Source organism: Lactuca virosa, chromosome 6, assembly GCF_052849685.1.
Source record: "Lactuca virosa cultivar CGN04683 chromosome 6, Lactuca_virosa_CGN04683_v6, whole genome shotgun sequence".
NCBI lineage: Eukaryota > Viridiplantae > Streptophyta > Magnoliopsida > Asterales > Asteraceae > Lactuca > Lactuca virosa.
Genome location: NC_136431.1, coordinates 213,694,258 through 213,766,346, shown reverse-complemented (window position 1 = coordinate 213,766,346; position 72,089 = coordinate 213,694,258). Strand labels below are relative to the sequence as shown.

The 72,089-nt window shown below is 38.8% G+C and overlaps 5 protein-coding genes and 1 pseudogene across 23 annotated transcripts; 4 read left to right on the top strand and 2 right to left on the bottom strand.

Moving 5' to 3' along the window:
• Positions 1–11,709: 11,709 nt before the first annotated feature.
• MEF18 (mitochondrial editing factor 18) lies at positions 11,710–14,158 on the top strand. Its single transcript, XM_079054378.1, has one exon. The coding sequence runs from the start codon at positions 11,814–11,816 to the stop codon at positions 13,902–13,904; it is 2,091 nt and encodes a 696-aa protein (XP_078910504.1). The 5' UTR covers positions 11,710–11,813; the 3' UTR covers positions 13,905–14,158.
• An 11,812-nt stretch (positions 14,159–25,970) lies between these two features.
• LOC145120642 (metalloendoproteinase 1-MMP pseudogene) lies at positions 25,971–27,041 on the top strand (annotated as a pseudogene).
• Positions 27,042–46,914: 19,873 nt separating this feature from the next.
• LOC145119964 (protein NONRESPONDING TO OXYLIPINS 2, mitochondrial-like) lies at positions 46,915–48,858 on the top strand. Of its 19 annotated transcripts, none has more exons than XR_013714059.1 (5): positions 46,915–47,205; positions 47,432–47,603; positions 47,905–47,956; positions 48,441–48,481; positions 48,676–48,858. XR_013714059.1 is itself a non-coding variant. In XM_079055746.1 (4 exons), exons 1-3 carry the CDS (start codon positions 47,045–47,047, stop codon positions 48,458–48,460), a joined length of 300 nt encoding a protein of 99 aa, XP_078911872.1. In that variant the 5' UTR covers positions 46,916–47,044; the 3' UTR covers positions 48,461–48,481; positions 48,676–48,858. The 19 variants fall into 19 exon arrangements, 8 of the variants coding, with proteins under 8 accessions (XP_078911872.1, XP_078911874.1, XP_078911870.1 ...); XR_013714060.1 differs by lacking the exon at positions 48,441–48,481 and adding an exon at positions 48,172–48,212; XR_013714058.1 differs by lacking the exon at positions 48,676–48,858 and adding an exon at positions 48,172–48,212 and having other exon boundaries at positions 48,441–48,458.
• Positions 48,859–48,953: 95 nt separating this feature from the next.
• Positions 48,954–50,779, bottom strand: LOC145119963 (Pentatricopeptide repeat (PPR) superfamily protein). The gene has a single exon (XM_079055742.1). It carries the CDS (start codon positions 50,726–50,728, stop codon positions 48,992–48,994), a length of 1,737 nt encoding a protein of 578 aa, XP_078911868.1. The 5' UTR covers positions 50,729–50,779; the 3' UTR covers positions 48,954–48,991.
• A 1,552-nt stretch (positions 50,780–52,331) lies between these two features.
• On the top strand, positions 52,332–55,333 carry UMAMIT7 (Nodulin MtN21 /EamA-like transporter family protein). The gene is made up of 7 exons (XM_079056668.1): positions 52,332–52,784; positions 52,886–52,951; positions 53,035–53,151; positions 54,056–54,308; positions 54,378–54,539; positions 54,683–54,830; positions 54,949–55,333. Exons 1-7 carry the CDS (start codon positions 52,594–52,596, stop codon positions 55,083–55,085), a joined length of 1,074 nt encoding a protein of 357 aa, XP_078912794.1. The 5' UTR covers positions 52,332–52,593; the 3' UTR covers positions 55,086–55,333.
• Positions 55,334–56,537: 1,204 nt separating this feature from the next.
• DMP2 (transmembrane protein, putative (DUF679 domain membrane protein 2)) lies at positions 56,538–57,336 on the bottom strand. Its single transcript, XM_079056311.1, has one exon. It carries the CDS (start codon positions 57,256–57,258, stop codon positions 56,716–56,718), a length of 543 nt encoding a protein of 180 aa, XP_078912437.1. The 5' UTR covers positions 57,259–57,336; the 3' UTR covers positions 56,538–56,715.
• Between the last annotated feature and the right edge of the window lie 14,753 nt (positions 57,337–72,089).

The window sequence follows — 72,089 nt, the reverse complement described above, 5'->3', positions numbered from 1 at the left end:
ATCTTCTTCTAAATTCGAGTTTGTGGTCATTTTTGAGTAGTTTTGGTTCATTCCTTGAATGCTCTTGGAGTTTGAGTAGCTCTAGAGCTTTCTATGGCTCTTAAATGGTCCATATGTTCTGTTGAGTGAGAAAAAGGCTTTAGTTTGGATGATATCTTGGTCTCATGCACAAGTTTTGGACCTATTGAGGACTTAATGGACTTAGGGTTGTAGATCTAGCCTCTGAATAGAGTCTTAATGGATAAAGTTGGAAACTTTATCCATTAAGTCATTGAAAAGAAGTAGATCTGAAGTTTTGGGCTTAGATATGTAAGGATTAAACACTTAACGAAGAATATGACAATATGCTAGTTCCCACGACGTGGCAATGGGCTTGCCACGACGTGCTGGTTCTCGCTTTGCAACTATTCTGTCATAATATTCTCACGACGTAGCCAAGATGTCCCCATGTTGTGGTGAGTGTTGACTTGGTTGATCGTTGGCTTTTGTTGACCGTTGATCGTTGAATTTTGACTAGTTTGAGTTTGGGTCAAAATTGAAGGATTTAGGTTGTTGATTAAGGATTTATCTGTTTTGTTGTCAGTCAGTTCGCGAGAGTAATCAGTGCAAGGAAGTGGGGGGGGTGTTGTTGTACTTCCTTGGGTATTCGTTTCAGGTGAGTTTCCTCACTATACTATGTATTGCAATATATATCCTTGTATGTTTAGATATAGGAGTAGTGGTATATTGGTTAGAGTACCAGGGGTCAGTGACCGTCTAGTTGAGTTCCCCAAGGGTTTTATGTAGTTATGTAGGATAACCTGAGAACTCTTGATCTAGGCTTTCTTGGGTATTCGTTTCAGGTGAGTTTCCTCACTATACTATGTATTGCAGTATATATCCGTATATGTTTGGATACAGGAGTAGTGGTATATTGGTTAGAGTACCAGGGGTTAGTGATCGTCTAGTTGAGTTCCCCAAGGGTTGTATGTAGTTATGTAGCATAACTTGAGAACTCTTGATCTAGGCTTTCTTGCTTGTTCCTTGTTTGGTTGTGGCTCTAAAGTGGGATCACATGTTCGACTGTCTATCTCACCTTTGATTACATATAACTATGCATTTATTAGTGATATTCTAGTAGTGACGTAGAGTACTGTATGAGGCGTGGTATGCTGTAGTGAGTTGTTAGACGGGTAGACTAGTGTAGACACGGCCGGTCCAAACGTATATGGGGCCCAGGGCGAAAAGAAAAAAGGCCCCTCAAAGACAAATATAATAAAGATTCAAAAAAATATAATTTATTTTTCACTATAGACGTGCTCAATTAGCAATAAAAAGCAAGCCAAATTGTTTATATTTTGAGTTAGTTTGAGTTTGAACCAACTTTAGGCCTTAAAAATCATTTAGGTAATATTTTTTTTATAAATATATACTACATAGCCCAAAATTTTTGGCCCCCTGGAGACATGGGCCCTAGGCGGTCGCCCGGGTTGCCCAGTGTCTGGACCGGCCCTGAGTGTAGAAAGTTAAATATGTTTATGTTCTTGCTTGTTTGGTTTATATGTGTAACATCCCCATTTTCACGGCCAGAAAAGACCGATTTTGTTTATGCTTTATAAAAATCAGAGTACCTCTTTTAATAAAAATGTTGCAAAATTTGTTACCAGAAAAACATGATAAATACGTTATCAAAGCATTTATGAAGAAATGTATTTTTATCCATTTTAAAACATTTGGGATGTCATCGTCAATACAGAAACATAAGCATAAACAGAACTTACATTCATTTACACTAGTGATCTACATCTCTTTTAAATCCCTCAATGTAAAGTAACTTCATATCGACACATGTGATACAAATAAGCTTGAGTGGGTCATTTTGGGAAACCTGGTGAGTACATAGGGTTTTCAACCCACAATAATATAATTATTATGTTAAACATCAAACAATCAACCCAATTACCCATCCCCATTATCTTCTTTACTCTTAAGGATCTACCCTAAGATACAGCTATTCCTCGTTCATTCATTCCTAAGGAGTATCATTAGGAATCGACACTAAGTCTGCATAGTCGCCAGGGTTTATCTCGTTTATTAACAGTATCGTTTTCGAGAGTCCACTCGTAATACCTGTCAATGGGTTTTTAGAGTACACCGGGTGAACACATCGTTCACAACACCTACAGGTTGCGAGCCTGCTAGTGTTCCACTAGACTGTCTAGAATAGTCTGTGGTTGTCATCCATACTCTGCTAGATGACGGGGCCATCGCTTGGGTCATCGTTTGGCTCATCGTTTGGCTCATCGTTTTGGCTCATCGTTTTGGCTCATCGCTTTGGCTCATCGCTTTGGCTCATCGCTTAGGTCATCGCTTCGCACCATATTTTATCACTCATATATCATCGCTCATCATTCATCTCATCTTTCATCGCTCATCATTTATCTCATCTTTCATTGCTCATCATTTATCTCACCTCTAATCTACCCATGTTTTACCCGACACATTTTGTAGATATAAAATACATATACAATTTAGATCATTTAAAACATGTATAAAACGTTTCATCCAGCATAGACAACAAGTATTCAGACAGTATTCACACATAGCACGTAATTTATATAAAATACTTCATATCTATGTGTAAGATGAAAGTAACTATGCACTCACTTGTTAAGGTGGTGATTCCGAACTCAGACAGCGCTTCGCTTCTTAAAAATAATTTCCTTCGATGAAACCTAGTATTATTACCACTAGATTTTAGTCAAATATTTACCGTGACTAATTATTAGTCTTATTATTACTATTATTATTATATAAGCGTTTAAACAATATTTTCCAACCACTATGTACAGACAGGGGCCAGACATAAAACACCGGAGGGCATGACCATTTTGGCATATAACACTCAAAGGGACATCATAAGCATCATATCCAAGCCAATAAAGGATAGAGAAACCCCTAGATTCAAGGGTTCTACACCAAAACAGAAAAGGGTTCGATTTAATACCTCAAAGATGGAGTTTCCTTGCTTGAAACCACAGAATAGAAACCCCCTTGACCTTCTTTTGCTGGAATCTCCTTCTTCTTTGCAAAAACCACACCAACAAGGATTAAAATAGCCCTTCTCCTCACACTACACGCTCAAGCTCACTAGGGTTTCTCTCTCTGGACTGGTAGCCGCAAATGAGGGCCATAAGGTTCCTTAAATAGGGCACAGGCCCGAGGATTTAGGGTTTTCACCCACAGCGCCTGCTCGGCGAGTGTACTCTTGGACTCGTCGAGTAGTTCATTAAACTCATGTGGCCACCCCGCTTCTACTCGACGAGTTATAGCACCAACTCGTCAAGTAGATCAATGATTCGCAGAAATAACTAATTAAAATAATATACCTGGAAATACGGGTGTTACAATTCTTCCCCACTAGAATCAGACTTCGCCCTTGAAGTCTCGCTCTGCAAACAGCTCTGGATGCTGCTCCCGCATCTCCAACTCCGGCTCCTAAGTCAGCTCGGACCCTTTCCGATGTTGCCACTGGACTTGAACCAGGGGCACCTCCTTGTTCCTCGGAACCTTGATCCTCCAATCCAAGATCGCGATCGGCTTCTCAACATAATTCATGCTCACATCCACCTAAATATCCTCTAGTGGCACTACCGCCAACTCGTCGGCTATACACTTCCTCAACTGAGATACGTGGAAGGTATCATGTATCTGGCTCAACTCCGCAGGTAGCTCTAAACGATACGCTACCCTGCCCACCCTCGCGGTCACCCTGAAAGGACCAATGTACCGGGGCCCCAGCTTGCCCCTCTTCCTGAATCGGATCACTCCTTTCCACGGAGACACCTTCAGGAGTACGAAGTCACCAACCTGGAACTCGAGCTCGGATCGTCGCCTATCCGCATAACTTTTCTGGCGACTCTGAGCTGTCAGCAACCTCTGTCTGACCTGTTGTATCTGCTCAGTCGTCTGAAGCACTATCTCAGTGCTACCCATCACTCGCTGTCCTACCTCTCCCCAGCAGATGGGAGTCCGACACCTCCTCACATACAACAACTCGAAGGGAGGCATACCAATACTCGAATGGTGGATGTTGTTATAGGAAAACTCAGCCAATGGTAAGTACGTGTCCCAACTCCCTCCGAAGTCCAACACACATGCTCGAAGCATGTCCTCGAGCGTCTGAATCGTCCGCTCACTCTGTCCGTCCGTCTGTGGGTGGTAAGCGGTGCTGAAATACAACCTCGTACCCAACTCCTCATGGAATTTATTCCAGAATCTGGAAGTGAAACGTACATCTCGATCTGACACAATATAGATCGGTACTCCATGCCGCGATACCACCTCTCTCACATACATCTATGTCAGTCCCTCTGCGGAAGAGCTCTCACTAATAGCAAGGAAGTGGGCGCTCTTCGTCAGCCGGTCAACGATCACCCAAATTGCATCGACACCCCTCGCGGTCCTCGGCAATTTGGTGATAAAATCCATGGAAATATGTTCCCACTTCCACTGGGGAACCTCGAGTGGCTGCAACTTGCCTTGCGGACGCTGGTGCTCGGCCTTAACCCTGCGACAGGTCAAGCACCTCTCAACAAACCACACAACATCCCTCTTCATACAGGGCCACCAATAATCTCTCTTCAGGTCCAAATACATCTTATTGGCCCCGGGATGGATCGAGAACCTCGATCTGTGCGCCTCCTCCATCAGGATGGTACTTGCCCCGCCCGCATACGGTACCCAAATCCGACCCTGAAAGGTCATAAGCCCCCGACTATCGGAAACAAACTCAGATACCTGCCCAATCACCCGCTCCCTCCTGCGGTTCTCTGGTCTCACAGCCTCTGCCTGGGCCTCTCGGATGGTATCCAACACCGGAGTCATCACTGTCATCCTCATTCAAATATCTCGTATCGGGGCACTCTCCGCCCTACGACTCAGGGCATCGGCCACAACGTTAGCCTTGCCCGGGTGGTACAGGATCTCGCAGTCATAATCCTTTACCACATCCAACCATCTGCTCTGGCGCATGTTCAGGTTGGGCTGATCCATCAAGTACTTCAAACTCTTATGGTCCGTGTATATGATACACCGAACCCCATACAAATAATGACGCCATATCTTGAGGGCAAACACCACTGCCCCCACCTCCAAATCGTGGGTGGGATACCTCACCTCGTGAGGCTTCAGCTGCCTCGATGCGTATGCTATCACGTGCCCTCTCTGCATAAGCACCGCACCCAACCCCGATATCGATGCGTCACAATACACCGCAAAATCCTCCATTCCCTCCGGAAGGGCTAACACCGAGGCTTCGCACAGTCTCTGGAGAAGAGTCTCAAACGAGGTCTCCTGCTCTGGACCCCGCGTAAAAGCAACGCCCTTCCGGGTCAACCTGGTGAGTGGCACGACAATCTTGGAGAAATCCTTGATAAATCTCCGATAGTAGCCGGCTAACCCCAGAAAACTCCTGATCTCGGTGGGGGATCTCGGCACCTCCCAACTCATCACCGCCTCAATCTTGGCCGGATCGACCAATATCCCATTCTGATTAACGAGATGCCCCAAGAACTGGACCTCTCGTAACCAGAAATCACACTTGGAGAATTTGGCGTAAAGCCTCTCGGATCTCAAAACCCCGAGGATCTTCCTCAAATGCTCATCATGCTGCTCTCGGGATCTCGAATACACCAGAATATCGTCGATGAATACGATCACTGATCGGTCCAACATTGGCCTGCACACCCTGTTCATGAGATCCATGAACGATGTCGGCGCATTGGTGAGCCCAAAAGGCATCACCACGAACTCATAATGCCCATAACGAGTCCTGAACGCCGTCTTCTGGATATCCTCATCCCGCACTCTCATCTGATGATATCCAGACCTCAAGTCTATCTTGGAGAACCAAGACGCTCCCTGTAACTGATCGAACAGATCATCGATCCTTGGCAAGGGGTAACGGTTCTTGACCGTCAACTTGTTCAACTCCCGATAATCAATGCACATCCGGTCAGAACCATCCTTTTTCTTGACAAAAAGGATCGGCACTCCCCACGGCGAGCTACTCGGTCGACTAAACCCCTTCCCCAGCAGCTCCTGAAGCTGCGAGGATAACTCCTGCATCTCTGGCGGCGCAAGGCGATAAGGCGCCTTGGCGATAGGCGCTGCCCCCAGAACCAAATCGATGCGGAACTCCACCTGCCTCTCGGGAGGCACACCCGGCAACTCCTTGGGAAAAACATCCGAGAACTCACGCACTATCTGAACATCATCAACCGAACTCGGCCTCTTTGCGGCCAGTCGTGTATCCATAACATATGTTACGAATCCTTTACAACCCTGCTGTAAACTCTGCCTCGCTCTGGCAGCCGAACAAAATGCTGACCCAGATCGGGTACCCTCGCCGTACACCGTAAGCACTCCCCCACTAGGGTCTCTTATCGTCACCAACTGTCGCTCGCAGTCTATAACAGCCCCAAATCGGCTCAACCAATCCATGCCCACAATGACACAAACGTCCCCCATCGCAATCGGGACCAGATCTATCGGGAACTCAACACCAAAGATCTCGAGTATACATCCTCTAATAACATCCGGAGCATAAACCGCCCGCTCGTCAGCTATGGAAACTCGTAGAGGTCGACTCAACGCCTCTCGTCGAATACTGATGTGCTGACTAAACGCTAACGACACAAATGATCGACTCGCACCCGAGTCAAATAACACCAAAGCAGGTACAAAACTCACAAGAAAAGTACCTACCCATATCATAATATAAGCACAATATCTCAACTCAGCATAAATAAATGAATGAATACATACCAGCCACGACATCGGGTGCTGCGCGGACCTCCTCCGCTGTCAACTGGAAGGCTCTCCCGCGAGCCTTCGGTGCCTCGGCATTCACTGGCCGACCCTCAGTAGCTCGTGTAGTAGCAGGGGCAGATCCCTGCGCTGATCCCTGTGACAGCTGTGGGCACTCGGCCCTCCGGTGACCCGTCTGGTTGCAATGAAAGCAAACCATAAATCCCTTGGGGCAGTCCTTGGCTATATGCCCCTCCTTGCCACATTTGTAGCAAGCACCCGCCCGACACACTCCATCATGTCCCTTGCCGCACTTCCCACAAGTGCGGCCCTTTTGGCCTCCAGATCTTGTATCAGCAGGCTTAGCCCGCTTGGCTGCCGGCTGTACCTGTACCGGTCGCCTGTCACTCTTCTGAGACTCGGCCTCCTCCCTGGCCTGAGTCTCTAGCTCAATCTCCCTCTTCCGGGCATTTGCCTGAAGCTCGGCAAACGTCCGGTACGTCGAGTTCGCCACGAACTCGCGGATATCTCTCCTCAGTATGCTCAGATACCGGCTCATGCGTGCCTGCTCGGTAGACACATGCTCAGGGCAAAACATCGCCCTCTCATGAAACTTCCTGGTGATCACAGTAACAGAATCAGTACCCTGCTTGAGGGACAAGAACTCCTGGGCCAGCCGTTCCCTTTCCACCGGGGGAACGTACTCATCATGAAACATGGTGGTGAACCTCTCCCAGGTCACTGCAGTAAGCTCAGCAGGGGTGAAATCCGCCGACACAAACTTCCACCAGTCCTTCGCCCCCAAGCGAAGCTGGTTCAGCGCGAACCGTACTCTCAGATGCTCTGGACACGAGCAGGTGTAGAAGCATCCCTCAATGTCAGAAATCCATCTCATCGCAACAATCGGATCCTGCGTCCCATCAAACTCTGGTGGCTTCGTGTTGCTGAACTCCCGGAACAGCAACGAGTCACCCCCCTGAGGTCTAGCAGCAGCAACAGCTGCAGTAGCTGCAGCGGCTGCAGCCTCAGTAACTGCTGCGTATCTCTCGTCAAACGTCTCAATCAGGGTGGTCTTGATAGACCCAAACATCTCTGGTATCTCTGCGCGGATAGTCGCATCAACCTCATCGTGGATCATCTGACGAAGCTCCTCGTCACTCACGCCGCTGGTCTCTGCTCTGTGGCTTGTCCCAACCATGATGTCTCTAAAATACAACATAAAAATATCAGAGACTCGCTCGAGTATGCACGCACTCGATAACCCATCCCTACTTGTTCCTTAGTACCCTAAGGATTCTTACTTGGACTGCGCACTGATCCGGTGTTTTCAGTAGTACGGGCCCTATACTACCGTCCACACCGCATCAGTATTCACCCCAAGTCCTCCTAGGATCCCAGATCACAAGTACTCTACTTCTCGCTAAGCACAGGCTACCCTTCGGTAGGCCCCTCATAAGCTCCTCACTGCTACCTACTCACTCTCAAGCATCTCATAGCAACAGTAATCTCCTAGGCTAAGGCATTAGGCCACTCTAGTCCTAATATGAATACCTAGCCTACTCTAGCATACATAACATATCATATCATATCTCATAACTCATAATGTAAGGGTATTTTGGGAAATCACCGTTCGGGTGCTGACTGATCGTACACACTGCTTCTTTCCGCTTTTCTCAAATTCTTTTACTTTTTAGAAAAATTGTTTCTTTTATGAAAAAATTTCTCAAATCCTCAGTTTGAGTTCAGATACGCCCGGAGGTGCATCCGAATCCCTCAAACCAAGGCTCTGATACCAACTTGTAACAACGTAAATTTTCAAAACAATTTTTCATTTTTAAAACATAATTTCATTCATAAGATATCATAAGAATCCATTGTATCACATGTCATCATAATAAAACAAATCCCAAGATCTCTAATACATAAATCCCATCAGTGTGTACAGATCATGCCGGCGCCTTCCCGCGATCCTCACTGGTACCTGAAACACATCACACAAACACTGTAAGCATAAATGCTTAGCGAGTTCCCCAAAATACCACATACGCACATACGCCACTCAAGGCTATAGCTCTACAAGACCTTCTGGTCCATGTGTCTCAGGGGACTTCCGTCCCACAATCCTGGTAGACCTTCCGATCCTACCCATAATGACCTTCCGGTCCATAACATACTACTCATAACATAACATAGCAAATACATATTAACTAACAGCATACATCACATACTCCTCATAGCACATAAGACCTTCCGGTCACACATATTACCACTTTAGGTAAAGTATAGTGAGAAGACTCACCTCGTACGATGTCGGATAACCTCTCGTGCTCGATAACCCGACCTAGCCTCCTCCTATCAACACAATAACATCTCTAATCAATACTTTCTCTTGTCCTCATTTCTAAGGAGTGGGTAGAAGACCATTCTACCCCTCCCAGGTCTCTCTCTAGAACCAGCTTGACCAAAACCCTACGGTCAACTGAAGTCAACTCAAGTCAACGGTCAAACTTTGACCAGACTCGTCGAGTACACTCGTGTGACTCGGCGAGTCCAGGCGTCTTCCGAATCCTCAAAGATCCTCACTCGACTCGTCGAGTTAACCTTTCACTCGACGGGTTACCACCGGTCATGAATCGCGGGGCAACCCGACTCGACTCGTCGAGTCCCCTTATGGACTCGGCGAGTTCCTTCCATGGCAACACTCAAATGACCTTCTGAGGTCAGATTTGTTTCTCTAACCTATAGATCTGACCTTACCATACTCAATAATCACGTAAAGGTCCGACCTTTACACTCATGCAACGTTCAATATGCTTCTTTTGGTGAAATAGCCTCTAAAATGGCAACCTAGGCTCATATCTCTAAGGAAGTAGCATAAAGCAGGGAGGTTGGGGCTCTCTGGACCTCTCAAGGTCCAGATCCAGAGTTTAACACTCAAAGGGACATCATAAGCATCATATCCAAGCCAATAAAGGATAGAGAAAACCCTAGATTCAAGGGTTCTACACCAAAACAGAAAAGGGTTCGATTTAATACCTCAAAGATGGAGTTTCCTTGCTTGAAACCACAGAATAGCAACCCCCTTGACCTTCTTTTGCTGGAATCTCCTTCTTCTTTGCAAAAACCACACCAACAAGGATTAAAATAGCCCTTCTCCTCACACTACACGCTCAAGCTCACTAGGGTTTCTCTCTCTGGACTGGTAGCCGCAAATGAGGGCCATAAGGTTCCTTAAATAGGGCACATGCCCGAGGATTTAGGGTTTTCATCCACAGCGCCTACTCGACGAGTCTACTCTTGGACTCGTCGAGTAGTTCATTAAACTCACGTGGCCACCCCGCTTCTACTCGACGAGTTATAGCACCAACTCGTCGAGTGATCAATGATTCGCAAAAATAAGTAATTAAAATAATATACCTGGAAATCCAGGTGTTACAAGAAAGCGATGAAGTGATTTTGAAGAAAGCGTTGAAAGTGTATCAAAAAGAAAATCTGAAGGCTTTCAAGTTTGTTGCAGTTTGGAATTTTTTGAAAGATAACAGGAAATGGCTGAGTAGCAAAACATCAGACGAACATATCGACAGTGGTTCAAAACGCAGCAGAACATCTGAGTCCGACCACACTACATCAGATGCTCGTGTTCAATTTGATCTGAACGAAGATGAACCTGTTCCAGTTTCACCACCTTCCCGACCAATGGGAAGAGACAAAGCAAAAAGCAAAGGCAAAGGCAAAGCGTCAGATTCAGATGATTTGAAAGAAATGGGAGCCGACATGAAGGGTATAAAAGACAGAATGGACGAGATTTTGCAAATTGCTTCTGAAAGAGAGCTTCGGAAACAAAGGGAGAGCGACATGCGAATACTAGCGACGGACACGTCGAATATGACCGGGGCCGAGCTTGAAGTGGTTTTGGCGATGAAGGAGGAAGTGAAAAAACGTTACATCAATCGTGGCTAATTTCTAGTTTTTTTTTCAAGTTTTTAATCGTTTGGTGTGCGTGTTTTTTTTTTAAGTTGTAGGTTTTATGTTTCTAATTTGTTTTTCTAAATTTTTAGGTTTTTTTTTTAAGTTAACTAATGTATGGTATTTGTATTTTTAATTAATGAAATATTATCTTTTTAAAATTATGTTTTTTTTATTAAAAAAATAAGTTTTATTAAATTAAAATAGTTAACAAAAAAAATAAAAAATAAAATAAAATAAAAGTGTGGCACCACCCCCCTGGTGTGGCAAGAAACCACACTTGTGTGGTAAAAAATGAGATGACGCTTATGTGGCGGGGGAGGGAATGCTGTTTCGGTGACACCACTCCCTTCAGCCTAAAAGGAGTTAGATTTTTCCATTGAATATTTTGACGCTGTCACTGCATAATTAAAGGATGGACAATTATACCCCTCATCGTATTCAATTTTAAAATACCATAAACAGAACACGTTTCTTGTTTCCAAAAACGCATGACCACGTTTCGAACCCCAGACAACACACATGACGATAAGAACGCTTCTTCAGTCGGCATGGCTTCACCCCACTCTCAAACAGTTGACTCCAAATTTTGATTCTTGAATGTACACTTGAATTAATTTTGATGTTAAACTTTGAATGTAAACTTGAATTGATTTTGATGCGGTTAACCATTAACCTTAGAATGTAAACTTTGATATGATTTTGATTTTGTTAACTGTTAACCTTGAATGTAAACAATGAATTGGTTCTGATGTTAACTGTTTGTATAATTGTTAATGTAAACTTGAATTGATTTTTATTATGTTAACCATGAATATAAACTTAATCATATTTTTATTCTGATTCAAAATTTAAACTTCGAATTGTTGTTGATTCAGATGTGTTAATCATTTATTCATTTAAACTGAGGGGCATATTTGTCCATACATTAACTACTCAGTGAAGGATAAAAAAAAAAATCATCTCCGATAGATAAAAGCACCAAAGCAGATTTGTTGTTTTTTTGTATTACTTCGACATATCTTATTCTTCCTGCCGATCTCTGATGATCAAGTGTAATGAAATCATTCTTAAACAAACTTCTTCCTTCCTTTCTCGCAAGAAAATTATGCAAATTAACTCCGAAATACTACTCCAGTTCACCTCTTCCACAAAACAGCTGCGTAAACAACATCAAGACAACCAAAACATTCGACGATTACGAACGTGCCCTCGTCCAAGCATTGAAATCATCTTCTTCCCTTTCTTCTCCGCTCCTTTACGGCCAGCATCTCCATTGTCATAGCCTCAAGAAAGGACTTGACTCCAATATCTTTATACGTAATAGCTTGATCAGTTTGTATGCCAAGTTTGGTTCTATAAACGATGCAGAATCCATGTTTGTCTCTGGGTTTCAATCCGATCGCGTTTCTTGTAACATTATGCTTGCTGGTTATGTGAATTGTTGTCGTTTAAATGACGCCCGCCAATTGTTTGATAAAATGTCTGGGAGGAACAGCGTATCTTTTACCACGATGATAATGGGGTTGGCTAAACATGGGTTTTGGGGAGAAGCAATCCATGTATTTAAGGAAATGAAGTCGTTAGGTTTGGCTCCCAATGAAGTGACATTGTCGAGTGTACTGTCATCTTATTCACATTTTTCTGGGGTTAAAAACAGTCAAATTCTTCATGCATTGGTTGCTAAATCCGGCCTTGAAAATTCTAATCTTGTTTTAACTAATTTGGTTCATCTGTATTGCAGCTGTTCATCTTTGGGTGATGCCAGAATTTTGTTTGATGAAATGTCAGAGAGAAATATAGTTTCGTGGAATGTAATGTTGAATGGGTACTCAAAGGCTAGGATGGCTGGAATGGCACGAGACCTGTTCGACAAAATGCCTGAAAGAGATGTAGTTTCTTGGGGCACCATCATCGAATGTGTTTTACATGTTGAAAATCTGAACCCAGCTTTGAAATTATATCGAGAAATGCTAAATACTGGGATATCTCCTAACGATGTCATGGTGGTGGATATAATCTCAGTTTGTGGCCAAGAAACAGCCTTTTCCGAAGGCCAACTGTTTCATGGTGTAAGTGTAAAACTAGGGTTTGACTCTCACGACTTTATCCAATCAACCATTATCCACTTCTATGCAGCTTGTGGCAACATCACCCTTGCTGAAACTCAATTCCAAATAGGAAGCAAAAACAATCCATCTTCATGGAACGCTCTAATATCAGGCTTAGTAAAAAACAAAATGATTAAATCCGCACGCCAACTGTTCGACAAAATGCCCAAAAGAGATGTTTTCTCATGGACCTCAATGATTTCCGGATACTCCCAAATGAACCAACATGACATGGCTTTAGACCTTTTCCATAAGATGATATCAAGTGGCATTAAACCAAACGAAGTAACAATGGTAAGCATGCTCTCATCCGTTGCTAATCTAGGCAGTTTACAAGATGGAAAATGGGGTCATGAATACATAATCACAAATTCAATCCCTATGAATGACAATCTAAGCGCATCCATCATCGACATGTACGCCAAATGTGGGAACATCAAGAACGCATTACAAATCTTCAATCAAGTTAAAACCAAAGTTTCCACCATTTCACCATGGAACGCGATTATATGTGGTTTAGCCATGCATGGACATGCAAGATTATCTCTAAAGCTCTTTTGGGAGTTAGAGACATATAAATATAATGATGTTATAAAGATTAACTCAATCACATTTATTGGGGTGTTAAGTGCATGTTGTCATGGTGGATTGGTGAAAGAAGGGGAGAGGTATTTTGAAAGGATGAAAAGTGTGTATAATATAGAGGCGAATATGAAGCATTATGGGTGTATGGTGGATCTTTTGGGTAGAGCAGGGAGATTAGAGGAAGCTGAGGAGGTGATAAAGAGTATGCCTATGAAGGCAGATGTGGTGATATGGGGGACATTGTTGGCAGCTGCTAGAATTTATAATGATGTTGAAATGGGAGAAAGGGCAGCTGAAAATTTGGCAAAAGCTGAGCCTTTACATGGTCCAGGTAGGATTTTGTTGTCAAATATTTATGTAGATGCAGGGCGTTTGGATGATGCTGCTTTTGTAAGACGAGAAATGAAAACCCGAGGATTGACCAGGTCACCAGGTTATAGCAGTATATCTTAAATATTAATAAAGAAAAAAGGGAAGTTGGTGATAAAGTCAATAGTTTGGACCAAACTATTGGATGATGCTGCTTTTGTAAGACGAGAAATCAATAGTTTTTTTTACCTAGATTTGTTTATAAGTAAAAAATGGTTCATTGACCTAATTAATTTTCCTCGAAATATTAGTTAGTAAACATGTATTCATTTATATATCACTAGTCATTCCGGTGGGTAAGTTACAAATATACATTCGAAAAGGTTGGTAACAAAAAAGTGGAATCTAAATTGTTTTTGATATTGTTTTTTTTTTTTCTCTATCTTGATTTTGTAATTTTTTCTTACAGAAATAAGGTAATCTTAGGTAGTTTTATCGTCTCTCTAATTTGTTTTTTTCTTTTTATATACGTATTATGCTTTTATAATTTTGGTGTTCATATGATCTTTTAGGGTTTGGGCGTTTCGAGTTTTAGGATCATACATACTTATAAAGCTAGCATTTTTTCTTTAATCTTATGCATTTGAAACCCCCATAAAAATTTACCAACACCTCAAGTATTTGAAACCCCCACATCCTTTCACCTTCAAAGTAATTAATCACACATAATCTCATTCCAAGAAAATCACACACTCTATAAGTTCAACACCTCATGCATTTGAAACCCTCACACCCTTTCACATTCATTATATATATGTAGTTATATTCGTACATTTTTCTTACAAAAAATCATCATTTTGGTTGAAGATATTATGATTCAAAAGTTTTCATATGGTTGAAGCATTCACGATCCAAATATGATGATTTGAATAAATGGGTTATGTCGCATCGATGATAATTGTAATATTATTTTTTCTTTCAACCAAAACAAATGAAGCTTTTCTATTCTTTCTTTATATTCAATTTCCCATTTGATCTTTATATGTGATTTGTATGTATTACTCAATCTTGAATGTGACTCTCCAAACATCAATGTTTTGCTTGGAATATATTTTTCATTCTTCTTTTTCAAGAAAAACATTTTGATTGCAGGTTAGTGAAGAATTGCCATCAAGTTTCTATGGTTGAATTGTGTTAAATAAAGAAAGAAGATTCAGAAAACGGATATAGGTTTTTTTTTGTTTGAGCAAAGTAGACGAATGTTAGTTTTTTCTTTTGATTTAAACGTATATTTATGTAACATTTTTATTTATATATTCAACAACTCAATGTTCTTATTTATTTGATTGTAGTTTTCTATTTTGATTATGTTTATTTTCTATTATTTTTTTGTTGGGTTATCCTACACAACATATTTACAAGACAATATTTAAAAGATAACATAATTTTTAACATTTGATATGTAATTATGATGACTTATCATGATATGTTCTTCATATGAAAATACTTTATCCATATTACTACGACGAAAAAATTACATATGACATTTACGAAAATATATATTATATGTGATTTGTTTAACATATATATACACCTATGTATATTAAAAATTTATAATTAAATATCTTTATGTTTAATAATTGAAGGGATTAAAATGATGCATCAAAACCAATTATTTAGACGAATATAATAATAATAATAATAATAATAATAATAATACTAACTAGAAAGGTTACCCCCGCTACGCGGGGGCCAGAAGCTTTCAATGTTGTTTCCGAATTGATAAATATGACAGACATAGAAAGTGCAAGGATGAAAAGTTCGGGCTTTACCCCGGACCGTTTTTTTCATGTTTTTATGAAAAAATGTAAAAGTTTTGACTGCAACGAACAGAAGTGTCAAAATGGCTAAAGAATTAAAGGGGTAGCATTAACAACTTTTTAGAAAAGGTAACTTTAAATATTAAAAGGTTCCAAAAAGGTGTAAAAATATTGATTGCAAGGACCAAAAGTGTCAAAATGGGGAAAGAATGAGGAGCAAAGTTGCCAAAAAACATCCAAATTTAGTATTCCTAACTTTGAAGCCCAACAATAATACATGGACCAATTCTGCCAAAAAAATGACAAGTTCACTATTCCTTTTCTTCATAACTTTAATATATATATATATATATATATATATATATATATATATAATAATAATAAATACACATTTCCAAGTACCGTATTCATTTGAAACTCACACTACAACTCAAGAGTTTTCTAATTTATGTATATTTATTAGTTACAACTCAAGAGTTTTTAACTTATGATTATTAATTAGTAATCACTAATAACTTTTTATTTTCATTTCTTTTATAAGGCTGTAAAGTTTTGCTTATTAAAAATATTAATGTATTTGAAGATATTTGTGATTTAAATATGAAAAGTTAATATAAATGTTATAATAAATGTTTTAGTGTTTTTATGTTATTAAAAGTTATAGTGTTTATTTTTCATATTTTTTATTATTCGTTGTATATATATCTTTTTTTAATACAAATGTTATAATAGATGTTTTGTATTTTTATGTTACTAAAAGTTGTTGTTTATATTTTTGTTCATACATTTTGTTACCTGTTATATACAGATTATCATACGTTTGATATATAATTTACACAATTTTAAACGATTTATAAAATTATCAAATAATTGTATATATCACAATGACTTAAAAATTAAAACTATAATCATTATATCATCATCATATCATACTATATTATAAAGGAAACATTTTTTCTTTCACCACATTCAGTTGAAACTCACAACTTTTCATATTTCCATACAATATGCTTAATTTATTAACTTAAATATGCTTTTAGTTGTAAACATTATCATAAATGAAAGAATTTATGACTTATCAATATGATATACTTAATTTGTTAACTTCAATATATAGTTAAATAAATAACCTACATTAATATATCAAATAAGTTTAAAAATTTAATGTAAAATTTAAAATCTAAAGTAAAATATCAAATAATATTTAAAAAAAAATTCAATATATATTTTTTAACATAGTTAAAAGGAAAAAATTAAATATAATAATAATAAAAGAACCTAAATTGATGAATCGAATTAACTAAAAGGTGTCTGAAAACTATATTCTAACAATATATTTTTAACCTACGCCGCGCAACGCGCGGAAATTCGTTTAGTATGATATAATTGTATCACATTATTAGGTGTCGACTAAGAGTTGAGTCTCCAACACCAATCGTCATCGGCAATTGGCTATCATCATTTAACTATTGTATTTCTTCTTTGCGAACTGCCGTTAGACCATCATTTATGATTAAAAATGTATTGCATTTTTTTTCCGTGTATTGTGTTATATTCATTTACGATTATACATATAGTTGGTTTTTTTTTCTTTTGTTATTATCTATATATTGTCTTTTATTCATTTATAATTATAAATATATTGTATTTTTTATATATATCTACACAATGGTTTATTCATTCATGATTATATCTAGCTTTTCCTTTTACATCTTTATATTGTGTTTTATCTATTTATAATTATTCATTTATGAATACAAATATATTGATTTTTTTATTACAAAGTTAGGTTTTGTTTATTTAATATTACAACCGTATTTATCCATATTAATATATGATTACAAATATTCCAATAAAATAAGAATTTATTCAATCTTTTTTATATCATTTGTTCTATTGGGTTATTATGTTTCAATTTTCTATCACACAATAGTTTCAAAATGGGAATGTACTTTTGATTTGTATATATTTGGTTACTGGGTTCTTTTTTTTATTTGACCATTTAACTTTTCTTTCCACATTTAGTCTTTATAACTAGCTATTCCAGGTTAAGCCAGAAAATAACTTAATAGGGTAATATATTTTTTTTCATTTTGTACACATTTAGTCATTATGATCGGTTTCTTCAGATTTTGCTCACGACATCCTACGTGAGACAATCACTAATGATGTGTTCTCATACATGGCTCGTCCTTAACTTATATCAATAATCTAATTCACAAATCGTATAATAATGTTGGTGCCCTAGTTTTCTCCTAACAGAAGATGTTTTCGGCTTCGGTTTCATCTATCTCCATATAAGGCAACGATATTCTTTGTCTTGGAAGTGCAAATTCAAGTTGGGAGGAAGCAATCACAAAGAATCTCGTTGTTTGCTATATAGATTGATGGACTTTTTGCTAGGGTGCTTTTTTTGTCTTGGAATTTCAAATTCTTTTAGCGTATTCCTTAATTCTTTAGTCTTGGAAATGCAAATTCAAGTTGGTAGGAAGCAATCACAAAGAATCTAGTTATCTACTATGAAGATACATGAAACCGAAACCGAAGATATCTTCTGCTTGGAGAAAACTAGGACACCAACATTATTTGACCGATTCGTGAATTAGATTACTGATATAAGTGAGAACACCACATATGAGAACACTTCATTAATGATTGTCCCACGTAGGATGACGTGAATAAAATCTAAAGAAATCGGTCATAAGGACTAAATGTGTACAAAAACATTAAGGACTAAATATGTACAAACTGAAAAATATATTACCTTATTAAATCATTTTCCGGCTTAACCTGGAATAGCCGGTTATAATGACAACATGTGTAACATCCATAAATTTTATGCCAAATTTAAAATTTTCAATCCATAATAAAAACCAAATAGTATATGTTTACAAAACATTCTCAAATCATTTTCCATCAGAGTGTCCCAAAAACATATCATAAGGATGAGGAGCGGTACGGTCACACCTTCGCCTTGCCATGAACTCCTGAAGTACCTGAAACAATAAACTGAAAACTGTAAGCCCGAGGGCTTAGTGAGCTACCCCCAAAATACCAATACCATACTGATAATACCAAATCCGCATCAATCATTCAATCAACATGCATACTGGGCCATCGGCCTGACTGGTCCGCCCTACAGGGCCTACAGTCCCACGGAATCTATACCGAGCATTCGGCATGACTGGACCGCCACGTGGGCCTACAGTCTCCCCGGACCGCTCATAGGGTGTGTTGGCCTTCAGCATAGAGCAGGACCGCCTCAACCCAAGCAACAAGCAATTAATCATGTGCACATAACTAACATATATTGGCATATACAATCATCAAACATATCTATCTCACTGATCACCAAACATAGCAATCACTCATATCTAGAGCACTGACCTAGCAGATCTCTAACATATTAATCCTTACGGATCATAAGAGCATAACATACTGTCTAACAGATCATATCCACATGTAACATACCATAACGATAACAACTAAAGGGCCGGCCTTGGTGGCTTAGACCCTATCGATATAGTGAGGATAACTCACCTCGCAGATGTCGAATCAGCAGATAAATCCCCACTCTCGAATCACTTGACACAGGCTCCACCACCTAATACCATAGCACAATATACTCATAAGTCCTTAACCTTATAAGGTACTGTCACAACTGGAAATTCTGATACCTTGTAAAACCCTTAACAAAGATAACATTGTAGTTAAAGCTTGGAAAAACATGTATGATGCTTGTTCAATGATCACAAAAATTCAATCAAATACTCTACACAAACATTCAAGTAGTCAACAAAAGGTTGGACACCCTAAAAATCCCGGTTTAAGTCCATTTTGGACTAGGATTTTCTTATTGGGCCTAATGGACCAATAAGTTTCCAATTTGATTATTTTGGGCTTAGAACTCTTATATGGGCTCTAATTGGACCCACTTTCTTTTATTTTAACATTTTGGGCCATAATGTGTCTAGAATGAAATAAAATACCCTTATTGGGCCATAACAAATTTAATTAAACCCAAAGGGCCATAAAACTCATGCTTCGATGTATATTGGACCCATATCTTGGACTTAAGCACTCAAGGCCCAAATTCTTTTCTTTCTTTCCTCTTTCTCGGCCCAAGAAGAAAACAAAAAAAAAAGAAATTCATGAAATAAGGAGGGTTAGCCACCTCCTTATTACACCATAGACTTCCAAGCAACATCATATACCTCCATGCAACCATCCTATCACCTCTCTCTCTTCTCCTTTCTTCTTCTTAATTCTCGGCCAAAGGAAAAACACACACACACATTTCACCAACTTCTTTCAACCTCATTCTCTCTAGAAAGTCTTCATTTTCCTTCTCAAATTTTCGAAGATCTAAGGTGGATCAAGAAGGTTTCCACCAAAAATCATCAATTCTTGGTAAGTCCTACCACACTTAAGTTGTATAACTTCATCTTCATGTTAGATCACTCATTCTAAGTAAGTTTTTGGTGATCATACTCCTAGAAACCTACTAAGTTCGAGATCCATCCAAGAAAGCTTGCTAGGGCCGAAAATAACATCAAACTCTTTTACTTCTTCTTCAAAACCGAACCCACAAACTCAAGGTGAGCTTCATACCCCCTTTTTTTCGGTTTTATAATGTTTTTGGGGGAGAATACAAGTGCTTTTGTGTTAGATCTATGTATATATGCATGTTTATGTGTTTAACTTTTAGATCTTTACTTGAAAATGAAGTTTATCACTTGGATCTTCATATAAACCTTGAGAAAAGTATGTTTCCTCACATATAATACTTGTAAACTTGTAGATCTGGGATTTATCCACTTAAAATAGCAAAAACAAGTGTTGTGAACAAACTTAGATAACTTAAACTCAAAAATCAGCCCTTGACAGAAAAGTTTTAGTCCAATCTCGAACTGTTTTGACCTCCTTAATGGTAATATTTTTCAAAACTCTTTTACATGCAAAAAGTCCAGGTTATTACCTTTAAAATGACTACTCTCACCTTTTCATACGATTTTTCTACTATTTTTGGCGAATTTTACAAAACTGCCTATCAGATTTAAAATAATTTCGGACCAACCTGTGAAGGTGAGCAATTTCACACTTGTTAGAGGCCAATAAAAATTATGAGAAAAATTGTGAACAAAGTAGACAAAATTTCCAAACTTCCAGAATTTACGGATCCAAATTTCGACTTACGATGATTTTTCTACAAATTTTCCAACAACTAAGTCAGAAAAGCCAAAAACCATAAAAATGTGTATTTCACAAAAATCAAGCCAAAAATAATATTTTTGACAAAAATGGGTATAAAATGTTATTTTTACCACAAACTAGTCATAAACACAAGTTTTGAACAAAATGGGGACTAAAGTGTTATTTTTACTATAATTGGGCCTTAATTGAAAACTTTGTGGCTTATTGGGCCAAGAACGTCATTTTTACAAAAAGTGGGCTTTTTATATCAATTTTGTAAATAATCGCGCTAAAATAAACAGAACAATAACAAACGGGTTAAAAACGATTTTCTTATCCTTACTGGGCCTGGAAATAGTATACATGTTTAGTGGGCCTTAGTGTCCTTTTACATGTATATTGGGCTCAGGGTAGACATTCACATTCCTTTGTGCCTGAAAATAATAGATACGTATAGTGGGCCTTAGTGGTCCACTTACACGTTTATTGGGCCTGGGAATGAGTTTTATATGTGTTCTTCTTTCTTTTCCGTGTAAATTTTCGATTAAGGATCTAGTGAGACCTGTCGGTTGGCACCTTTGAGTGTACAATCGTAGCCTGTAGTTATAACCAGAGTTTCCTGAAAGGAAAACGGGAGTTTGTGTATAGATCTATACGGGGGTGACACCCCACACCTGAGCTGTTCGCTACAGTTAGACTAGGCCAGTCTAGGGTGACAAAAACCTTATTCTATTCCGGCGGCGTCCCAAAGATGCAAAGACAGGCGAAATTGTCATTATTATGTATGGTTATAGCGACTCACTTAGAGGAATTAACGTTATAAGATTTACAGGAAACCATTCTATTTTCTTTTTGGGATAAAACATGAAACCATTCTATTTTCTTTTTGGGATAAAACAGGAAACAATTCTATTTTCTTTTTGGAATAAAACAGGAAACCATTTTATTTTCTTTTTGGGATAAAACAGGAAACCATTCTATTTTCTTTTTGGAATAAAACGGGAAACCTTCTTTTTGATAAAACGACAATCTATAAGCATCGGTACTCAACCACTGGGGTTGAGATTTCAGCATTATCTATTGCAGACAACATCGGGTTGTCTGGAAATCATTCTCTTTCTATTTTGTAACCATTAACACACATGCATTAATATAAGATCGGACACAAATATTTCAAACCATTTCTTTTTAGAAAGTATCGGATATTTTTGAAAGCACTTTGAAAACGATTCTAAACAAGTACAAAAACCATTTTTATTTAAAACTGCTTATGAACTCACCAACTTTTTTAGTTGACGCTTTTCAAAACGACTTGTATTCTCAGGAATTCCAGTAGCAGGTAATAAGTTCGACTATAAGATCAAGTGGTGCGACTTCAAGAAATTTTACTTTCTTACTTTTGTGTAACTGATGAACAAGATTCAATATGTAAACTATGTAAGTGTGTATTTCCAATGTATGATGTTTGGTTGCTATGTTTCATTCATATTCAATTGTTATGATACTATACACGAAGTCATCCGCCCCCGGACGTTTCCGCCGTCCAGGTTCGGGGGTGTAACAGGTACTCCATAAACCGACTAGTCAACCCCTGGTCAAAGTCAAAGTCCTCAGTCAAGGTCAACAGTCCATGTTGACCTTAACTCGCCGAGTACCCTCAACTACTCGCCGAGTTCCTTGAAGTTATTTCCCAGTCGCCGAGTCACCGGGGTGACTCGTCGAGTTCCTACGATTTTCAATCGAAACTCTAAGGCCACCCGCCGAGTTTCCTTCTTGCAACACGACGGATACACACACATTCATAACTTGGGGAAAACTCATCCGACTCGTCGAGTTGTTCATACAACTCGTCGAGTCTATGACAATCTTCATAGGACTCGCCGAGTTTCTCATCCAACTCGTCGAGCTCAAGGGCATCTTCATACGACTCGCCGAGTCAACCTTGTGACTCGCCGAGTCCCTTCAGTCCTTAAGCCATACAGACTCATTTAAGCCATGCAATGGCTCCAAATTACAGATCCAAGCTTCTAGGGCATGCTTTTCACGTAAAGTTGCAAACTTTACGTGCATGCATGACTATTAAGGCTCTTAATGCCAAAACTAAGCTCTTAATGGGGCTTCATGCACAAGGAGGGCCTCATTCTCGACCAAAACAGAAACTTTATGATTCTAGAACTTAAGAAGGGTCCAGATCTGAAGTTACAACTTCAGATCTAGTCCATAGCCCATCTTATCAACTCAAGGTCCATAAAAAGCCCCCAAAACTCAACCACAAAGAGATCTAAAAGGGAAAGAAGTAGAAGGCAATTGGATACCTCAAGAAGATGCTAACTGAGGTATGATCTGATTCCCACACTTCCTTGCTCCAATTTCCTTGCCTTCCAAGCCTTTCCTCCTCCAAGAATCTTCTTTCCAAGCTTAACACACACACAAATAGGCACCACACGAATTAGGGTTTTCTTAGGAACTATCCAGAACTGTAAAGAGACCAAAGGAGGCTGAGGCTCCTTTAAATAGGGTGCAAGACCTCGGGATTTAGGGTTTCATTTTCCAACTCCTACACGTCGAGTCCCTTCATGGACTCGGCGAGTAGGTCACTAAACACGCGATCCCACCCCCACTGCTACTCGACGAGTAGGACATAAAACCAAATAACCTCTTATTTAAATCCATACCTGAGAATCGGGGCGTTACAACATGTAGACAAAAAACAACTTAAATGATGAAATATAGACGGAAAAAAAAAAAAAAAACTTAATCAATCAAATATGTATAAACAAAAGGATTTTATAACATGTGCCCTAAGGGCACACATAAGAAGCATTAATTGAACTATTAATTATGACAAATATTACCATAGTTAAATATGAAATTCATTAATTATAGAAAATATTTTTCATAATTAATACATTTCACACTTAATTATGGTAATATTTCCCATAATTAATAGCTCTTACGTGTGTCTTAGGACACATATTAAAAAATCCCATAAAAAATATATATATTACTCTTTAAAAAAAATCATTATCTCTTTCAAAAATAAAACATAACAAAAAAATCATTATCTCTTTCAAAAATAAAACATAACAAAAATAACGGAGAAGATACAAGTATAGAAGCGCCGTCACTTTTTTTTTTTTCTTGGCGGCTGTGCTCTAGTTAATACATATGGGCTGCCACTTATTTTTGTTGTTTGTGCATTAAGTGTTAATCTCCCATCGGCCCAGCCCCAAAATATTCCTACCTTCATGGCTTCATCATTCTTCTTGAATTGGGCTGCCAAATTACACCTTTTTTTGGGGGGACTAAATGGGCCGCTGAATTCCATGTTGCTGTTAACGAGCCCAAAAACAGGATCAAACGTAATCCAAATCCACTCATTTTTTGTGAGATCGAAGATCATAGAGTTATGAAGACGCTCGTAAAATTTATGCTCAATCGGACAACATTTGCCTCTCCCTCTGCTCGCTTGAAGAAAATCGTGCAATGTTGTCAAAAAATCCGAAAATTTATTTATATCGCTTTGTTTTTTCTTGTCGCTTACGGATATTATTACAACACTTCAATATTAGCTGCAAGGCCTTTGATGTGTCTTCTATTGATGCTCAAAAACTCCATATTGTTCGTACAAATCTACACAAAATTAGCTTAAACGAGTAAAAATATCCAAAACAATAGATCTAATGATTTAATGCAAAAAAGAATATTAAAAATCCTCAAATTAAAATCAAATGCATACTAAAATTAATACGAAAATCAAGTTATCAATCATATTGCATAATATGATTTTAGAAGAGGAAGGAAAAACGATTTGCCACTATAATAAAAAAATTACCAATATTCGAAGGAGTAGGCATTAGTACGCAAAAATATATGGTGAACAGAGGGGAAGTACATGAACACACTGATCACCACAACCTTCGCGCTAATTTGGTGGGACATATCTTCAATACTCATTTAAATCATGTTGTCGGCAATTCGTACACCGATTTGTTCGAAGATATGGATGACGATGAGGCGTGACGTACTATTTTATTTTATTATGTTTTAGTTTTGTCTAAATTTTAATTATGTTTTTTCAATTAATGAAATATTTTCCTTTTTATTAATTTTATATAATCATAAAATTATATTTTAATATATTTAATTAAATGAAAAGGGAAAAATAAGTAAGATTGAGTGAAATGTGACCATTACCCTTATAAATGACTGAGCGAGGAAAAATAACGTGACAATGCGGTAACAAAAATGAAGTGGGAGATAGTGAAAATGTACACCCGTGGCTTAAATAAGTAGAAGGATGAAGTGAGAGACGGTTAAAGAATACACGCTTAGCCTAAATAGGTAGAAGAATGAATTAAAATTTTAAGAGAAGACATTAAAAAGAAATTTTATTTTTCCTAAGTTGATTAAACTCTTAACCAATTTAACCTTTTAAATATTTTAGAAAAGAAAAGTAAACAAAAACGGAACCCTACCTAAGTGGTTGACCCAACATGACCGATGGAAGCTAGTTAGAATCTTGAAAATAACTAACAGGGTTTTGAACCAAAGAATCTTCCTAACTTTCTCCTCCCATTTTCTTGTTGCATTCATTTTGTCCAAACCTCGCCTTGTTCCACAAAATGCATTTTTGTCACATCACACCATAGAAATTACCCCAACTTTATATTTTATGTTGTCCTATATACATTTTGTCGAATCTAACCCAATTTTAGACCCCCATAAAAAATCGATTATTATCGTATAATTTTTTTATAACAATGATTTAATTTATGTATGAAATGAAAAAAAAAAAAAAAGATTTAGCATGCGTTTTCCACATTGAAACAACCATTGTACAACCTTGCAATAAGAGGGTCTATGGGATGAATAGTGGAATTTCATACAAATTGTATAAAATTTGAACCCTAACACATCTAAAATAGGAGTATTAATATTCTACGATTGACCTTTGGTGTAATTTAATCTCACGTGAATTTTAGAACGTATTAACATGTGCAACTAAAATAATACACGATTTACCATTATTTTATAATAACTTATACATAAATTATTTAGAGAACATACTAAAAAGTAAAAAAGTAAAACCCTCGAATAACTTGTACATCATACATGTAAAGTTGTACATTCCTCAATATTTACAATAATTGCTTGTATAAATACTCCAACTTTGTAGCAAACTAAGATGACAGCCATGTACAGGTTTTTCGGTTATAGCATGTTTTTCTTCCTCTCTCTCCTCCAATGTGTATTTCCCGCCAGAACCGTTCCTCCGACATCACCACCAGAATTAACAGTCAAAGACCTCTCAAATAACGACACGTGGAAGAGCTTCTCCAAGTTCATGAACGCCGACAAGGGTGCTAACTTCTCCGGCATGTCTGAGCTCAAGAAATACTTCCACCGATTTGGCTACATCACCGTCATCGACAACTTTACCGACAACTTCGACGAAACCCTTGAAACCGCCATCTTAAACTACCAGAAAAAGTTGGGGTTGCCGATCACCGGGAAACTGGACTCCGACACTGTCACTCAGATCATGTCGCCGCGGTGTGGCGTCTCCGACGGAGACATTCCAAACCGGAAACATAAATTCCACGTGACTAAACATTACGCGTTCTTTCCCGGTGAGCCGAGGTGGAAGAAACCGGCGAAGTCGGAGACAATGACGCTAACGTACGCTTTTTCCGACACCCATATGATTGATTACATTAGTTACTTCGACATACGAGATGTTTTCCAGCGTTCTTTTTCAAGGTGGGCGTCTACGATCCCTGTGAGCTTCAAGGAGGTAGACGATTACCGAAAAGCAGACATAAAAATAGCTTTTTATCAAGGGGATCACGGCGACGGAGTGTCGTTTGACGGCGTTTTAGGGGTGTTGGCGCACGCTTTCTCGCCGGAAAACGGTAGGCTCCATTTAGACAAAGCTGAAACGTGGGCCGTTGATTTCAAATCAAGTAAATCAAATGTGGCCGTTGATTTGGAGTCGGTTGCAACCCATGAAATTGGGCATATACTCGGGTTGGCCCATTCGTCGGTTCAGGAGGCGATTATGTATCCAAGTTTGGGTCCGAGAACTAAAAAAGTGGATCTTAAAATTGATGATGTAAAGGGGATCCAGGAGCTATACGGGTCAAACCCGGATTTTAGGTATACTCCATCCATGGAATCGGATATTTCGTATGTTATCCGAACCCGGATAGGAAATTGGATCAAGTGGGTGATTTCATTGGTGTTATTTGTGGGTTTTTTACTTTGATGACAAATTTAATTTATTCTTTTCTTCTTTTCCTAATTTTATAAATCATATTTAGAATCTTGAAAATAACTAACAAGGTTTTGAACCAAAGAATCTTCCCAACTTTCTCCTCCCATTTTCTTGTTGCATTCATTCTGTCCAAACCTCGCCTTCATTTCACATCAAAACTTAGAATTACCCCAACTTTATATATTATGTTGTCCTATACACATTTTGTATAATCTAACCCAATTTTAGATACCAATAAAAAATCTATTATTATCGTATAATATTTTTCTTTTATATAATAATGAATTTATAAAACATATTTAGATATTTTATTATTTTTGGACAATATAAATTTATAAAATAGATTTATGGAAAGGATGTATGTTTTTTTGTCACCTTATCGCCTTATCATAGAACTAGTGTGCATCAAATATATATATAGAAATATAAAGATTTTAATTTTTCAATAAAGTGTAGATATGTAAAGATTTTAATTTGTCAAAAATGTCTGCTTGGCGATTGAAAAGTGAAAACAACTTTTTATTTATAAATAAACTCTTTTTTTTCTTCAAATTGATGGCGGTTTAGAACTTTATTACTATTACTTGTCATTCTAAATTTTCATTTCATTATTTAAATAAGGCATGTTATATATGTTTTCACGACATAATCTAAAAAAACATGTAAAATAACAACAAATAATGAAGATGAAATGAACCAAACCATCATAGGCTGGAACTCTGTAATGAATGATTGAAAATAATTGTAGTTGCATAATAACTATCTATCATCATTATCCATCAAGGTTCGTTAGATACCCTTATGGGCCATATCATTTTTTCTATATTATATCGCAAGAACCAACTCTCATAAGGTGAAGGACACTTTATCATCCCACTGATAACTAACAAGATAGACACGACTCTCAACATCTTCGTTTGCCTAAATCAACAATTCAACATGCCCTCCCACCCATATATGTCACTTTGTATAACATAAGGACCCTCGACATCACATGTGTAACTTAGTTGCCCAATCAGGCAATCATCATATTAAGGTTGTCCTAAACTACATGCACGTATGCAACGTATATAAGTAACACTGATTCTTAACATCATATATAGTGCATCGTTTGTTGTTAACCATACAAGAGTTTACTAAAAATATCAAAACTACGCGGGCATCCTCATTCCGACCACCACTACTCCTTATGCCTTCATCATGTTGATGATTTTGGTGTCGCCATGTCATTTTATGTAATTGGAACTAACATGTGAGCTAAGAGGCTTCATAATTTATACTCTAATATATGTACGGGTACGTGCGGAGTGCACACATGTATAAGATCGAATTAGAAGTCGGTTCGACGACAAGTCGGGGGTCCGGGGGCAGCCCCCCTGGGTTCGGGGTTTCTAAAGGGGCAGCGCCCCTTTGGCGGGGGTCTAGGGGTTGCGCCCTTAGCGGGGTCCAAGGGGCAGAGCCCTTGGCTGGGGTCCCGCTTGCTTACATATGAGAACATAGTGGGAAAATCGAATTCTTGAGGGTGATTATGGTAAAACTGACAAAATTCGTCAGTTTTACAAACCATTGATTTCCTCATTGAATTCCGGATTTCCCTGACTTGTTTCCAAAGCAACCCATGACGGTCAACCCTAAGAGGCAAACCCTAAATCTCGTTTAATATAAAAACGACTATTCTCTTTGAGAAGAGATACACAACTATTGGCTCTCTTTTCTTCAGACGAACATAGAATCTTTCTAGCAATTTGGCTTACGATTTCTGTGCCTAGATTCGTAAATGTTCTCTTAGATTATCATAGGTTGAATTTCTTGCAACTCAAGCATAAGGTAGAAATATTAGTTCGGAAAGTGTTCAAACGATCCAAGGGTATCTAGATCTCCAACATAAACCCTAATTCCTCCAACCAGAGGCGATCCTACATGTATCTTAAGGGTGTCCTTGGACACCCCTAATTTTGAAATTTTATATACATGGCATATGGTAAATATGAGGGGACACCTGTGGGAATCACAAATTGGACACCCTTTGGCCTTTGGACACGAAACAAAAACGAATACAAAATTTTAATATTTAAAATTTGTCAATAATAATCTATTTCTAGCTCTTAAAAGTTAAAACTTATAAAAGATTTAGGAACACTGATTGAAGAGGCGGTTACAATACCAAATCTTTTCTATAAATATAACGAAAAAGATAAATCATTAAAACTTAATATAACTTCCGGGGAAATATAAAAGATTTAGGAAAAGTGACCTTGAAAACCTAAAAAAATTACAAATCTTGGTGTCAATGGGCACTGCCTTCTCTCTGTCGTCGCCTGCAATACATCTCTGTAGATCGAATCCATCTTCTCCAAGACCCCTTCAAACTCATTTGCATAGTCGCACTCCATCTTCAGAACTTCGACTCCTCTAATTTGATTTTTGGAGGTAACTCTCTTTCTCTTTCTTCGGTTCATGTGAGTTTGGTCCTTTGTGGAAGCAATATAAATTTTAATTTGTATGTAAAAAGTCAAAACCTAGAAACCAGTAATTAACCATAGGTCATAGCATCCATAGCATCCATCATGTGTAGCAACACATACATATTATCATGAACAGTAACCCATGCGTGGCGGTACAATAAATAGTTATTAGTTTCTAACTTTTTTTTTATCTTTTTAAAAATATTCTTTGTTATATATATATATATATATATATATATATATATATATATATATATATATATATATATATATATATATATATATATATATATATATTTGAGGTGTTAAAGTGGACACCCGTTAGTTTGATTTCTAGATTCGTCACTGCCTCCAACACATCACATAATGCATAATTAGAAAACATTTTCCTCAATTGATCACAAAATGTAATGGATACAACTATACAATAGATAATCTTGCACCATATATATATATATATATATATATATATATATATATATATATATATATATATATATATATAAATAAAAGCACATTGAAGTTAGCAATAGTAACCTTTAGTGTCTTTAGGTTTTTGCTACAATTCTTTAGTCACTTTGACATTTTTGACCTTACAGTCAAAACTTTTACATTTTGGCATAAATACACAAAAAAAAACCTTTAGGTTTTTACCATAATTCTTTAGCCATTTTAACAGTTTTGGTCCTTGCAGTCAAAACTTTTACATTTTGGCATAAAAATACAAAAAATGTTTAGGTTTTTGCCACAATTCTTTAGCCACTTTGACACTTTTGGTCCTTACAGCAAAAACTTTTATATTTTTGCATAAAAAGCACAAAAAAGGTATCAGGGTGAAGTCCAGGCTTTCCTCCTAGTTCAAATTAACACGTACGAACTATGTCGCCCCCGAAAAATACAAGGATATAGCCCATAGCAAATACATGTGCTGAAAAAGTAAAAGTTCTATGCAAAGTTCTTTAAATATGCTTTATGGATCCGATAAGTACATTTCTCTTTGTTATTCAAAGTGATACTAAGGCTAACCTAATGAAATTTAATGTGTTTTATGAAAAGGGAAACGCTAAAAAGTCATATAATTCTCATATCATGTTGTTATTAAATGCACTATCGATAAGCAGACCACATCGTTTGAGGAGTTAAATAAACGATTCTATGAAGAGTCACTTCTCACTTCTCTTGGGGGAAATATGACTTTATAATTTTTATTTGGAGTTGGATTTGGTTGAGTCCTCACTCAACAAAATAATGTCATATTACACATATCACGACAATCGAAGATTCACAAATTGAATTATTTGGAATTGGCAATGTGGTATTCATATCAAAACAGTCCCTAACCCTGTGATAGACGCATCACAATACACCACCAAATCATCCAACCCGTCGGGTAGTGCTAAATTCGGGGCCTCACATAACCTCTGTCTCAAGGTCTCGAAAGCCAATTGCTGATCCGGGCCCCACCGAAAAGTCACATTCTTCTTGGTCAAGCGAGTCAAAGGTACGACGATCCTGGAGAAATCCCGTATAAATATTCGGTAATACCCTTCTAGGCCCAAGAAGCTACGGATCTCAGATGCATTCTTCGGTATTTACCATCGCATCACTGCCTCAATCTTGGCTGGATCAACCAAAATACCCTATTGGTTGATGATGTGCCCCAAAAACTGCACGTCCCGCAACCAGAAATCATACTTTGAGAACTTGACATAAAGCTTTTCCGTTCTCAGTGTCTCCAACACCTCACTCAAATGCTGCTCGTGCTGCTCCTTGGTCTTAGAATAGACCAACATATCATCGATAAAAACGATCACAGAACGATCCAATATCGGTCTACACACCCTGCTCATGAGATCCATGAACGCTAGTGGGGCATTGGTGAGCCCGAATGACATCACAACAAACTCATAGTGACCGTACCGAGTCCTGAAAGCTGTTTTCAGTATATCCTCATCCCTAATCCTCATCTGATGGTACCCCGACCACAGATCAATCTTGGAAAACCAAGATGCACCCTGAAGCTGATCAAACAAATCATCGATCCTCGAAAGTGGATAACGGTTTTTCACCGTTAGCTTGTTCAGCTCCCGGTAATCGATGCACATCCTGTGTGACCCGTCCTTCTTCTTTACAAACAGGATTGGTGCTCCCCACGGAGAGCTGCTCGGACGGATAAACCCTTAGTATAGCAGCTCCTGAAGCTGCGTAGACAGCTCCTGCATCTCAGGCGGAGCTAGTCGGTACGGTGCCTTAGCTATCAGAGCAGCACCCGACACCAAATCAATGTGAAACTCTACCCGCCTCTCCGGAGGCACCCCAGGCAACTCCTCAGGAAAGACATCTCAAAAATCTCGTACAACCGGTACACTGCCCAAATCTATCTTGGTCTCAACCCTCGTATCCGAGATGTATGCCAAAAATCCCGAACAACCCTGATGGAGAAGTCTCCTAGCCCTCGTAGTTGAACATAGTGTTGGCCCCTGCAAGGCCCTCTCCCCATGAATAACCAGTTCTCCCCCACTTGGAGTTCGAACTCTCACCAACTGGCGCTCGCAGTCTATATTGGCCCCATTGGCCCCCAACCACTCCATCCCGACGATCACCTTCAGCCCTCGCAACGGTATCGGAACCAAATCAACACGGAACCTCTCCCCAAACACATTCATGACACAATCCCGATATACCCTCGCAACACTCACGGTGCGGTCATCAACAATCTCAACCTCCAACGGGGAATCCAAAGTCCCCGGAGCATCCCGAAACTTCTTACTAAGCGCAAGAGATACGAATGATCGGGTAGCTCCCTTATCGAAAAGAACATGAGCAGACATGCCATTGACCAAAAAGGTCCCTATACAAGCGCACATATATACATATAAGCATAACAAATAATATCAAACAGGAAAAATAGATTACGTCTGGTGCAACTCGAGCCTCCTCTGTGGTCAGCTGAAATGCGCGGCTCTTCACCGCAGGAGCTTCCACCTTGGCAGGGCGGCCGTCAGTGATCCTCATTGTGGCGGGCGCAGGCACCGCCACTGCTCCTCCTCCTCCATGCAACCTCGGACAATCGACCCTTTTATGGCCGGCCTGGTTGCAGTGGAAACAAATCAAGCCCTTCTTGGGGCAATCCCTGCTCAGATGGCCTGGTTGGCCACACGCGTAACATCCCGAGCCCGCTGCTTGATAAGCCCCATTATGCAACTTACCACACTTGGCACACCGGTCATGGCCCTGCTGGCCCCTACTGGAAGAATCAAAGGTCTTAGGATTTTTAACATGACCTACAACTGTCTGTGCATGCTCTGGCTTCCGCTTGGTGCGGAACTCCAACTCCATCCCCGCTCCCGGACCTTCTCCACCATCTCATTCAGGGTTTTGCACCCTAAAAAGCTCACGAACTCATGGATATCATCCCTCAGCATGGATTGATACCTCGTCCTCCTCATATCCTCATCCGCATCATACTACTGAATCAATAGTGCTCGTTCCCGAGACTTGGTGGTGATCTCCGCCACAGTCTCGGTGTTCTGTTGTAACTCCTGGAACTCCCTCGCAATCCGTTGCACCTCGATGGATGGTGCAAACTCCAACTCGAAACGCCTAACAAAATCCTCCCATGACATCTACGCCACTCCAGCTGATCCCACCTGATGGGTCACCTCCTCCCACCAGTCCCTAGCTCGGTCCCTCAACATACACAAAATAAACCCCACTTTTGCTGCCTCGGGGCAAGAGCTCGTGCGCTGAGCATTCTCCATGTCTGCCACCCAACGTCAACTAACTATTGGGTCCTTGACCCCAAAGAACTCAGGCGTCCCGCACACCTTGAACTCCCGGAACGAGGGAGTTCGGGCCCCTATCTGGCCCATAGCAATCTCGGCTCAGAAAGACCTGAGCCGCTCCTCCATGATCTCCATCATCCCTTCCTTGACGGTCCCGAAAATCACTGGGGTAGCGTCAAGAATGCCCCTCGTAACCTCGACTGCGATAAGCTCGTGCAGCCTCTCGTCAATGGGATCCGTAACATAGCCCGACCTAGATCCCGATCACGATCTTGATCCCCCTGCTCCATGTCTCATCACCACCATACTGATATGAAATACCATAAGACACAATGATCAAGATATTCAAAAGGGTATCCTTCCATACCGGTCTCCTTAGAGCTTCCAGATCTAAATTAGTTCGGGTACAAGTCCTGTGCTTTCAGTAGTACGGACCCAATACTACCTTTCACACCTACTTGTACCTTCCCCAAGGCTCTACCTAATAACTCTAATTCGTCCCAGAACAAAACATATCTCACAAACTACCGCATAACTCAAATCTTAGGCTATCCTAAGATTTGCTCAATCCCATCAAACCAGAACTCAAATTAATCATAACAGGTTGCCTTATGCATGCAAATTATACACAGAACAGGATCAAATATACAATCGAATAACAGACTCTACCCTAGGACCACAACTAGACAAGGAACAGGAAATAAGGCCAAATCAATTATTCTAAGGCTATAAGATCCAAACCGTATACAATTTTTAAAGCATACACATAGCAAATCCATAAAACTACCACATTCCAAATATAGCATGGCTAACATATTGGGGAAAACACTTACTTGAACTCGGCCGACTACGCGCATTGCACTCTCCCTTTTTCAGTTTTAAAAAGTTTTTGACTTTGATTTTTGAAAACAATTTTACCATTACCTCAGTTTGAGTTCTGACACACCCGAGAGTGTGCCCGAATCCTTCAAACCAAGGCTCTGATACCAACTTGTAACAAACCAAATTTTCAATAAAATTTTTCATTTTTAAATAACGAAATCATTTCCATAAATTATAAAATCCCAATCACAATTGTTTTCAAAATCCATAAGATCAGATAAATCATTCATAAAATCAGAGTGTCCCCAAACAAAACGCCAGAGAGTGCATGCCGTGCCATCACGCCGGGCTCTTGCCCTTAGATCCTGAAGTACCTGAAACAAACAACAAACTGTAAGCTAATGCTTAGCGAGTTCCCCAGAGCATACCCCACATAAACCACATAATCATATAATTTGTATCAATCACATAAGCTATGCATATAAACATATAAGGATGTAGTGGGCTCTTCCCAGGGTGTTACTCCAGGATGTCGTGGGCTCCCCCCAAGGTCTTACACCTATGTGTCATGGGCTCCCCCCATGGTCTTTACCTGGAAAGCCATGGGCTCCCCCACATGGTCTGACATCCAAGTGTCATGGGCTCCCCCATGGTATTTACCTAAAAACCCATATGCTCCCCCACATGGTCTTACATCCAAGTGCCATGGGCTCCCCCCATAGTCTTTCATGCAAATATCACATAAACAACTAGCATACCACATAGCATATAACCAACTAGAATATCACATATCACTACATCAACTAGTGTACCACATATTACAAAATGGACCGGCCTTGGTGCCTTCGGCCCATTGGTATGGTGAGGAGACTCACCTTAGTTTGCTGAACCTGAAAACTGCTTACCTAAGAGTCCGAAACCACCCATGCTGAACAATAATGTCATTAACCCAAAATTAGGATTGAATAAAATCTGATTAAAGCGCCCAATTACCTAATCCCAAGTCCTTCCATATTGGCCGAAAAGTTTTTCCTTTGCTAATGGGCTTAAAGTCCATGTCCAAAGCTATTAATGGGCCACATGGCCCAATAAGCCCAACCATAGCAACCATGGCTGTAACATCCCAAAAATACCAACTAAAAATTTCATTTTTAAATTAGGTTAATACATAAAACATCGTTATAAAACGTTCATAATAAAATATTCAGAGTACATCCCAGAAAATCCACAGTGCGGAAAACATGAGAGTGTGTGATATGCCGCTACCGCGCCGGCTCCTTTCCCCTAGCTGAAGAGGTACCTGAAAACAAAACTATAAAACGTAAGCACGAAGCTTAGTGAGTTCCCCCATAATGCCACATACCATGCAATCATATAATGAATAGCTAAGGGATACGGGCCTCGCCCACACCCATAGAGATACGGGCCTCGCCCACACTCTACTAGCTAGGAGATACGGGCCTCGCCCACGCTCCGCTACTAAACCATAACATACAAGTATCACACAGACAACAAGTATAAGCAATTCTATCATACTGGCATATAACACAATCAAACTCAGCTATGAGATACGGGCTCCGCCCACACTCCGATACTAACATATCGTCTATACGGGCCGGCCTTGGTGCCTTAGACCCGTCCCTACTGGAAGGAAACTCACCTCGAGAGTAGCTGTCGAAAACCTGCTCAGACTACGCCTGGCTGCCGCACAGGTAATCCCTCCGGCTATAAATCCGTAAACATGGATTAGGCACTCATAAATACCCCTAAGGTCAAATGACTGGTCAAAGTCAACTCCTTGGTCCAAGTCAACCTTCTGATTGACTGGACTCGCCGAGTCCATATGGCGACTCGCCGAGTCCTTCTATGTCTAGCCCGACTCTGACTCATCGGGTCCCTGTTCCCACTCACTGAGTCAGCCTGACTTGCTAGACGGGGACAACTAACAAACCCGCGACTGGACTCGCCGAGTCCAAGGGGGGGGGGGACTCGCCGAGTCCGACGAACAGATCTCACAAATTGCTCCAATCTTCCATCAGAACATCAACCTTGGAGATTTGGAGATTATGGGACTATAGCTACACGTTAAATTGCTAATTCCACGTGCGACTACGGAGGGTTGGACCTCCTACACTTAAACCCTTCTTATCCTAGTGACTGTTCATATGACTCGCCGAGTTGGAAGAACAACTCGTCGAGTTCAAGGCTATATTCAAGGGACTCGCCGAGTTTGAAGAACGACTCGCCGAGTACCAGACAATCTTCATAGGACTCGCCGAGTTGTGTATCCAACTCGCCGAGTCTAAGGCCATCTTCATGGAACTCGCCGAGTACCCTTCGACTCTTCACCCATTCTGGCCAAATCTGAGACATGCAATGGTTCCAAACCATAAATCTAAGCTCCTAGGGCATAAACACACGGAGTTTGGGAGGTTTAAGGGCTTGCAAACCACATATAAGGGACAAAAAGGGAATCTATTTTACTAAAGATCAAGAAGGAGCTTTCTTACCTGGTTAGGAGCTTCTCCCAGGGTAGATTTCGGATCTACCACACTTCCTTGCACCCTCCAACTTCCTCCTTCTTCTTCTAAGCTTCAAACTTCCTTCACCAAGCCAAAATCACTCACAAGGATCAAAATGGGCTAGGGTTTCGCTCTATAGTTCTTCTGGAAGAGAATGGGATGAAATGGGTGTTTTAGAATGGGTAAAATAGGGTGCAATGTCTGAAAATAGAGTTTCATCCAGACAGGTGGACTCGCCGAGTCCATGCATCGACTCGCCGAGTTCACCGCTCAAATCCTGTGTCCACCAGGTGCTACTCGGCGAGTCGGGACGCAGACTCGCCGAGTTCGTGGCAAAATTAAGATAAGAACTTAAATAAAATCATACCATGAACCCAGTGTTACAAATCTCCCCCACTTATTTTAGACTTCGTCCTCGAAGTCTGCCGCTCCCTTCCGGAACAGCTCTGGATAATGCTCCATCATCTCATCTGCGGGCTCCCAAGTCCTTTCCGATCCCTTCCGATGCTGCCATTGCACCTTCACCAGTTCCACCCTTTTGTTCCTCAGTTCCTTCGACTTCCGGTCTAGGATAGCCACAGGACGCTCGATATAATTCAGGCTGTCATCAACCTGGATGTCCTCCAAAGGTACCACTGCTGAATCATCCACCAGGCACTTCCGCAGCTGGGAGACGTGGAAAGTGTTGTGGATCTGACTGAGTTCGGCTGGCAGGTCCAGCCGATATGCCACCTTGCCCACTCGGGCTGCAACCCTAAACGGTCCAATATACCTGGGACCCAACTTGCCCCGTTTCCTGAATCGGATGACGCCCTTCCACGGCGACACTTTCAGGAGAACCATATCCCCGACCCGGAACTCCAGGTCTGATCGGCGCCTATCGGCATAACTCTTCTGCCGACTCTGAGCAGTCTGAAGCCTGCTCCGGACCTGCTGAATCTTCTCTGTCGTCTTGAGCACTACTTCGGTGCTCCCCATGACTCTCTGTCCAACCTCGCCCCAATATATCGGGGTCCTGCACTTCCTCCCGTACAACATCTCGAAGGAAGGGCGGTCAATACTCGCGTGATAGCTGTTGTTATATGAAAACTCGGCTAAAGGAAGATAGGTATCCCAGCTACCACCGAAGTCTAAAACACACGCCCGCAGCATGTCCTCCAGAGTCTGGATGGTCCGCTCGCTCTGGCCATCCGTCTGCAGGTGAAAGGCTGTACTAAAATGCAGACGAGTACCCAGCTCGTCATGAAACTTCTTCCAAAACCTGGAAGTGAACCGCACATCCCTATCCGAAATCACTGAAACTGGCACCCCGTGCCGTGCCACCACCTCTCTGATGTAGATATCGGCCAATTTCTCGGCCGAGATGCTCTCCTGAATTGGGATAAAGTGGGCGCTCTTGGTCAATCGATCGACGATGACCCATATCGAATCCACTCCCCGCGCGGTCCTGGGAAGCTTGGTGATGAAATCCATCGTGATGTCTTCCCATTTCCACAGCGGGATATCCAACGGCTGCATCTTGCCGTGCGGTCTCTGGTGTTCGGCCTTGACCTTCCTGCAGGTCAGGCACCGCTCAACGTACCATGCTACATCACGCTTCATGCAGGGCCACCAATAGTCTAGACGAAGATCCCTATACATCTTCGTTACCCCTGGATGAATGGAGAATCGGGATTTGTGCGCCTCCTCCATCAGAACCTGGCGCACGCCTCTGAGATATGGAACCCACACCCTGCGGTGTAATGTCAATAATCCTCTGCTGTCATAGTCGAAGGAGGAAACCTGTCCCACAATCCGCTCACTCTTCCGATGTTCCTCCTTCATAGCCTCCCGCTGAGCCTCCCGGATCCGCTCCAAAAGCGGAGTCACCACTGTCATCCGCATGCAAATATCCCTGATCGGCGCCGCCTTGCGGCTAAGCGCATCGGCCACCACGTTGGCCTTCCCCGGGTGATAAAGGATTTCACAATCATAATCCTTTACCACATCAAGCCACCGACGCTGCCTCATATTCAGATTTGGCTGGTCCATGAGGTACCTCAAACTCTTGTGGTCCGTGTAAATCGTACAGCGAACCCCATAGAGGTAATGACGCCAAATCTTGAGGGCGAACACTACAGCCCCCAACTCCAAATCATGCGTCGGGTAGTTCACCTCGTGAGGCTTCAGCTGCCTCGACGCGTAGGCGATGACATGCCCTCTCTGCATCAATACCGCGCCCAAACCTGAGATGGACGCATCGCATTATACAACAAAATCCTCCATGCCCTCTGGCAAGGCTAAGATTGGCGCCTCGCACAATCTCTGTCTCAGTGTCTCGAATGCTGCCTGCTGCTCAGGCCCCCAACGAAAGACCACAGCCTTCCTCGTTAACCTGGTCAGGGGTAATGCTATCTTGGAGAAATCCTGGATGAATCTCCGATAGTAGCCAGCTAATCCCAGGAAACTCCGAATCTCAGATGGAGATTTCGGAACCTCCCATCTCATCACGGCCTCCACCTTGGCTGGATCCACCGAAATCCCGTTCTGGTTGACAAGGTGCCCAAGAAACTGCACCTCGCGCAACCAGAACTCACACTTGGAGAACTTAGCATACAAGTTCTCCCTTCTCAAGGTCTCCAAAACCTCCCGCAAATGCTCCTCATGCTGCTCTCGCGTCTTGGAGTAAACCAAGATATCATCAATAAATACTATCACCGACCGGTCTAACATCGGTCTACACACGCGGTTCATGAGGTCCATGAACGCGGCAGGAGCATTGGTGAGCCCGAAAGGCATCACCACGAACTCATAGTGGCCATAACGTGTCCGAAATGCCGTCTTCTGCACATCCTCCTCTCTGACCCTCACCTGGTGATACCCTGAACGCAAATCTATCTTGGAGAACCAAGATGCTCCCTGAAGCTGGTCAAAGAGGTCGTCAATCCTCGGGAGTGGGTAGCGGTTCTTTACCATTACCTTATTCAGCTCCCTATAATCGATACACATCCGATGCGACCCGTCCTTCTTCTTCACAAACATAATTGGGGCTCCCCAGGGTGAACTGCTCGGTCTAATGAAACCTTTGTCTAACAGCTCCTGAAGCTGTGTAGACAACTCCTACATCTCAGGAGGAGCCAACCGATACGGTGCCTTGGCTATCGGAGCCGCACCAGGGACTAGGTCGATCCTGAACTCCACCTGTCGCTCTGGAGGTATCCCAGGTAGCTCCTCGGGGAATACATCCGCGAACTCTCGTACTACGGGCACATCGCCCACCGTCGCCTTACCCGCCTCCCGGGTGTCCATGACATATGCGACATATCCTGCACAACCCTGCTGAAGGTAACGCCTTGCCCTCGCTGCCGAACAGAAGGCTGGCCCTCGCTGTGATCTCTCACCCTGAATTACTAACTCTCCCCCACTTGGGGCTCTGACTCGTACTAACTGTTGCGCGCAATCTATCACTGCCCCATTGGGACTCAGCCAATCCATACCAATAATGACCTTGTTTCCCCGTAATGGAATGGGAACTAGGTCAACCAAATACCCCTCTTCGAACAACCTCAATACACAATCTCGGAAGACCTCTGATGCTCGCACCGACCGGTCGTCCGCAATCTCAACCTCTAAAGGGCAATCCAACATGCCCGAGGACTCAGGAAACTTCTTGCTAAGTGCAAGAGAAACAAAGGATCGGGTAGCCCCCGAATCAAACAACACCTGGACTGGAATACCGTTCACATGGAACGATCCTAAACGTATATACACAGAGCACATATCAATATCACAAATCTCATATAAATAGGTTAGAGGGAAAGAAGCATACCCGTCACCACATCGGGTGTAGCGCGTGCCTCCTCAGCTGTCAGCTGAAATGCCCGGCTCCTCACCACCGGAGCCTCTGCCTTGCCCTGCCGGCCATCTGTAATCTGCAGGGTCGCTGGAGCTGGCGCCTTTACTGGCGTTGCTGCTGTCAATTGGGGGCAGTTGGCCTTCGTGTGGCCCCTCTGGTTGCAGTGGAAACACAGCAAATCTGATGTCTGAATAACCGGAGCAGGGGCAGTACAATCCCTGCTGAAGTGTCCCGTCTTGCCGCACCTGTAGCAGCCTGTCGATCCTAATCTACACGGTCCCTCGTGCGACCTGCCGCACTTCCTGCAGCGGCCCGGTCCTGAATGGCCTTTCGGCCTACCATCTGATCCCTTGGGCTTCTTTCCCGAAGCCCCTATCGTCTGTCCCTCCTCTGCTTTCCTCTTCCAGATGTACTCCAGATCTATCTCCCTCTCCCTCGCCCTAGCAATCATAGAATCCAGGGTAGGGCAAGCTGAAAAACTGACATGCTCCCGAATGTCGGCTCGCAGCATGTCATGGTAGCGGGTCCTTCTCATATCCTCATCACCTGCATACTGGGGCACCAGTAACGCCCTCTCCCGGAACTTGGCAGTGATCTCCGCCACTGTCTCTGTCGTCTGCCTCAAATCCAAGAACTCCCGTGCCAACTGCTAGAGCTCCACCGCAGGCGCGAACTCCGCCCTGAATCTTGTCACAAAGTCCGGCCATGTCATAGCCTCAATGGCCGCGGCTCCCAAAGAGTCACAAACCAACTCCCACCAATCTCTAGCTCTGTCACGCAGACACCCTGCTGCAAATCGTACCTTCGACCCCTCGGGGCAGAAGCTGATCAGTTGTGCAGACTCAAGGTCTGCAATCCATCGTCTGGCAGCAATGGGGTCCTTCGCCCCATGGAAATCTGATGCACCACTGCCCCTGAAGTCCTTAAAGGACAGTGTGCGTGGTCCTGACTGGCTAGCCGCCATATCACTCCTGAACGCCCTGAGACGATCCTCCATCAACTCTACAATACCCTCCTTGATCGACCCGAAGATGATGGGAGTCGACTCAAGGATGCCCCTGGTAATCTCTGACGCAATGAACTCGCGTAGACCCTCATCAACTGGTTCGGACCCTGTCCTGATCCTGAGCCTCCCGCTCCCTGTCGTGTGGTCACCATACTGCAAAACATAGCATAATCACCATCATACTATATTCCACTAACGAGGCTCACATTCATATCACAAGTCCCCGGTCTCGTCTCGGCCCTTTTTGAATCGAGTACGGATCCTCCGCTTTCAGTAGTACGGGCCCTATACTACCTTCCACGTCTATCCGTACTTTCCTCAAGAATTGCCTCAACTCAACCAAGTCCTTTCTACTAATACTGCGGTTCTCGTGCTACTCTCGCCCTAGGCTTGCCCTAAGTAATCGCCATCCCACTCTCTGCCATCAGCTGCACAAGAAGTCCCTGCTTTCTTTCCCTAACTAGCTCGCGAATACTATTACATATTACTCAGACTAGATAATTCTTCGAATGAGAGGTCCTACCCTACAACGGTTGGACTCAAACAAGAGCTGCGAAATAGGGCTAGACCCAACCTTCTGGAATTATTTAATCCTTGCAATATGTAACTTAGCATATTCGTTCACTAGTTAGTGAAAGACGACTAGAACTCCTAATAGCACAAAGCAAGCAGCATTCGGGCATTGAGTACACATAATCAAGTATATACTACTCTGGCTATCATACTGACTGATCTGTACTAGCATGCAATTCTCAAAAAGCCGAAACACATAAAGCAGGCACATAAGGCATCATTCCTAGATCCTTAGTCCTATTCTAGCATGCTGTTCTACTAAAACTGAAATTGATAATCATAACGTAAACTTGTATGGGTACTTTGGGGAAAACTTACTTGAGCTCGGCCGGTCGCGCACATCACACACCTTTTTCTTTTTAGAAACCCCTTTTACTTAGTCTTTAGAAAATCATTTCTTTATAAAAATCTTTTAATCCCTCGATTTGAGTCCAGACACCCCCGAAGGTGTGTCCGAATCCCTCAAACCATGGCTCTGATACCAACTTGTAACATCCCAAAAATACAAACTAAAAATTTCATTTTTAAATTAGGTTAATACATAAAACATCGTTATAAAACGTTCATAATAAAATATTCAGAGTACATCCCAGAAAATCCACAGTGCGGAAAACATGAGAGTGTGTGATATGCCGCTACCGCGCCGACTCCTTTCCCCTAGCTGAAGAGGTACCTGAAAACAAAACTATAAAACGTAAGCACGAAGCTTAGTGAGTTCCCCCATAATGCCACATACCATGCAATCATATAATGAATAGGTAAGGGATACGGGCCTCGCCCACACCCATATAGATACGGGCCTCGCCCACACTCTACTAGCTAGGAGATACGGGCCTCGCCCACGCTCCGCTACTAAACCATAACATACAAGTATCACACAGACAACAAGTATAAGCAATTCTATCATACTGGCATATAACACAATCAAACTCAGCTATGAGATACGGGCTCCGCCCACACTCCGATACTAACATATCGTCTATACGGGTCGGCCTTGGTGCCTTAGACCCGTCCCTACTGGAAGGAAACTCACCTCGAGAGTAGCTGCCGAAAACCTGCTCAGACTACGCCTGGCTGCCGCACCGGTAATCCCTCCGGCTATAAATCCGTAAACATGGATTAGGTACTCATAAATACCCCTAAGGTCAAATGACTGGTCAAAGTCAACTCCTTGGTCCAATTCAACCTTCTGATTGACTGGACTCGCCGAGTCCATATGGCGACTCGCCGAGTCCTTCTATGTCTAGACCGACTCTGACTCATCGGGTCCCTGTTCCCACTCACTGAGTCGGCCTGACTTGCTAGACGGGGACAACTAACAAACCCGCGACTGGACTCGCCGAGTCCAAGGGGGGGGGGGACTCGCCGAGTCCGACGAACAGATCTCACAAATTGCTCTAATCTTCCATCAGAACATCAACCTTGGAGATTTGGAGATTCTGGGACTATAGCTACACGTTAAATTGCTAATTCCACGTGCGACTACGGAGGGTTGGACCTCCTACACTTAAACCCTTCTTATCCTAGTGACTGTTCATATGACTCGCCGAGTTGGAAGAACAACTCGTCGAGTTCAAGGCTATATTCAAGGGACTCGCCGAGTTTGAAGAACGACTCGCCGAGTACCAGACAATCTTCATAGGACTCGCCGAGTTGTGTATCCAACTCGCCGAGTCTAAGGCCATCTTCATGGAACTCGCCGAGTGCACTTTGGCACTCGCCGAGTACCCTTCGACTCTTCACCCATTCTGGCCAAATCTGAGACATGCAATGGTTCCAAACCATAAATCTAAGCTCCTAGGGCATAAACACACGGAGTTTGGGAGGTTTAAGGGCTTGCAAACCACATATAAGGGACAAAAAGGGAATCTATTTTACTAAAGATCAAGAAGGAGCTTTCTTACCTGGTTAGAAGCTTCTCCCAGGGTAGATTTCGGATCTACCACACTTCCTTGCACCCTCCAACTTCCTCCTTCTTCTTCTAAGCTTCAAACTTCCTTCACCAAGCCAAAATCACTCACAAGGATCAAAATGGGCTAGGGTTTCGCTCTATAGTTCTTCTGGAAGAGAATGGGACGAAATGGGTGTTTTAGAATGGGTAAAATAGGGTGCAATGTCTGAAAATAGAGTTTCATCCAGACAGGTGGACTCGCCGAGTCCATGCATCGACTCGCCGAGTTCACCGCTCAAATCCCGTGTCCACCCAGCTGCTACTCGGCGAGTCGGGACGCAGACTCGCCGAGTTCGTGGCAAAATTAAGATAAGAACTTAAATAAAATCATACCATGAACCCGGTGTTACAATGGCCCAAAACAGATAAATTGGACCACCAACCCAAAACATGACCAGGCCCAAAACTGATCAAGGCCCACAGGGCTTACAAGCCCAAAGCAAGCCCAAACCCATCTGAGTGCATACGCCCTGCGTACCACTCTAGTACGCTCAGCGTACTGGCTCCTTTAGCCGTACGCGCTGCGTACATGCTACATGCGCGCGACGTACTAGTATGGCATGCATAAATGACCATTAAGTTTTTAATGCTTGGGATATAAGCGTCAAGCTTTATATCTGAGTCCATTAAGACATTCTAAGGCATAAGGTTGGCAACTTTATGCCCTTGCATGCTCCATATGTTCCCGACAACCCCTTATAACCCATTAAGACCTTTCCATGGGTCTTAACTCATGCATGGGGTCAAAACACTCATCAAGACTGCATTTTTATGGTATGAATGAGCTAAGTGACCTCAGATCTATTCTTCCTAAGCTATGGAGTTGCTCAAACTCCCAAGAGATGTTCCATGAACACAAATGGGACAATATAGCAAACCCTAGCCCAATCTAATGAATAAGATAGCAAGATTAATACTTTATACCTCTAGAAACTCCTCAAGGTGAACTAGATGCAGTATCTTGAAGCCCAATGCCACTCCAAGCATGCTTAGCAATTTCTTCTTCTTGAATAAGCTCTAAAATGGCCACAAATACACTCTTTAAGCTCAATAACACTCTCACAAGGAAACTCTGGGGTAAAAGGACGAAATGAGGCTATGGAGGCTGATTAGGGTTTGGTCCAAGAGGCTTAAGGATTTTTAAATAGGTGTCAAGTCCGAGAATTAGGGTTTTGCTCTTTTGTCGCGTACGCCCCACGTACCTCTAGGTACGCCCAACGTATGCGGCCACCCTCCGCGATCATTCATCCTTAGTACGCTAAGCGTACTCCTGGAGTACGTCCCGCGTACTAAGGGACCATTATGCTATTTTTTTTTTCATTTCAAGGTTTCAAATGGTAATTACCTGATTGGGAGTGTTACAAAATAGGTATCGGTTTGAGAGCTGAGATTCAGAGTCGGGCCTTATCAGTTTGGTTCAGTTTGCGAGGTGAGTTTTCCTCATTGTACTTATGGGTCGAAGGAACCAAGGCCGACCCTTTGGATTGTTATCTTGGTTTATCGTATGATTGTGTATTGTAGTGATCTGATAGATCTGTATCCTGGTAGATAGGATGATGCTATGCTTAGTGATCTCTAAGATCTGTCTGTTTGTTTATTGGCTGGTTATTTGTATGCTTGTCTGTTATATATGTGTATCAACACGGTTTATGTATGGTTGGATTGAGGCGTTCCTTCTTTGTGCTGAAGGCCAACAGATCCAGGGCGTACCGGATAGACTGAATGCCAGTGGGGCATACCAGTCAGGTCGAAGGCCCGAAGAACGTTCCAAATAGGCTGAAGGCCCGGTGTGGCGTACCAGTCATACTGTAGGTTCTGTGAGCGTACCAGGTAGAATGTAGGCCGGTGGGGTGTCCCAGTCAGACTGAAGGCTCTGTATGCATGCTGTTTGATGTTATTGTTATGATTATGTGTTGTGTTGGCATTTTGGGGGAACTCACTAAGCTTTGGGCTTACAGTTTTGGGTTATGTTTCAGGTACCTCAGATGATTGCGGGAAGGCGAATGCGTGATCGTGCACCTCCTCGTGTTTTGATTTATGATTTTGGGAAAACTCTGATATTAAACATGTTTTGAAAACTAAATTGTAAACGATGATTATTTTTGGGATGGTTTTAAAAGTTTAAATTTTTCATGAATTGTATGAATGTTACAAAGATCTACAACCCTAAGTCCATTAAGTCTTTAATGGGACCAAAAGTTGTGTATAGACACAAGGTGACTCCAAGCATGACTTATTTATCAATCATTAGAAGCTTATAGACCATTAGAGGGCCACAACAAGCCCTGAACTTTCTTAAACTCCAATAACATCCATGGAAGGGACCAAAACCATTCAAAAATGATCTTAAACTTGAAACTAGAAGAAGAAATGTCAAGGTATGAACTTTATGCCTAAAATAGTTAAGAAATATGAAGAAGATATTGGATCCAAACTTGCTCCTTGCTTCCTTGCACCAAAATGGATTCCCTCATTCCTCAAGCTTTACCAAAGTCTAAAGAACAAGCCCAAAATCAAGCAAACAAGCTCTCAATCATGCATGGAGGCTACATTTTCCCGTCAAAGGATTGGAGGCTGAAGAGTATGCCCTAATTCATGAGTTAAAATCTTTAAATATGGAGAAACCCCTAAAAATCAAGGGTTTGGAAGACACTTTGATATGTCGATAATAGGTGGTCGTAGAACCCAACAAATATGTGAATGTAAGTAGCTAAAAGTAATAAAATAATTTAATAAAGATTAATAATTTTCAATAGTCAAATTGATAAAAGGAATATGTTGAAAGACTCTTTTTTAAATACCCTTTGTAAACAAGAAAAAATATGTTCATTTTCTTTTAGGTGAAAGAATCGGGTAGCAGCCCGGGTGAAATTTTATCCGGGTAACATGTAACTCAACCACAAGGGACACGACCCGATAGTTTAATTGTCGCTTGCCCTAAAACCCTAAACCCTATCAGACCATCAAAATTGGATTGATTTAGATTGGATATTTTTTACATTTTCCATCAGATCTCCGATCCCGCGATATTGCCAATGGCTTCAAGATGCAGCAGATTCATGAACAAAGCTTCAATTGCAAATCTCAAATCCGCTTTCAAGACGGCTTCCATGCCCAAATCTGCCCCTTCGTCTCCAAAATTTCCTCTTCCAACCAGGTCTACCACCTCGCCGGTTCCTCGCTTCTCAGTGTCAAGGTACGTGTTTTCTTTCTAAAACAAATATCCATTTGATGTCAATTTACGATTTACAACTGATATGAATACGATTCAAAAACAGGAAGTTTAATTTTCGGTAGTATGTGTTCCTTTTGTCTTTTAATTAGGAATCGCACCATTTTATTGTTGAATTTACTGTATATAGCTAAGATACCTTGAGAAGTTTCATAACATATTAAAGAATTTGCAATCATGTATCTGATAGGTGTCCATCAGAACTCGGAGGTGTTCAGTCTCTGTTACCTCTACATAATGCTGTCGCTGCAGCAAGACTGACATCCTGCCTGAGCACAACTTCAAGGAGTTGCAGATCTCTTTCACAGGGTACACTCTGCCGTACCTCTCCTGGCCTCTAATATGTTTTTTGTTATTTGACTGTGAGTCACAACTCCTCCCATGTGATGATATACAACTACAAGCCTTATGTGTTCATTCATATCTTGTTTAATTCTTCTACTGTTTTCTTGTAGAGGTGAATGCTTTCATGCCAACATGTCTTTAAACTGTTTTGTTATTGTAAATAAGGATCTGGTTTAGATATTCAATTAGGAACATAAACACTTGCATATCATATAAAAAGTAAAAACAAGTAATTAAAATCTTCAAAGACCACACCTAGTTTAGATCTTGGGCTAGATGCATGCATCAGGTATCTGACTGGAAGTTTGGTTAATGCAGGCACATGAGTTTCTCATTGCATAAAGATATACAAGATCTGTCATCATATCAAGTATGAGTCCTCTGTCATCTTAAAACTTTTAGGCTTATAAAATTAGACCTAATTTTATCAAATATAACAATATAGAAAATTGGAGAAATTCTGCATGTGCTGAAATATGAAGATTTGTGAATGATTTTATTAGTTTTAGTGAAAGTTGTGAGTCTAACTTGTTGCATATAGCTGAAATTAGAGTATAAAAGTAACAAGAATTCTCATTTTCCCAGATGCGTTTGATGGATCGTGATTGAATTTGCTGTGTGTAGAGGTGGGCCCACATCATGATGATAATACCAAGGAATTTTACTCGGATTCTTTAATATATGATGCATTTAATGATTCCGAAAACCATTACTCTTTTCTTCATTGCTTGTTTTATTTGGCTTGTAAACTATACAGAGTGTGACTGATTTCCAATTCTGGAACTAATTTAAATTAAATCTACAAACAATTTAAGTTAATGATAGTAACATGAGATTATTCTCGTTTTCCTCAGATGAATTTGATGGAACGTGATAGATTATGCTGTTTCTAGAGGTGGGCTTTGCTTCATGATGATAATAAGATGCAACTTTACTACTTGGATCATATGTATATATATAAACTTTTTATTAGGAAGTAAAAAAAAGAAAAACCATTTAGATAGAAAGTTTTTTTGCATGATGTTTTTTTACTGAATTCAAGTAGAAGAAAGAATATTATCTGATATGGGTTTTATTTGTTTGGATTAGAGCTGGGTTTATCGGTTCCAAGGTGACCTGTTAGCAGACATTTGGACTGAGAAAACAAGAAGACAGGTTCTGTAATTCATCCTCATTGTTCTGTAATTCATAAAAAGATGCTTCAAACTTTACAAAATAGCACCAACAAATTCACTATCTTTTCCTATTCTTCTTTAGTTCTACTTTCAATTATGTTGCATGTGTTTTGACTTTGTTTCTCTACTTTATTTCTTTACCAATAGTAGCTACGTATATTTGTTATGATTTGGTAGTATAAAATGAAGAAATAAACAAATCAATGGAAATACATTATTTAAATCAAATCTTAAACGTCAATCCAACTAAAACCAGCCTCTTTTATCACCTTATTGTCTCTCATCACCTTCCTCACTACTCTCACATCTTCCCACTTCCCAAATTGTGCATAAATATTCGACATCATGACATAAACAAACTCCATATCGCCTCTAAGATCAATCACCTTCCTAGCCGCCATCTCCGCCACTTCCAAATCCCCACAACCAGCACAAGCCGCCAACACCGCCCTCCACACCTCCCCACTTGACTCAAACCCTAACCGCTTTATCACCCCCTCAGCTCTCCAAATCTCCCCTTCACAACCCATAACCTTAATCAAACAACTACAATGCTCAACCGTTGGATCAATCTTATAATCACAAATCATCGATTCAAAGCACCGATTTGCAACTTTTAACGATGCCTTATCATGCCAACAAGCCGATAACACATTCAAAAACGTGATCCCGTCTGGTTTTAAATCTTTTACATCTTTCAATCTCTCAAAAAATTCAAATACTTTGATGGATTTCTCGTTATGCGCGAATCCCGATATCATCGCGTTCCATGTTACTAAATTTTTATCGGGTAACAATTCAAACAAAAACTCCGCGGTGTTCAACATCCCACATTTCGCATACATATCAATCAAACTGCTCCCGATAACTACCGATTCATCTAAACCGTGTTTCACCACACAACAATGGATCAAAATACCCCATGTGAAAGCACCAAGACGCGCTACACCACTTAAAATGCTTGAAAATGTGAATTCATCCATTTTTATGTTGTGCGAATGCATCTTGGAGAAGAATTCAATCGCGTTTCTTGGATGATTTCGGTTTACATAACTTGTTAGAATTGAATTCCATGAAGAGGAATTAGGGTTTGGAATCGTTGATAGAATCTCGATTGCATGTTCTATGTTTCCGAATTGTGCGATTCCATTGATGATTTCGTTGTATGATATTGTGTCGGGGTTTGGCATTTGATGCAAAAAGTGAAATGCTTGTTCGATTCTTTGGTTTCTAGCACATGAAGCGATTACCGAGTTCCAAGAAAATGTATCTTTGAAACATGTTTCATCGAAAATATTGATTGCATCTTCTACATGATTACATTTTCCATACATATCGATCAAACAATTTGCTATGAAAGTGTTCTGTTGGATACCAAATTTGATAACTTTAGAGTGAATCGATTTGCCTAATTGTACTAAATGTAGCTGTCCACAAGCGGGTAAAATAGCAGTAAACGAGTATGAATCTGAAGAAATTGTCGACTTTTGTAGCTGAAGAAACAGATGTAAACCAATACGGGACTTCCCAGAACGAACATACCCAGTGATCAATGAGTTCCAAGCAACTAAACCTGGTTCAGGAATTTCATCAAACAGTTTATGTGCATCTTTCACTAGATCCAATTTAACGTAGAAATTGATGAGGGCTGATGAAACGAATACATCGGAGTTGAACCCATATCTCAAAACGTAGGAATGAAGCTGCTGGCCACTGTTGTAGAGACCCAAATTCGTACATTCTCGAATCTTGTACACCAAATCGTACCCATTTGGTTTGTCGCCATTGTTAGGCATCTTACTGTTGATGTCATTTTCATGGAGGTCAGAAGTGTCTTTAAAGCAAGATTTGAAGACGTCTCTTTGGGAGAATTGGTTGCTTGTGATGAAATGATTTTGTAGAAACTGGTGTTGGGTATGTTTATAATTTGGTATATTAGTTTTTGTTATATTAGCAAAAACCTTCATAAGTATTTGAACAAAGGCACCTTCACTGATTGTGTTGTATCATTGCCTATATTGAACAAGTGAACAACGATATACTTCATAAAATAACAACTTATATTATTTAATTTCATCGGATCATGTAGCATTTTTTAAAATCTAAATTACATCTTTGGTCCTCCAGTTTAGTACTTATTTCAGTTTTTGGCCACTGAATAATAAAATAACAACTTATATTATTTAATTTCATCGGAATATGTAGCATTTTTTAAAATCTAAATTACATCTTTGGTCCTCCAGTTTAGTACTTATTTCAGTTTTTGGCCACTAAATGAATCTTTTGCAAATTTTTTTCCTTACTTTGATGATTAAGAATGATTTTGGTCTATCGACCTGTTTGTCAAAACTTGTTGGTAGTTGTTAACCGGTAGCTGAAAACTGTAATTGTTAGTTGGTGGATAAAAGCTGTAACTTTTATTTGTATATATGTATTGGCCAAAATATAGTTAGAAGCTTTTGAAATGTATATAATTACATAAAATGACATTTATATAAGAGCTATTAATGCAAGATTAATTTTGTTAAGGGTAATGTAGTAAATGTTTTATAATAGGTAGGAGTTTTTTTTTTTTTTTTTTTTTTACCAAAGGCTTGTATCCCAATAGTATATTGTGGTATATCAAGTGTTAGTAACAATGTGCCTTTCAATTAAATGTTATGGGTTCAAGACAGGATTTAGAGAAAATTAGTTTATGAGTAATATAAGAAGAATTTGTGTTTGCCGTTAAAAAAGCAACATAAGTTTTTTTTTTTTTTTTTATTTTTTTTAACACTATTTGAAGTACTTTTTGAATTAAAAGTTTTTTTATAAAATAAAAATTAACAGCTTTTGCTACCTACTATATACACATTCTTTTTAAAGTTTTTTTTGTCAAAACCTCACAAAAGCTCTTAAAAGCTCAATGCTGAACATGACTATCTTTCTAATAGAAATTACTATATCATTGGTCTATTTTTGTTTTTTTTTTTTAATTATTTATAAATGTTTGTTTTATTTAATGTTTATACGATTATTAAATTAGATTTGGGTCTAGGGGTGGCAAACTCGAGTTGACGGGTCAAAATGCATCAACTCGTACACCAATTATTCGTGTCGTCAGTTGGCGAATTGGAAACATCAACTCGAACGCAACCCTTCTAACCCGTTTAATTATATGGGTTAGGTGGGTTGACAGATGAACCCATATATTATTTGCATAATAGTAAGGACTAGTTGATTTAGGGCACGCAATACGCATAGGCTGATAGGTGTAGTCGCATAACTTAAATCTAATATATTACACAGTGAACCACCTCCGAGAAACTTATTTTAAAACGGTAATACCATTAAAAAAAATTATACATGGTGATAGGTTGACCCGTAAACCCAATTACTAACCCGAACACGACCAATTTATTTAGTGGATTGACAGGTCATAAATTTCAATCCAAACCTGGTTTGTTTTCGTATTGGGTTCATATGAAAAATTAACACCCGTATCCCACAACCCCTCCCCTACATACAACACATATGCCTACATCATTCATTGCAAAAGAAGAATTCAAGACAAGGGCTTCAAATTTCATTACAAATCCTGTTTTTTGAAAGGTTTCTTATTTTTATTTGAAATCAATACATAAAAAAGGTCTCTTTGATTTCATTCATTATCGATTTTTTCCCGCGATAACTTCAAATCTTCTAATTCAATTCTTCATCAATCAACACGAATTCAAGAAGATAAAAATTAGGGGTTTCGCCTCTTAATCAAACCTGAAGAATCCATGAATCCTTTTCAATCTCATCGCCTAAAACCATCCACACCAACATTCTAAAACCTGAACCATTTACAATGAGCAGACCAGAATTCATCGAAGACGCAACAATAATCGGTGGATTGATCGGAGTCCAGTTTATATACGCCGGAAACTCAATTTTGAACAAATATCTCATGTCTGAAGGCCTTCCTCAGTCTCCTTATATCATCTCCCTCAATTTCATCACCTTTCTTATCCTCTCCCCTCTTGCATTTTTCTTCGAAAGGTACCCAAAGCTTTTAGAAACCACCCATTTACATGTCTTTTAAGATTTTCGATTGAGTTTATATCAAAAGGTGAAAGATTTTTCTGATGTTTATGTTGCAGGAAAGCATGGCCGAAGCGATTGAGCCCGAAATTATCTGTTCAGTTGGTTTTGATATCGTTTTCAGGGTGAGAGAACGTTGGATTTCTGGGTTTAATTATATTCTCCTAATTATTTATTCTTTTGATTGTATTTTCGCTGTTCTTATTAGGGTGACGTTGTTTCAGTCGTTAATGTTGAAGGGGATAAACTTGACTTCAGCATCCATGGCTACAGCAATGCCAAATCTTGCACCAGGTCTCGTTTTTCTCATCGCTTGGGCATTTAGGTATTGACTTACTTTCAATTTATGGTGGATCTGAAAAACATTTACTTTAAATTACAATGGTTAATGATAAGTAAAAGTTATAAAGCAACAGTATTATGCACTTTAAGTCGATTGTTTTTTTAATTATACATTTTACGTTTCATATTAAATCGTTGGATTTGATTTCAACAAGTTAATTCATTCTGTCATATCGGATATCAAGAGTAGAAGCAACGTTAAAATTGAATAATTTTGTCATGGAAGCTACAGAGAACACCCACCTCATCATGTAATGAGAATCTAAAATTTGTTTACTAGGTCCATCGAGTACAAATGTACAATAATACCTAAAAAGCAAATTGTATAGTATTGAAAAGAAATGATTGAGGTAATGCATAGTTTTTATATTTAAAAATATTCATGAGTTTGATAATTAAGTTTGAATGGGTGAATTTCATCGCATTTGTAGAAGTTACTCGAAGTTCTTTTGTTGTAATTATATATCATCAACATAAATTTGAAAAATAAACACAAGACGTGCAAAAACATCTATTTAGTGTCTGCTGTTGGTTACCCATTGCAAGAAACAACAAAATTGTTATTTTTGTTATTTGGAGATGCAATGTTTTACATGTATCATAGCCAAAACCGTTTAATGCAAGAAATAAAAATGTATATATAATTTTGGTAGTATTATCTTTGAATATATTTTTAAAAAATACAATATTCTAATAAGAAAAAAAAAACTAAAAATGCAATATTTTAACAGAAATTAAATAAAAATACGTTATGATCTCTTACATAAAACCCTAACTTTGAATAACACGTCCAAGGTCCAACTCCACGCTTTTACTTTTTATTTGATGAATGGTGCAATTTATCTTTTTACAAATTTAATTTTTTATTTAATATTACACGCATGCAGGTTAGAAAAAGTCAACCTCAGATGCACGTACAGTAGGGTCAAAATTGTGGGTACTTTCTTATGTGTGGTGGGGGCCATTACAATGACTATTATGCAAAGTACTAAAAGGAAAACCGTCGCTAAAGATATCTTCCCACACGACGCCTTGTCTCCACCAACTGAACACTTCTATATTTTCGATTGGGACCATATTATCGGTTGCTTGTATCTCATTGCTGCTGTTATAGTTCTATCAAGCAATGTCATCTTGCAGGTATAATAAAAACTGATAAATGGGTCGCGACAGAAATTGTGTCACTAAAAATGTGTTTTTTTTTGGTAGGCTATAACTTTAAGGGATATGCCAACGCCTATATCGTTGTGTGCATTAACATCTTTAATTGGTGTGATGCTAACTTTGATGGTTGAGTTTATTCAAGATCAGGAAATTGGAAAAGAATGGCAAGTGTGGTGTTTAAAACAGCTTATGTGCTATGCTTTATTGGTATGAAATATGAATATTGAAATATCTATGACTTGTACTTTTCTAATAAAAAAAATAAACGAGTATATATATATATATATATATATATATATATATATATATATATATATATAATCATCGTTGATCATATTGGGAACAAGTAGGCTGGAACAGTATCTGGATTTTGTGTAAGCTTCAATGGATACGCAATGAGGAAGAGAGGTCCTGTTTTGGTTTCCATGTTCAATCCCATTGGCACTGTCATCACTGTTGTCATTTCTCGTTTCTTAGGTCACTCCATTGCCATTGGAAGGTATCATACTATACTCATGCATTAAACAGTTGTACCATGTGCTTTAGTGATCTAACACTAGACATAATTGATCGTTTGTTTTGATTGTTCATCAAGTTTTTATCTTGTTTACACAGCGCCTTACAGGTATGTTTGTGATGTTTACTGGGTTGTACTTTGTTCTATGGGCTAAAGGAAAAGAGGGATTTTTACAAAAAGAAGAAGACGAAATTGGAAGGGAGTATTGTGATGTGGAGACGCCTCTACTTCAATGACACCAGTATTTTCGTTATATTCGTTTTGGAAAAAAGATGTTCATTTTCTGAAAGATAAAAATATACTATTGCTAAGTTGACACAGATTAGTGTAGGGAAACTTGATTGTTATAATAACTTATTAGTTAGAATTATGCTGATAGGGTAACAAAACTTGTTAAGGGACTAACATTGCACGTTGATAGATAGTCTATGGACTATTTTCTAAAGTTTTCTCTAAATGTGAGATATTTGGGTTTTTGTTTTTTTGTATAAGACTGAATTAAGCTTTTCGTCCCTCTACTTAACTAAAAATTATGTTTTAGTCTATGATTACTTTGTGGATCATCTTTAAGTCATAGTTTGGTAAGATTCATCCCTTCATCTTCTTCGGTGAAAGCCCCATTTGCACCTACCAAGTTGCCCTTAATTAGGTGAAAAAAGGTAGATTTGGGAGTTAGAAGAAACATTGAAACATCAAGAATTGGAATTGATCCAACCGCAATATCTTAAGGTGGGTAACTTTATAAAAGAAATGTGTATAACATGAAAGGGGTTAAATCTTGATTTATGTTCTTAAAGGGTGATAGAGATTTTTTAATAATAGATTGATGAGGGGTATGATATCCTTTTGTAATGATTAAAAATAATGGTTATGAAGGATGGTATGTGTTTTGAAGTAATGATGTGTGATTATACACTAAATATTTTACAAATTAAGATACATATGAATATTGATAGTGTTGTTTAGAGCATCCACAATGCATTAAACTTATTAGAGTTTAATGGATTGACACATCATTATTTTTTACTTAATATACAACTCTACATTAATTTTCCTACAATGCAAGTTTAATGGAATATATATTTAATAGTTAAAATGTTTCTTTTTCTCCATTGAAGAGTTCAATGGCCATTGAACTCCATATCCATTGAATGCCAACATGACATCCTACAATAATTGAGTCTAATCCATTAAATGCCAATTAGACATGCCAGCTCATTTAACTTTCTCATTGAACTATGGATTGTGGATGCTCTTACGAAGAACTAGTTGTTAATAATGGAGAGCTTAAAAAAGTAATGATATGATCAGATGCTTACATGGAACACCCATATTATGACTAGAACTTTTTTTTTTTTTTTTTGTTTTGTTTTTTTTTAATGTTTTTTTTAAGTAAATTGAGTGTTTTAAATAAAATAGAATTAAAATGATTGAAATAATATGCGTGAATAAAATAAGATTTCAAAAGTTAATTTTATAAGTTCATATTAGTGAAATTTTTAGTTTCAAAGTCATTATATAAAATAATATAATATGAATAAAGAACAGCCGGCTTGTATCTGGCTTGTAGAAGTTATAACTACTCATCATGAAAAAAAATGGGGTGAAATCGTGTTATCGTGCACGTGCACGTGCACGTGTGTGCATAGGTTAGTAAGTGCAACGATTTTTTTAATATTAAATCAAACTTTGCAATTAAAAATGATTAATATTAAGCTTAAAATCAAAACAGGATAAACATTTTATAAAACAACAACATGCATATTTCTTTGAGCATGAATTTCAAGAAGAAAACTAGAGCTTACGCCATCACCTTTTTTTCCTTCAGTTTTAATTTCTTAATTTGTTACACGTAGTTTGCATTTGTCACTTGTTCGATTGTCTTGCAGATGGGTACCCTATCCCATGACGTGTATTAGGAAACACCATGAACAACGTCCCCGAAACAGCTCCGATCACCGGCGGCACCACCATCATCAACATTTTCTCGTTCGTCTCAAACGCAGGGTACAAACACTCCACCGTGTTGTCATCCAACAACGCCACCACCGCAAAAACAACCACCGTGAAAAGTGCATGCACAAAGTCTCCGATTCGAAGCCTGTACTTAGAAACATCAACGCCCGAGGATGATGGCGGAGTCGGCCAGAGGCCGTTAGTGGTAGCAATTCCGTAGTGGGTGGTTCCGTCATCATCTTCGTAGCTGTCGGTGAAGGAAGAGAATATGCAGGAGAGACCGCAGAGGGTGATGAGGATGGAGGAGAGGTACTTGTTGACGGTGGTGCAGTGGCCACCGTTGGTTAAGACAGGGTTGAGGAATTGGAAGGTGAAAACGGTGCCGGTTGGCAGGAGCTTTATGAGGTTTCCGACGCCAGAAAGTGTCTTGGTTTTTATTGTGTTGGTAGCCATTTCTTAAGGTGTTTGAGTGTGATTTATGGGTTATCTGATTGATCTTATTTGCATCGGCTATGGAGTTAATATATATAGCGGGAGATCTGGAGAGAGCTTTGATTAGAAGTAAGACGAGTGATGGCTTCTACTCTTCAATGTGGATTATGGAAAGCCTTCAAAGTATTCCATAAGTTTTTTAAATGGGAAACTCTTATTTTTCATCCATAAAGATAAATGTTTTGTTTGCCGTATGATTTATTAAAACTATTTTGATATTAGCATAATATTCAAATATATATCTTATATCTAGCATAGAGTTGCATGTTTTTATCCCCAAATTTACTTTCATAAACAACAAATATAATAATGGGTGATTTACGTTTGATAAATTAGATATTCATATATCTTTTATTTATATTTATTCTTTTATTCATATAAATTAATGACAAATTTATTAATTTATTTTTTATTTTAATATTTGTTTGATCTAATGAGTAAAAAGATGGATAAAAACAGAAAATAGTAGAATTTCTATTTACATTTACATCTTTACAAAACCATCTGGAAGTGACATATGTTACTCTACATAGTAAACCAATTATTTTATAGTTTTACAACCAAATAATATTATGATGACATATATTTAGATTCTATATGGTAAGAAACTTGATCATGACGTTTAAGGAAATTTCTATTTTGGAATGAACATCTTTTTCTTATCATATTAAAATTACTATAAATGATTATATACACCAACATTTGGAAACAATGTCTAGGTTTTCAAATAAAAGTAAGTTTTTACGTCTAAGATTTTAAAAGACGTGAATTTGTGCTCTTATCCCAAAATTTTATATTTTTCAATATTACATCACATATTTGACCTTTTGAAATGACAACCATTAGGCATCTCAATTTTAAAGGAAAACGTAAACGAATTAGTGATGCTTGACCGACCCAATGGCGGGTTTAGGGGATATGTGGGTGGTGCACGAGACTTCCAAGAGTAAGGGGCTCCAAATTTAGGACCAAATCTAAAGTTATGGTATAGTTTTTTTGTATGGATTATTATTGGAAATAAATAGCCATGACAAGTGATAATAATCATATCTAGCAAAGTTATATTTTTTTATAAAATCCACCAAAAAATAAAGAAAACAAATCTAAAAAAATTAAAAATGCAAAACCTAAGAAAACATAATCATAACTTGGCATATTTTATTTTATTATTGATATGGTTATATGGTATCATATATAGTATTAGTTAAAATAAACTAGGGAAGAATCCGGCTTTGCGGGATTGGATGTGCCGAACAAATTGACAAAACGGGAAGATTTTGTTGAGTTACATTGAACTGATTACATAAAACATGTTTTCTAGTCCCAGGTTAGAAGCATATTTTTTTCTTTATGTTTAAAAAAAAAAAAAAAGTCTTTTGGGAACAGTTTCCCGAACTACCATTATTTTAAATTGAAGCTAGACCATATTGCACTTTATTCTTATTATTACTAAAAAAAACATCAAAACATCATACCAAGAGCCATAAACATTCAAATGAATAAGGATCATACCATCCAAAAATTGTTGCACTTATCCAAAAAAAAGTGGTGGACACAACTTTACCTGTCATCATCCCATCCAAAAATTGTTACATCATATAGCCGTTGGGATATAAAGTATAAAAACAAATAAATTTGAAGTAATTTCAATGTTATTTTCCAGCATCAGTAAATTTGTCAACTAAATATAAAAAATATCAATGTACTCTGATGTATTTTCTCTTACCAAGGAATTGTGCTTGTAATATGTAAATATCTACCCAATTATAGCTTGCAGTTTCATTTTTACTTCTTCAGACATTATACTTTAAAAATTAACCAAATTATAGAGATGAAATTGCTTTATATATGAGAAAAAAGTTGCTATAAATATAATTGATTAGATTTTTCAAAAGTATAATGTTGTAATGAGAAAGAAACGAAATTAAGATGTTGACTTAATAACATCAAGTGTAATATTAGGATCCATTTTAGCATTTTGGAAAATGTGTGTATTAAGGATCATGATATTAATATTTCCATAATGCAAATAATGAAATCAAACAAACACAATACTTCTTTACCGATAAAAGCTTAAATTAGCATACCAAACGAATCAACTCGATCAAAAATTTAAGATACATCTGCTTGTCTTTTTCTATTTCCAAGATTCATATTCGGCAATAGTGTTTTTATAAGTCATTACAAAATTAGTAACCAATTGATTATATTTTTTTGTACATGTTGTTCGATAATGTGTCTAAGTCTATAACTATATTTGGTATGTACTTGACCCGATTTAGCATGGTCCATTTGGGTTGCACTTCACCGAAACAATTTGGACTTTTGAGAAGAGGATATGTATGATTTATTAATATATTATAAGTTATAATATATTAATATGAAATCATATTATTTAATTAGTATTGATCAAGAATTAATTTGGAATTAATTTTGTGGTCAAAGGAGACTAATTAAATATATAGGGATTGATTGTGTAAATCATTCATTCTTATAATGCGGGCTAATGATCCATGATTCCTTATGTTGGGCTTAACCCATGTGGTGACCCATGGATACTCCATGGAGGTTAAAACCCATGGATCATGAGGAATGTGGAAAGTCATGCACATTAGGGTTTACATGGTGTGACCCTAATGTAACCACACTATATAAGAAGCCCTTTGGTTCAAGAAAATGGCACCTAGAGTCTTTGCAAGAGTGTGGCCGATTTTTGTGAGCTAAAGAGTCCTCTTCCAAGTTTCCAAGTGTTAGTGGTGATTTGTGATTCCACTTGAGGCATTCACATTATTGGTGCTAGGCTCTTGAAGCTCCAAGCAACAAGCTACAACAAAAGGTATGTTATCTAACTTGTTTTATTACCCAAGTATCAAAGTTTTGTATGCTAGTTAGGGTAATACCTTGGAAAATGAAAGTTTGCATGTATAATAGAGAAAACATAGATCCAATGTATTTAGGGTTGCATGTACACCTTAGGAGTGTTAGAATGCGCATAACCCTTCAGTGGTATCAGAACCTATGCTTGTTTTCAATTATACTTGATGCTACTTGCTTGAAAATGCTTTAAAAATCAAAAATTTGTTGTCTGGACAGTGGACTCACCGAGTCCCTTCACAAAACAGCCCAACTCGCCGAGTTAGTTCATACACTCGACGAGTCGGAGCCCCTGAGTGCAGATTTTCGAGTTTTAAGGCTGTAATTGGACTAGGATCATTACCCTAAACTGTTTTTAAACTTATAAACCTGTTTTTGATGTGGTAATGATTATGCTTATCCAATTCAAAAGATAATTGTCAAAATTTCATGTTTTGTATTAGTTTATATGATTAGTCTAATTACATGGAATTTGTTTGATTTGAATTATCTTGTTCATATGAGTTTAATCAAGAACTTGAACATGCTTGTTAGTTTAATTGATGATCTTGATAATTTTAGTGGACTCCATAAATTGTCCTCAAGTTATGAAATTCCAAAAGTTTTCCATTTAAATGAATCATTAAAAATCATAGGTTATAGAAAAATGAAGAGTCTCATTTTAAAAGACCATTAAACTCATATGTTATGAAGTTGAAAAGTTTTGAAGAGTTTCAAAACTTGCCCTCAAGTTTTGGAATTTGTAAAGTCACAAAATTAATACTTTAATTCCAAACCCTAGAATTTTAAAAGTTTCAAATTCAACCCTTATACTATTATAATATTATAAGTTTAATAATATATATGTATAAGAACAAGTCAATCTTACCGTTAGTAGGCCTCATTCACGAAGCCGGTCTATAAGGGGGGTATAATGTTACTGCCTATAAAATGGTGGTTTAATGGGTGTCCACTCTCACCCACCGCTTCCTTGACTGGTGGAGGGTCGTTAGCCGAACGGGTAGGACAAAGACTATAATTCTCATTAAAAGTATAATGATAAATATAAAGTAACTAAACCTTTTATAAATTCCCAATTTTAGTTACTTTAGGAAAATGTGAAATTGATGCTAATCCATGAAATTACACTTTGCACCTTACCAAGTAGTTGATGGAGCGTGTGTGGTTAACCGGCACATTAACTTGGACTAGTAAGGGTGCCAAAGGATAGCTTAATGTTTGTCATAGATCGATGGAGCGTGTGTGGTTATCCGGCACATCGATTAGGTGATAAATGACATTAAGAGTACCAAGTATATTTGCATGGTTATTCACACCTTGTTTGTGATCCACGGTATCCAAGTCACAATCTTGAAGGGCATAATCGAGATTTAAACATGCCATTGAAAAGTTCAATGAGTCTCAAAAGAATCTAGGAATTTCAATTAATCTAAAACCTAATAAATCAATTTCGTTTTTCATGGTGGAAATTGGTAAATCGTCATTTACCTACCTTCAAATATTTTGCAGCTTGGATTACGGCATCCCTCTTCCAAATTGTAAAATATTGTGGTGGGTCCTAGCCTTAATATTTCATTTTGGGTGTTATATTAAGGACTCTATATCTAATCTAAAATTTGTCTTTCTTCTTTTCAGATGTCTTCCAACAATGCTTCTGGATCAAACCCTACTGGCTCCTTCTCTCTCATGAACCTTTGTGGGAGAGTCATCTTTGATGGGACTAATTTCAATGATTGGATCAGGAACATCAGGATGGTCACACGCTACGAGGACAAGGAATATGTCCTCGACAAGGAGCTCAAGGAAATTGATGAGTCTGCTGCTACTCCCCAGGAGATTGCTTATTTTGGTGCACATGAGAAATATGCCACTAAGGTAGCTTGTATCATACTTGCCACCACGTCTCCTGAAATCCAAAAGTCCTATGAGAACTTCTACCCTTTTGAGATGCACCAGGACCTGATGGAAAGATACCATCATAGTGCTCGTCAAGAGCGGTATGAAATCATCTACTCCATGATTACAACAAAGATGAAGAATGGTGAACCCATCACGGGTAACTTGCAGAAAATGCAAAGGTTTGTGGACCATCTGCTCAAATTGAATGTGAACTTTGATGAGGAGCTGACTATAGATATTATTCTACACTCCTTACCTTCATGTTATGATCAGTTCTGCATGACTTATCATATGAACAAGGAGGAAGTCACTCTGAGCAAGCTTCAGGGCTTTTTGAGGACCACTGAAAGTGGTCTCAAAGGTAAATCTGTTGTAACCACTCCTCCTCCTACTGCCCCAGTTTTGGCAATTGGGCAAGGCAAGGGAAAGAAGAGGAAGACCCCTTCCAAGGGTCATACGGGAAAGTATCTTGAAGGGTCCTCTTCTAGCAAGACTAAAGTCGGTCCTGCTACTCCCTCCTCCAACCCAAAAGAACCAGAGTGCTTCTATTGTCATGATAAGGGGCACTGGAAGTGAAGCTGCCCAAAGTACTTGCAGGATGTTAAGGATGGGAAAGTAAAACCCACCCATGCAGATATTTACACTATATTGTCTAATAACTCACCGCATACTAATTCTTGGGTCCTTGATACAGCTTGTGGTATTCACATTTGTTCTGATTTGCAGGGACTAAAAAGAAGTGAGGATGTGGAGCATGGGAAGATAAACTTAATCATGGGGAATAGGAAAGCTTCACCTGTCACCAAGATTGGAGTTTATTCTTTATTGCTTTGTAGTAGGTTAAAACTAGATTTGAATAATTGCTGTTACTCGTCTGAAATGGCGAGAAGTATTATTTCTTTTCATGGTTTGTACAAACAAGGTTTCATATTTTCGTTTGATAATGAAATTGGTGCAATAAATGCTTATTATAATGGTGTTTTTTATTTTAAAGCATTACCTTGTAATGGTGTATATGAAACTGTGATTGTTGTAGATAACTTAGGAAATAATGTATTGCATATTGATTCTTCCATTAGTTTGGATAAACTATCCTTGTGGCATTGTCGTCTTGGATATGTCAACAAGAAGCACATAGGCCAACTCTAAAAGGCTGGAGTCTTGGAATCATTTGACTTAAAGTCAGATGATAGTTGCGAATCTTGTTTGCTTGGAAAGATGACTAAGTCACCCTTCACTGGTACTTGTGAGAGGGGTGAAGGATTGTTGGACCTCATACACACAGATGTGTGTGGACCCTTCTGAACCGCCACAAGGGATGCTAACCGTTTTTATGTGACTTTTACTGATGATTATATTAGATATGGCTATGTCTACTTAATCAAGGATAAGTCAGAAACCTTTGAAAGATTCAAAGAGTTTAAGCAAGAAGTGGAGAATCAGCTGGGCAGGAAGATAAAGATGCTCCGATCCGATCGAGGTGGAGAGTATCTTAGTATCGAGTTACTAGACTATCTTAAGGAATGTGGAATTGTTTCACAATTGACACCTCCTAGGAAACCAAAACTTAATGGTGTGGCTGAGAGGTGCAATCGAACCTTGTTGGACATGGTTCGTTCCATGATGAGTCGAGCTTCGTTACCTATCTCATTTTGGGGGTATGCCTTAGAGACTGCCGCCCATATCCTTAATCTAGTCCCTACCAAGAAGGTTGCCAATACACCTCACGAGATGTGGACAGGGAAGGTTCCCTCGTTGGCACACATCAAGGTTTGGGGTTGCGAGTCTTTCGTGAGACGTGAGACTCATGACAAACTCGAACCTCAGAGTGAGCGGTGTATTTTCATCGTCTACCCACAGAAATCATTTGGTTATCTTTTCTACAGACCGAGTGACAATGTTGTCTTCTTTGCGAGGAGAGGAGTCTTTTGTGAGAGAGAACTCATAAGCCAAGGAAATAGTGGGAGGCAAACTGACATTGAAGAGCTTCAAGAGTCAAGAGGTGAATGAACCTCAAACATTAGCGATCAACCTGAAGAGGAAACTCTTGTTGAGCCGATTGACGAATTTGTACCTCTGAGGCGTTCCATAAGAGTTAGGAATACACCTGAGTTTTATACTTTCCATATTACTACAGAAGGTGATACATTTATCAGTGATAGCACATTAGTAAATTTGGATGAACCTAACAACTACAAAGAAGCCATGGCATGCCCTGAGTCTGGAAAGTGGAAAGAGGCTATGGACAATGAGATTCAGTCCATGTATGACAATCAAGTTTGGAACTTGGTTGACAATGTACCGGGTCGTAAGACAGTCGGGTGAAAATGGATCTTCAAGAAGAAGACCGACATGGATGGGAAAGTACACACTTATAAGGCGCGACTGGTTGCGAAGGGCTTTACTCAAACTCCAGAAGTTAACTATGATGAGACCTTCTCACCAGTATCTAAGATTAAGTCTATTAAGGTTATGCTAGCCATAGTTGCATTTCATGATTATGAAATATGGAAAATAGATGTCAAAACCGTTTTCCTTAATGGAAAGTTGGTTGAGGATGTTTACATGAGTAAGCCAGAGGGTTTTGTCGATGCTAAGTACCCTAGTAGAGTGTGTAAGCTTGAGAAATCCATTTATGGATTGAAACACGCATCTCGTAGATGGAATCTTTGTTTCGATGAGAAAGTCAAAGAGTTTGGCTTTTCGAGAAGCGACGATGAGTATTGTGTATATGTCAGAGCTAGTGGGAGTATAGTTAGCTTCTTGGTGTTGTATGTGGATGACATACTACTCATAGGAAATGATATCCCAATCTTGTAGGAGGTTAAGTCCTGACTTGGGAAGTGTTTCTCTATAAAGGACCTTGGAGAAGCTGCCTATATCCTAGGGATAAGGATATTGAGAGACAGGAGTAAAAGACTAATTGGACTTAGTCAAAGTATCTACTTGGACAAGGTGTTGAAGAGGTTCAACATGCATAATTCCAAGAAAGGTGACTTACCGATCCAGAGCAATGCCAAACTGAGTAAGACTCAGAGTCCGAGTACAGAGGCTGGGATAACTGAGATGAGTTGATTACCATATGCTTCCGCTGTTGGCTCGATCATGTTTGCTATGACTTGTACTCGCCTTGATGTGGCCTTTGCTTTGAGCATGGTCAGCAGATATCAGGGGAACCCTGGTAAGGCTCACTGGACTGCGGTAAAGAATATTCTCAAGTACCTGCGAAGGACTAAGGACTGGGTTCTTATCCTCGGTGGGAGTGATGACTTGAGAGTGACAGGGTATAGTGATGCCAGCTTTCAGACCGACAAAGAGAAATTCCGCTCTCAGTTGGGCTGGGTATTCACCCTGAATGGAGGAGCAGTTACTTGGAAAAGTTCCAAGCAGGAGACTGTAGCTGATTCAACGTGCGAATCAGAGTACATAGCAACAAGCGAAGCGGCGAAGGAGGCGATATAACTGAAGAACTTCATTGGAGACCTTGGAGTGGTACCAGCTATAAAGGAGCCTATGGAGATTTTCTGTGACATCGACAGTGCGGTTGCCTTAGCCAAGGAACCAAGGGATCATGGCAGATCCAGGCACATTGACAGAAAATATCACTTCATAAGACACAAGATAGATTAAGGACTCCTCGTAGCAAAGAGGGTATCGTCAGAAGAGAACCCGACAGATCCCCTCACGAAGGGACTGAATAGGGTTAAGCATTTACAACATGCGAGGCGCATCGGGCTGAAGGACGATATTAGTTTTAATGATTAGATAGCTATTTCTGAAACGTGTAATAGATAAAATGTAATTGGCATTTGATGAATAAATAAAAGTTGTTGTTTATTTATGAGTGAAGTTACTATCTTGTGTCAATTATTTACTATTGTTTCAATTTTGCATGTTTTGACTTCCAGAATAATAAGATTATTCAAACTGTCCACAGTCGATCATACTTTGGAAGTAGGTATTGAATCAAGACTGTCATGAATTTGGCTTGTAGATTGTCTGAAATGGTTGGACATTGCTATGACATTCATGAGTGCTCATAAGTTCTGAGTATTGGATTAAACCCACGCTCACTTGTATCACTTCATGGAATTTATCTCGGGTGATCGTGAGACGATAATATCATATAAGTCTTCAAACCAAGAGATATGAGTTGTTTACTGTGAGCTGGTTGTGCATTGATAGTACGAAAACACATCAGTAACTTGATGTTATAAAACGTGCTATTGTGTATGATTTGGTGAATAGTTATTACAAGCATATGAGTCAAAGTTTATCTGTTCCTTTTAGTCCTCGGAGGATTAAAAGCGATATCTTGGGCCCCTCGATGATTTTGTTTTGACTTATGTGTCGGGCCCGGTCAGACCTTAATCGATGTGTTCGATTAAGTTCTATGTCAAACAAATCGAAAATCAGGAAACAAACTGCTGGACAATAAGTATGACGTTGTTCCATGTATTTGTCTGGCTGATATCTTGAGAACAGAGGATTATATGATCACTTGTCTAAAATGGCGCGTTCTAGTTCAACAAAGTTTTAAGAGCTACGATTGTTGGTCGGTTCCTGAATTCGTACTTGCAACTATAGTTATTAGACTTATCCAAGTGGGAGACTGTTGGATAAGGTGTCTAAGTCCATAACTATATTTGGTATGTACTTGACCCGATTTAGCATTGTCCATTTGGGTTGCACTTCACCGGAACAATTTGGACTTTTGAGAAGAGGATATGTATGATTTATTAATATATTATAAGTTCTAATATATTAATATGAAATCATATTATTTAATTAGTACTGATCAAGAATTAATTTGGAATTAATTTTGTGGTCAAAGGAGACTAATTAAATATATATGGATTAATTGTGTAAATCATTCATTCTTATAATGTGGGCTAATGATCCATGATTCCTTATGTTGGGCTTAACCGATGTGGTGACCCATGGATACTCCATGGAGGTTAAAACTCATGGATCATGAAGAATGTGGAAAGTCATGCACATTAGGGTTTACATGGTGTAACCCTAATGTAACCACACTATATAAGAAGCCCTTTGGTTCAAGAAAATGGCACCTAGAGTCTTTGCAAGAGTGTGGCCGATTTTTGTGAGCTAAAGAGTCCTCTTCCAAGTTTCCAAGTGTTAGTGGTGATTTGTGATTCCACTTGAGGCATTCACATTATTGGTGCTAGGCTCTTGAAGCTCCAAGCAACAAGCTACAACAAAAGGTATGTTATCTAACTTGTTTTATTACCCAAGTATCAAAGTTTTGTATGCTAGTTAGGGTAATACCTTGGAAAATGAAAGTTTGCATGTATAATAGAGAAAACATAGATCCAAGGTATTTAGGGTTGCATGTACACCTTAGGAGTGTTAGAATGCTCATAACCCTTCACATGTGATTATTTATTGTTTATGTGGAGTAGCACAACAATATAACTTAGAAGACGCATTACCTCATTATCAGCAAAGTCGTTGGTTCTATATAGCTCACATTTCAGATTATATGGCTGTCTGCCTACGTATGTTTCCTCCGAGATCATATACTATTGGCCCATGGAACGGATTGCACCATCCTTGAACCGTTTCCTTCTAGAATATGCAAATAATGTAAGATATCAAAGTAAGTTACCATTTCTTGTATTTTTTTCAGCTTCCTAGATATAAAAATTCAAATAGTTTGAATTTCATCAAATTAAGTTACCATTTCTTGTATTTTTTTTTCAGTAAGTTATTTATCACTAATTAATATTACTGGTATCAAAATGTAAGTAGAATGTTAATATGGGTAACAATCTATAAGTAAAATGCCATTATGTATGAAAATGAGAGCTAACCCTTTTAGAGGAATTGGTGATGAAATTTGTTTGTGCAAAAGTAATACTTCAAATAATTTAGAATGCATGAACATTGTTAGTTCTGAAATCTACAGTAGGTACATTCTTTATAGTTGGCTTATAAACAGATAAAAAATATATACATATAGTATTTTAGTAGAGTTAAGTATTAAAACTCGTTATTTTAGATTTAATTATAGACTTGATTATATATTATTTACATATAAGAAGTTAAATATGTTAGTTTTAGTTTCTAGCTACAGTCATAAAATCATCTTTTGTTCACCAATCTATTGTGAATAAAATACATAATGACAAAATGGTGATTCTAAAGTTAAATCTAAAGATACACCAAGCTTTGCATCTCAATCTTGGAGGAATTATTTTAGAGGGTAGTTGGATTTTTCTTCTTTCACAAAACCAATACAATTGAAAAGTAATGCACAAAAAAAGATATACATACCTTCTTAATATTTGTAATTGCAAAAAGGCCAAAGTCATTGCTAAAAGTAGCAATCCCCTAATCCTTCGCCTTTTGAACACTCCCAAATCCCAATCACCTAAAAAACTTTAAATAAAAATATATATTAAATTCAATCAACTTTTTTCATAAAAAAGAAGTATTTGACTTACATATCTCACTTGCATACCTCACAATAGTTTACATAGTAACTTCCATTGAACTTCATGTGCTACCTTAGTTGTAACCTGAAAAAGTTCACCTAATTAATCCCTTTTGTAGAAAACAAAAATATATCAGAATATGACATTGCCGTCCTCACCAGGAGCTTGACCAGTGTTCCATCCATCATAATTCCATTTTGGCAGCTTCTTGGGATCAGCTACAGGCTTAGGAAGTGTCTAACATAAGAACATCAAAGTAAAATCGCTTAAATGATGTTAAAAAAAAGACGGATTTAATGAAGAAAACACAAAGAAATCGACGTTTCAAACTACTTCCACCAATACTATAAGAGATTTCAAGAAATTGAGGATGTGTTTGGATATAATAATGTTTTTTCTTATGATGTTGATTCCAAAATTAAACAAAAACTTCAAGATTATCATAGTAATCAATGTTAAATTCTTACTTTACATGTTTGTGACTTCCATTTCCATCCTAATTTAGATTCATTGATTCAATTATTTTGTTACACAAATTTGCAGCTCAGATTATTAATTTTATAGGAAATTAATGTTATCATCAAAATTTGTAAGAGTAAGCATCAAATTCCATTTATACACCACAATGATGATTAATAAATAAATTTTTTTCATAATTGAAAGAATAAGGAGTTTGAACTTGTCAACATGGGATTAATTGAGTAAAAAAATCAATGAAAATACATTCTTATATCCTGCATTTAACCAAAACAATAAAATAGATATGGAGAATTTTAAAAGATAATGTTATAAAGTAATGATGTTTAAACAAAAAAAATTAATAATAAGATAATAGGGTATGACTTTTCCCCATGTTTATGCTTCACTTCAAACTCATTTACAACCAAATACCAACTAAATACCTCTTAAGAGAATCGAACATTTCATACTATAAAGATTTGTGAATATTTCAATTGCATATAAATAACATTTTTTTTTATAAAAATCCATGATAAAAAAGTTTATCGTATGTGAAGTTGGATAGAGATGACGACAGTGATCATAATTCCAAATAATCGGTTGAACACTTGAAGGAAGAAGGCATAGATGACTTTGATGTGTTATGGTAGTCGCAAACTGTAAAAAAATAACATTTTTTAAAAATTCCATGATAAAATATACATAATCAAGAAAAGAAGAATGTAATAAGTAACTTACATAGAATGCCATGTGAAAAAATAGGAAAAACATATTATCTGAAAGCAAGCAAGACATGTAGCCCGAAGAAGATACTCCACCAAAACACAACAAATGTTGAACATGAAATAAAAGGTAACCAATTGTAAGAATTTTGAGATGTTATTGTCTTGGGGTCCTCCACTAATGGTTGTAGGTGGATGTTGTTGTAACATCTTAAAATCCCTCATCAGCCTGTTTCTAGCATTGTAATGACCTAGTAAAAGTATTAAAATAACACTGAAATGGTTGGCCAACACCCTCAACATCGATTACAGTTAAAATAAATAAAAAAAATGTCGTATAACTTTTAAAAACCAACGCAACAAACACAAAAGAGAATGCCATAATGATATGTTCACTATTTGTGTAAATAGGGAACCAAACTATACGTACTTGTGAACTTTGTAAATCCACTTTCAGCAGCCTTTCTAAATCCCTAAAAAAAGAGAATCAAAGGAATCAACAGTAGATACAGAATTAAAGGGCTTCTAGCCCAGCGGTATCTGATGTTGCCTTCCCTCCATGAGGTTGAGGGTTCAAGTCCCGTTGTGGACATAGGTGGATGTAAGGTGTAGTTTAGGAGTAGGTTAGATTTACCATTAAAAAAAAAGATACAGAAGCAGGTGAACTAAATTTCATAGTTATGGAATTAGGGTTGGATTTGTGTGTCTAATTGAACAGGGTAAGCAAGCATAAGAAAATTAGAAGCCAAATATACAAAACAGTCAATCTTCGGAAGTCGATGGTCGTAGAAGCACAAAATTTCTGTTGAAATTAAAGAGAAATCAGAAAGCAGAGATGAAGTTACCTGATTTGATTGCAAAGGTTTATGCAAGAGAGCCAATTGTTTACAGCGAAAAGGAGAAGAAAAAACAATCTGAAAAAAAACCCATTTACTTATGGCGAGAAGCAGCGATGCTCCTATTTAGGGTTTTAGGCCCTCTCCTACATACAGAGGAATAAGAAATTGTGTTTTCCCACTCCCCTTTGTTGAATACTACAACCGACAGTGATGCGTAATCCTTGAAACCACTTCAAATTCTTTCGAAGCTATAAAAGAAACAGATCAAATCATCAATTTAAGGCATATTCGTTTAAATCAAAAGAAACAGAACACAAGGAAGTAAAAGAAAGAGGGATACGATTCAATCAATTCCCAAAAAAGGACGATTTGTTGACCAAAAGAAAAAATCCAAGTAGACGGAACAAAACCGGAAATCCAACGGTCATTCGAGGATTGGGAAGCGAATAGCAGAGCAGATGGAGGGCAGATAAGGGGATTAACAGGAAGTCGGTGATAATTTAAGTACGATTTCATAAAGGGAAGCGGTAGCTGTAGAGGTGCTCGTATGGTCGTTGCCGACATGGACACCTAGAAACAAAATTCGATGACTTTGAATCGGTGATAGTTACTGCATAGAAAGCACAGATGAGGAAAACACAACACGTACATGTAAGTTGTGAACTTCATACCACGTGTAAACCACTATAAATAAAAAATAAAAGTAAACCCATCAAAGAAAAAAGAAAAAAAATCTCCACCAATCAGATAAGATCACTGTTCACAAAGGGGCCTTAAGATTAATATATTATATAATAACATGATCATACAACTACAACATGAAACCATGCTTATTGATTATTTACTTTTTAAAATTAGTGAAAGCAAGTTTGAGAAAACTTTAACTTGTGATAAAACTATAGCTTTTAATTTAGGAATTGATGTGGTGTTTAAAAAAAAAGTTAATGACTATAAAACCACTATATTTTTTCATTTTTTCCGGTTTAACCATCCATTTGTTATTTGTGTTAAAAAAAACCCATTCATTTTTAGATAAAAATTTTATTGAGAGCACTACGACCTACATTTATACAAAAAAAAAACATCAATTTTCATTTCGTGCTAAAAAAAACAACCTATAAATTGGAGGTTAAACCAACTTTCGGAAAAATATAATTTTTTTTTTGTAATTAAAACCGACTTTAATAGGTAATAGTGGTCGCGCTGAAATGTTTTACCAAAAAATGGTGGTTTTTTCGGAATTTATTAAAAATTAGTGGTTAAACCAAGCTTTTAAAATATAGTGTTTTTTTTCATAATTAACCCTTAAAAAATAAAATAAGAATTCTTAAGAAAATACATTTTGACGAGAGTAACCTAAAGCCATCTAAATTAATATACATATATTCACCTCAAGAATCGTTTACAACAGAAATGTTGAAGTCATTGAATGGTACCAAACTAATGTATGTTGCAAAAATCTTTTTAAAAATTACAAAATGGTCTTATCTTAGACATTGATGATGATGATTTAATCAACTAACTCAAATTGTTACAAAAAA

What these genes read in the sequence shown, in the direction of transcription:
- UMAMIT7 (XM_079056668.1), top strand. Translation starts at nt 52,594, where the DNA reads ATGAGCAGACCAGAATTCATCGAAGACGCAACAATAATCGGTGGATTG. An exon ending in TTATGTGCTATGCTTTATTG is followed by an intron (nt 54,540 to 54,682) that starts GTATGAAATATG and finishes GGGAACAAGTAG; the next exon opens with GCTGGAACAGTATCTGGATT. An exon ending in TCACTCCATTGCCATTGGAA is followed by an intron (nt 54,831 to 54,948) that starts GGTATCATACTA and finishes TGTTTACACAGC; the next exon opens with GCCTTACAGGTATGTTTGTG.
- LOC145119963 (XM_079055742.1), bottom strand. Translation starts at nt 50,728, where the DNA reads ATGAAGGTTTTTGCTAATATAACAAAAACTAATATACCAAATTATAAA.
- MEF18 (XM_079054378.1), top strand. Translation starts at nt 11,814, where the DNA reads ATGAAATCATTCTTAAACAAACTTCTTCCTTCCTTTCTCGCAAGAAAA.
- LOC145119964 (XM_079055744.1), top strand. Translation starts at nt 47,045, where the DNA reads ATGGCTTCAAGATGCAGCAGATTCATGAACAAAGCTTCAATTGCAAAT. An exon ending in CCTCGCTTCTCAGTGTCAAG is followed by an intron (nt 47,206 to 47,431) that starts GTACGTGTTTTC and finishes TGTATCTGATAG; the next exon opens with GTGTCCATCAGAACTCGGAG.
- DMP2 (XM_079056311.1), bottom strand. Translation starts at nt 57,258, where the DNA reads ATGGCTACCAACACAATAAAAACCAAGACACTTTCTGGCGTCGGAAAC.